The following is a 65317-nucleotide window of genomic DNA, read 5'->3' as shown; positions in this document are numbered from 1 at the left end:
AACTCACTTCAAGTTTCTTTAGCGCCAAGATGCAATAAGATGACAAAGCTGAACTAAATAGGCCTGAGTATAAAAATAATGACTAAGAGATAACTGGTTCCCACCTAAAAAATCTGTGAAAAGGCAAATTTGCGAATGCCATGGTTAGTTTTTCTTTTTGTTTTTAATGATGCTGCATGTCTTCCAGCTTCCAGTAGACAATTTTTTTTCTTGCCGAACAACGATTTGCATCTCAAATAAAAATGTCAATCAATGCACTAGTGTACTAGACTGAAGTCGCACAATTCCAACAAATTTGGACTGGCCTGTATACTATGAAAACCTTCTTTTTTTTTATGAACAGTCCCTGAAAATGCGCTATGGTGAGTGTACAAATGATGACCTGCGATATAGCAGAGAAACACAGTAGCCCCACAGCTGTTCAGTGCAAGTAAATGATAACAGATATTTTTTTTTCTTCGATGAAAAAGCGGATATTTAGTAAAGATAAAGCACTCAGGTATGGAGTGAGGCAGACTTGGCATGAAGAAAGCCTGAGAGGAGTAAACGTAATTATTGCACGGTTCAGTTCATTGTACAGCTACAGTGACCCCAAAAAACGACTTAACACTGAATAATGGCTGAGGCTATTTCCAGACTAAAATAAACGCTTACAGCTGACTTATTGTTCTTGGGCTCGGGCCACTTCATGCTGTGGAGCAGAAGGACGGAGCCATTTCCTGTCAGCCACAAGTACCACATGCAAATATTTCCACTACACCTGAATTTGTCCAACCACCACCTTTCAATTGCATAATCTCATGGATCTGTAGCTCTTACTTATAACCTACAACACCCAATCTCCATGGCAACAAACATCCATCTCTCTCATCGAGAGCCGAGTTGGCCGCAGCATCAAATGGCTCTTCGGTGCGCAGTATGTTTAAATTTTCATACAGTGCGCTTGTGTGCGTCCCTTTGGGGCATTTAACATAAAAGCCCTGCGGCCTCTGACTCGTCTATTTATGTCCTTTGGGGGGGGGGGGATTGTGCGGTGTCTTAATGGGCTGTGTGGGCTAGAATTTGTAGGATTACACTTTCATATCGGCAGTGGTGGGAAGTAACCAAGTTTTTTGTTACTGTTCTGAACAGATTTTCCAGGTTGATGGAAATGAGTTGTGTGGATTTGTGTAATCCTGCTCCCTGAAAGTAGACACATGATGATAAAAAAGGGTTGTGAGTCTGATTCCACCCTTCTGAACAAAGATTGAGTTACTGGATGTTTCGAAAAGAGTCACATGACTGACTCTCCTGCGGTGACAGTGGTTTTTACACCTCTGGCAATTATAAATGTTAAAACTTTTCAATATCAAGTGTATAATATACTGTATTTTTCAGACCATAAGGTGTGCTTAAAATCCTTCAATTTCCTCAAAAATTAACAGGGCACCAATTAACCCAGTGACAAATACATAAATGTCCACTTTTGTCATTTGTGGTGTCTGTGTCTAGTGTTTTAAAAATAGATATGGGTACCACGCTTTAGCCTCTGAGGGATCATGGACGAAAGGGCTGTCGTGGCCTTTACTCACTAGAAAGCCAACAAATAGGTGTGAAAACAATACCTCTTGTCTTCACACTTTCACACAGGGCGACATAATAAAAAAGGTTTTAAAAAGCTAATCCTTCTGCAAGTCACTCCACAAACATGGCAGGTATATTATATGAGAGATCTTGTGGCGGCCGTGCCTCAGGGTGTAGAGACGGTCGTTCAGTAACCAGAAGGTCGGCTGTTTGATCCCCGCTCTTCCCAAGTCATGTGTGGTTGTGTCCTTGGGCAAGGCACTTCACACACATTGCTTCCAGTGCTACTCACACTGGTGTAAGGAAAGTGCGAAGGAAGTCGCTCACGAGAGAGGAAGTCGCTCACGAGATGCTGTGACTATCGCGAGACCTACAGCGAGACCAGAAACCCTAACATGGCGGCGCCCTGCTGCTAAGATAGAACTAGCTCTATTATACTAAACTAATCCAAATTTAACCATCATATATCTTGCCTTTTCTCTTCTCTCTTTCATCCGGCAGATCTGAAATACCACCCAACGTGGAGGACCTTGAACGTTTCATCGACGGATATTTTTACTGCTGCGCGATGGAGGATCCTTCCGTCGAGAAACCATCAAAGAAACCTTCTTCGAAGAAGAGGAAAAACGATTCAGCGACGGACACGGACGACCTAACCACCACCACTACGGACGTTTCGGTCAGTGTGCTGGAGTCCATAAATAAAAAACTTGACGTCCTCGGCCTCATCCTCGAGGACGTCAAAGAATTAAAAGTAAGCATGGAATTTATCAGTCAGCAGGTAAGTGTCCTTAAACAGGAAAATGCCGAGTTACATTCTACACTCACGACTGTTTCAGCCGAGCTGGAAACTATGAAAAAAGAAAATAAAACGCTAAAAGAAACAGTTTTAGATGTACAATCCCGTAGTATGCGGGAGAATTTAATATTCTCAGGTATATCTGAGAATACCTCTGATAACCCAGAGGTTGAGATAAAAAAAATTATGACGAATTCATTAAAAATTCCTCAGGAGACGGTAAATAACATCTCTTTTGACCGGGTACATCGGCTTGGAGCCCGTAGAGGCAACAAACCCCGTCCTATTATTGCCAAGTTTGAGCATTTTAAACAGAAATTATTTGTTAAAAGTAAAGGACGGGAGCTTAAAGGGACCTCATTTGGAATGAATGATCAATTCCCGAGAGAGATCAATGAGCGGCGAAAGGTACTGTTTCCTATAATGAAACAAAATAGGCAGGAGGGTAAACGGACTACGATAGCCGTTGATAAGTTATATATCGATGGCCAACTATTCCGGAACTCCAATTCCACTCCCTGGCTGTTCTAATTAGCATTGGTGGAACTAAACTTAGTTTGATTACTAGGTGTATACATATACTGTATATGTGGTTATAAAACCAAAAACATGAATACTTATTATGTTTAGGCTATATTATAAATATAATATTAATACACAACTATATCTAAAGTATATTTATAAAAAAAAAAAAAAATCTCGCTGGGGTTACTGGTGTATTGTTATGTTTAATCCCCTGTTAATTTCCTTCACTTTCACCGCCCTACTCGTTTTTGCACTGTTTTATTTACTTACACGTTACCTTACACGTTACCTTACACGTTACCTTACACGTTACCTTACACGTTACCTTACACGTTACCTTACACGTTACCTTACATGTTACCTTATACGTTACCTCATATTTTATACAAACTATATAAATCACCTAACCACTTTGATTCTATCCTATAACATGCCAGTGGTGGCAAATGGCCTATACAGATATATACATAGGACTGTGTTTATATTATTTGTATGCATAAATTAGTTCTGGTTTCCTGGAATGTTTGTGGCGCTCGCTCACAGGCAAAAAGAATAAAAACTTTAGACCATCTCTTAAAATTAAAAGCAGATATTTGCCTCCTACAAGAAACCCACCTACAAAAATCTGAAGAAAAATTACTTATTGATAAAAATTTTAGCCAAGCGTACTCTGCCCCTTATAACAGTAGACAAAGGGGAGTCTGTATACTCATACATAAGAATTTACTCTTTACTCTAAATAATACAATAACAGACCCAGAGGGCCGATACATTATTATTCAGGTGACTATATTTAATAAAATATATACATTCGGTAATTTATATGCCCCTAATAATGATGATCCGGCTTTTTTCCATGAATTTTTCTCTAAGCTGTTTGAATTAGCAGCGAACTCTACTATTATTATTGGAGGAGACTTTAACACAACCTTAAATCCATTAATAGATCGTTCTAATAAAACAACATGTATAAGGCGATCACAATCCACAAAAGTAATAGGGGAATATATGGATGACTTTGGCCTCGTCGACAGCTGGAGACTTAAAAACCCAAATAAGAAGGAATTTACCTTCTTTTCCGCTGTGCACCGGTCCTTTTCAAGAATTGATTTTTTTCTTACAAATAATTCTATTGCTGATAAAACCGTTACAAAAATACATCCTATTATTATTAGCGACCATGCACCAGTCTCCCTTTCCCTACAAGTTGATTATACCTTTAAACCACCACCTACATGGCGTTTTAACATCTCACTACTAAACGACGCAGAATTTGACAAAATTATAAGAAAAGAATGGGCAGACTTTTTGGAAATAAATGACTCTCCAGACCTATCTCCAGCTCTTCTCTGGGAAGTCGGGAAAGCAGTAATTAGAGGTAAAATTATATCATATTCATCTTATAAAAAGAAACAGGATCAAAAATTAGAAAAAGACTTGGAAGATAAAATTAAACAACTGACGGATGAGTACGCAATAAACCCAAATAACCAAATATGGACTGACTTACAAAATACAAAAATACAGTTAGACGATATGTTAACTAAAAAGACAGAGTTTATAATACAACAATTGAGATACAACAACTTTGAATATAATAACAAATCAGGTAAATTTCTTGCAAACCAACTTCAACGTAATCGGGAAAAATCGCTTATAACGGCTATTAAAGGTACAACTGGTGAATGTACACAATCACCAGAAGAAATTAATCAAATTTTTTATAATTATTATCACAATTTATAGTCAGAAACTAATAAACCTAACCCAGAGCATATTGAGGCATTCCTCAGTAGCTTAAGTATACCTCAGGTAACTACTGAATATAAAGATATGTTAGATGCACCACTTACTATAAACGAGTTGTACAGTGCTCTAGATAGTATGCCAAATGGCAAAGCACCCGGCCCGGATGGTTATCCGGCTATATTTTTAAAGCACTTCTGGTCAATGCTTGCTCCACTATTCTTAAGAGTAGTAACAGAAATTAAAACTAATGGTCACATACGCCCACACATGAATACAGCAGCAATTAAACTTTTATTAAAGCCAGAAAAAGACCCCACCCTTCCATCAAGTTACCGTCCGATTTCACTAATTAACACTGATATTAAAATTATCACTAAGGCTTTTACATCTAGATTAGAAACAGTAATCCCGACAATCATTCATAGCGACCAAACAGGCTTTATTAAAGAGCGTCACTCTACTAATAATATTAGAAGGCTCTTTAACCTTATTAGTATGTCACAGCGGCATGATAAAAAGGCAGTTATTATATCATTGGATGCAGAAAAAGCTTTTGATAAAGTTAACTGGTCCTTCCTCTTTGCTGTTTTAAATAAATTTGGCTTTGGGAAGTCATTTATTCACTGGGTGTCAGTATTATATGATTCTCCTAAAGCTACTGTTACTACTAATGGGATTATATCTAAGAGTTTTACTCTACAGAGAGGCACAAGACAGGGATGCCCACTGTCGCCTTTATTATTTGCAATATTTATTGAACCGCTTGCATTAGCCATACGCCAGGAAAGAATGATTCAAGGAATTCACTCTGGGGTAACAGAACATAAAATTAATCTATATGCCGATGATATTTTACTTTATTTAGAAAAGCCTGCTATTTCATTAGGGGAAGTATTTAACTTAATAACTAAATTCTCACAGTTATCAGACTATTCTATTAACTGGACAAAATCAACACTTCTACCTATTACAGAAAATTCATGGAACCCTGCAAGCCAGGACCCATACTACTCATTTCCTATAGGTAATTTAAAATACTTAGGCATAAAAATCTCACCTAAATTAACTGATTTAGTTAATTTAAATTTCACTCCACTTCTGGATAGCATTTATAGTGACTTGGAGCGCTGGAATAATCTTCCTATTTCTCTAATAGGACGAATAGCCACTATTAAAATGAAAGTTTTACCCAAAATAAACTATTTTTTCTCAATGATTCCATTTAAACCTACGGCTAACTGGTTCCAGTTGTTGGACTCAGCCGTTACAAAATTTTACTGGAAAAAAAAAAGAAGCAAAGATTAGTCTATCTACTCTTCAGAAAAATAAATCCAAAGGAAGTCTAGAGGCACCAAATTGTATGCACTATTATATAGCCAACCAGCTACAATATATTATTTTATGGGCACAACCCAATAGAGATACTAACTGTTGGCTGGAACTAGAACAGAAGGATTGTAATAACCTCAGACTCCTAGATTTACTCTTTATTACAACATCGATTAAGCGCCATAACTGCTTTAAAAATCCAATGATTTCCGCCACCCTGACTGCCTGGTGGAAGGCACTAGAAATGACAAAAGCCAAAGTGGAGCCCAGCGGGCTTTCTCCCCTATGGCATAACCCCGACTTTCAAATTAACAACCAATCGTTTTATTTGAATGTGTGGGAGCAGAAAGGAATTACACATCTCCACCATCTCTTCTCAGATAATATGTTTATATCATATACATCCTTGCTCCAAAAATATAAAATAAAAAACAGAAACTTTTTACATTATTTGCAAGTTAAAAGTATGATAAAGAAACAAATTCCAACACTCCAGGGTACGCTCCAACCGCCTGTTTTAGCTAAAGATATTACCAAGCTTTCTCCGACAACAACAAAAAAACTCTCAAAAATATATAAGTTACTTTCATATACTGATAAAACGTCTTTACCCATCTCAAAATGGGAAACAGACTTGTCTATAGCTCCGGAATCTGTCTTTTGGATTCAAGTTTGTGAAAATGTTTTTAAAATGACAAAACACACAAATTTACAACTTATCCAATATAAAATTATACACAGAACATACATTACTCAATATATGATGAAGAAAATGGGACTCTCAGACTCCGACATTTGTCTCCAGTGTTTACAAAACACTACAGACACTTATTTTCATGCTTTATGGTTATGTACTCCGGTTATGTGTTTCTGGACTAAAGTCTTAGAAAAACTTTCCGCTGTCTTGGACTGTAGGATACCGTTCTCTCCAAACTTGTGTTTGCTAGGTGACTTAACAACAATTGACTTACCACATAAACAATTTCAATCTATACTTGTAGCCCTTACTATCGCAAAAAAAACAATTCTTGTTAACTGGAAAAATAAACAAACTTTGAATATCGACCAATGGTCTAACCTCCTCATAAATCATATTTTAATGGAAAAAATATCTGCCTCAAATAAAAACCAAATGTCAAAATTTAAAGAAACATGGTCTACGTATATAGAATTTTTTAACCTAAACTTGGATTTTAATTCTGCCTGTTAGCGAGAGCCACAGCAGCGTTATAACTTGCATTGATGTTTCTGTATTAGGCAATTTGTAACTAATGGTTGTGTTTCTATAGTCAGGAACCCGGCTGCTGCCAGCGGGATCGAGCGGATTCACCTCCGATGGGCACCAGGGGTTGATATTCGGATTCACGGCATGCCAGTGGGTTAATTCTGTGGGTGCTGTCCCCCCTGGCGGGGAGTGGGCGGGTCTGCCCCTCTGTTGGCTTCTGGGTGGCGGCTGCGTCTTGGCCGTTCCCTGGGTCTCTTGGGGGGTGCTGCGTTGCGGGGCTTTCCCTGGTGTCGGGGGCGGCGCCGTTCCGGCGCGGTCCGTCGCTCTGGGCCCGGCGACGCGGTTCGGGGCCTGTGGGCCGCCGGGGTGCCCGGTGGTTCCCTCTCCCCTCCCCCTTCCTCCCCCTTGCTGCCTCTCCCTCCTCGCCTCTCCCCGCCCGTCCTCCGCCTCCCTGTCCCCTCTCCCTCGTCGCCCTTCCTCCTCCTCTCCCCCTCTCCTTGCGTCCCTGCCGCTGCCCCCTGCCCTTCTTGTCGTCCCCTTCCCTCCTCCCTTCCCCTTCCCCGGTACGCCTTCCTTCCCCTCCCCTGGGCCGGGGGCTCCATCCATGGCCCGGGTCTCGGTGCTATGGGGGCCGGCGGGGGTGGCTGGGGTTTGGTGTCGTGCCCGCCCCGCTCCGGTGGGCGTCCTGACACCTCGGGCGGGACCCAGTATCCGGGGGGCGAGCCCTATCGCCCCGCCGGACGGGTCCCATATGCCCGCCGGGGTCCTGGTGGGGTGGGTGGGGGCTTGGTGGGCCGGTGCGCCTCCTGCCCCCGCCCGGTTGGGGGGGGCCCCGCTGGTCACACCTCTTAACTCACTACACTAGGTTTGCACAATACACTTTTATAGACATATAGGGCACATAACACACTTTGGGGGGTGGGGTAGGGTGGAAACACCGTCTTCACCCTACAACTCCCCTCCAATTTTAATACACCACACAACTTGTGGGTGGGGGGGGGGCTTGTGGGGGTGCCATCGGTTGGGGGCCGCAGTATAGAGCAGTGCTGCGGTCCCCTGTCCGTGTCGCCACCCCCCCCCCCCCCGCCCTATCTATTTTTTTTAATGCACCACATACACTCAGCAACATGCTTGGGTGGCGGGTGGATCGGAGCGTGGGAATATCATTTCCATCGGCTCCGGTTCACCTGCTCCTAATTTTAATGCACCACACACACACACTTGTATATACACTGGGTGGGGTCACATTCACGGTTTAGGGGTAGAGTTCGCCAGTCGGCGAGCTGGCGGACTCAGTAACAGGGGTTAATTTTCACAAAGAACGCTGGGGTGACGACCGGGGCCTTCCCCCGCTGGGCCTGGGGTTCGGGGGTGTCGGCCGCCCTCCGGTGCCCCCATCTCCCCCTTCTGCCCCCGGTGTTCCGTCCTTCCACACGGCGGGGGGTGGGGTGGGCGCGGCTGCCCTCTCCGCTCCGCTGTCCGGCCCCTCTTCGGCGCCGGTGCCTGGGTGCGGGTGGTCCCCGGGGGCTGGGGGTCGGGGGTTGGGGGGCTGCCGGTTGGTCGGGGGGGGGCGGCTTTGTTGGGGGGGGGCGGTGGTGGGGGTTGCGGGGTGGGGGGGTGCTGGGGGTGGGGGGTGTCTGGGGGATTGGGGGCGTGGGGGCGGCTGGGGCTGGGTTGGGGTGGGTGGCGGGGGTGGATGGGGGGCGGGGGGTCGTGGGGGGGGGGCGGGGGTTGGGGGCCGGTGGGGTGCCTGGTGGGCCTGCAGTGCCCCGTCCTGCTGCGTTGGGCCGGGGGCGCGGGCCGTGTTGGGGCGGGGGGCGCTCCTGCTCCTGGGTTTGCTCTCCGGCCGGTGGCCCTGGTGGGGCCCGGGGGTCGTCCTTTGGCGCTGCCGCGGCCTGGGGGGCCCTGAGGTGTTGCGCTTGCTCTGTTCCGGCGGGGGTCGACGGCTCCCCTCTTTGGTGGAGATTTTCATGCATGCCAGATCCACCACACCAGCATCTACCGAAACTCAGACACAATCTGTTTCCTCCTCAGGTTATTGAATCGGTGGAGGCTGGTGTCTGCGGATCTCACGCGGCTTCGTCTGTCCTTCCTTCCTTTTCTCGGTCTCTCCGTTGGTCTCTTGAGGCCTCCCTGATTTTATGTTTTTTGGATTTGTTGGGGTCTGGATGTTTCTTGGGCTGGGGAGGAGTTCTGGTGGGGGGTGTCTGGTCGGTGCTGGATTTCACCTTCCTTGGTTTTCTTCGGTCCCCTCGGGTCTCCTGGTGTTCGATTTAGGTGAACGGTATGAGATTTTTTTCTAATAGGTTTTCTGGTGAGCTAACAAATACACACACGCACGCACGCACGCACATACACATACTCACCCACACACACAAAAAAAAAAAAAAAATATATATATATATATGTATGTATGTGTGTATATATATATATATATATATGTATATATGTATGTATAGGTATATATATATATATATATATATATATGTATATATATTTAAAATAAAAATAAAAATAAATAAAAAAAAGAGCAATGATGATGACATTTCCGAATGAACAATACTGAGCTCTTAAAAAAGAGAAGAAAGAAGAAAAAAAGAAAAAAAAAAAGAAAAGGAAAGTGCGAATGTTTGGTGGTGGTCGGAGGGGCCGTAGGCGCACACTGGCAGCCTCGCTTCCGTCAGCCTGCCCCCAGGGCAGCTGTGGCTACTTAAGTAGCATACCGCCACCACAGTGTGAATGTGTCAGTGCATGAAGAATGTATCCGTTGTGAAGCGTCTTTGAGTGCCTAGGAAAGTGCTATATAAATCTGATGCATTATTATTATTATTATTATTATTATATTTTTCCACACAAAAAACATGACATTGTGCTGTCATTTAAAAGGAAGATGTGGGGTTAGAGTTGGGGCATTTTCATTTCATTTCATTTGTCCAAGTACATGAAAAATAAGTCGTTTTTATAGGTTTTCTCACCTGCATCTCAAAGTGTTTTCATTCTATTGAGAAGTTTTTGAATGTGTTAATGGCTTCTTACAGCGAGTGATGAGTCATGCTTGCGCGTGTGTGTGTGTGTGTGTGTGTGTGTGTGTGTGTGTGGGGGTGTGTGTGTGTGTGTGTGTGTGTGTGTGTGTGTGTGTGTGTGTGTGTGGGGGGGGGGGGGTGTTTGTCTTTGCTACTTTGTGGGGCCCATACACGCGTGTTTTTCCAGGTTTAACTACCATTTTGGGGACCGACTTGAAATTGTGGGGACATTTTGGTGGTCCCCACAAGTTCAGACCTCTTTTTGAGGGTCAATACTTGGTTTTAGAGTTTAAGTTTGAATAGGGTTATTGTTGAGGTTAGGGTAAGGAATGGGGGTAGTCAATAATTTTTGATGGTTGGGATTAGGGGAAGGGGCTAGGAAATGCATCATGTCAATGAGATGTCCGCACGATGATACAAAGTCAAGTGTGTGTGTGTTCGTTTGTTTATTTAACAATAGTTTGATATATATAATATTTTACCAGGCAACACAAATCTGTACATTTAGTGAAAACAGAAAGAAATGCTCATCTATTAAGATTTTTTTCCAACTATAACAACATTTTTAGATTTTGAAGGGCTATGTATGCATTTTTAAGATAATGTCTTATATATGTTCCAATCACAACAACTTGGATGAATGCATATTTATTTAGCTATGTGTAACATTCGGTATTAAGCACAATTCTGTATAATAATGTATGATAGTGCTTACTTCATTCTGTAAGTGTACAATTCCTTCCACCTGCTTTCAAGGTGTGGCCAAGCATGTTTTTGAGGAACTTTATTAGCTGGGACGTTTCTGTTTGCTGTTACAGTAAGCAGCAGGAGGCATGCTTGAAAAAGTGAGCAAGTTCAAAGAGTATAAAATCAGCTTTGACCCAATTCTATCCACTTTCTTATCTCCCTTAAATGTCAAGTAGCTGAATATGCTGATCATGCTATGAAAATACTTACGAATACTACGTCCTTGAGCCCAGAGATTAGATTTTCCATTTCAGGTGAAAAGGCTCCCGAAAACCAAACAACGGACGCTGATTGTTGAAAAATGGAAAGGTTACGGGGCCTTATCTGTAAATTATGCAAAAGAGCGAGAGATTGTCCAAGCCCGTGATCAGCCCCACAAAAGGATTTGACTGCCTTCATGTTGCTTGCAGCCATCTCCTGCCAAACACAGATGTGTAGCATGAGGCTCATCCTGAGGGACAACGCAACCTGGAAGTGGCTGACTGTGCACGGCTAACAACTTGACAAGTGCTGAATTACAAATAAGGAAAATGAAGCTGCAAATGCGCTTCCTCATTCAGTGTGAAAGAATAAATATTATCAACTGACAAGTATGATTTGGGCCGTGGCAGTATATTTTCAGATATGCTCTTTGTGGTGTAGTGACGGCTTTGTGTTTTGATTGAGCCATAAAAAATCACTTTTCTTTTTCTTTTAATAAATAAGCAATCTGCAATGCATCACTATTTTTGAACATGGGCTCCTGTCAGCTCACTGTCATGAAGCTGATAAGACGTTGACAGTTCCACTTTTACACTCTGCGTGTCAACGGTTTCATTTCAAGTGTGTTTTTTTTCCTTATCACAGAAAGAAAGACTGCAGACAAGGAATGAGAAGTTGGGTCACATGGAAAAACCTCTTCTCTTATCTTCCCATCAGCACATGGGAGTATAAATAGTTTAGTTGGGAGAAAAATCACTTTCTTCCTCAATTATGCCCCCCTTGGATCTTCCACATGAGAACAACAGTGCCCCCTTGTGTACGATTTAGTAGTGAGGAGGTGAAGAGAAGGAAGATGATTTCAAGTCCTGTCAGGCAAGCTTTTAGGACAATCAGAGGTGGCAAAAAGCACTTGTTTGTAATTGAGTAGAAATACAGAAAAGCATCTGGTAAAAGTAGAAGAAACATTTCAATTCCTTTACTAAAAGGGAGAGTTTGCAGTGATTTGAATGCAGCCTCACTTCACTAATAGCCTGAGCAAAGCCACATTCCTCACTTCATTCTCAAACGTAGCCATTCGTAAAGGCAGACAATTTTGAAAGCGTCGTCATGATATATTCGTCACAGAGAGCATTGGCCAGCTTCAACAAAATATCAGCGCTAGCAATACTGAGCTAGCTTTGGCGCTGTTAACAAGCCGACGTTAGCCATGGCTGCTACATTACTTGAATCATTTGTAATAAAGCTAATGTAGCCACAAGGGGGCACAAGCCAGTGTCTTCTTGTGCCGGTCCCAAGCCCTGATAAATACAGAGGGTTGTGTCAGGAAAGGCATCTGACCGCTGCCCCGCTGGTCACTCCTCTTAACTCACTACACTAGGTTTGCACAATACACTTTTATAGACATATAGGGCACATAACACACTTTGGGGGGTGGGGTAGGGTGGAAACACCGTCTTCACCCTACAACTCCCCTCCAATTTTAATACACCACACAACTTGTGGGTGGGGGGGGGGGGGGGGGCTTGTGGGGGTGCCATCGGTTGGGGGCCGCAGTATAGAGCAGTGCTGCGGTCCCCTGTCCGTGTCGGTGTTGCGCTTGCTCTGTCCTGGCAGGGGTCGACGGCTCCCCTCTTTGGTGGAGATTTTCATGCATGCCAGATCCACCACACCACTCTACCGAAACTCAGACACAATCTGTTTCCTCCTCAGGTTATTGAATCGGTGGAGGCTGGTGTCTGCGGATCTCACGCGGCTTCGTCTGTCCTTCCTTCCTTTTCTCGGTCTCTCCTTTGGTCTCTTGAGGCCTCCCTGATTTTATGTTTTTTGGATTTGTTGGGGTCTGGATGTTTCTTGGGCTGGGGAGGAGTTCTGGTGGGGGGTGTCTGGTCGGTGCTGGATTTCACCTTCCTTGGTTTTCTTCGGTCCCCTCGGGTCTCCTGGTGTTCGGTTTAGGTGAACGGTATGAGATTTTTTCTAATAGGTTTTCTGGTGAGCTAACAAATACACGCACGCACGCACGCACGCACGCACATACACATACTCACCCACACACACAAAAAAAAAAAAAATATATATATATATATATATATATATATTAAAAAAAAGAAGAAAAAAAAAGAGCAATGATGATGACATTTCCGAATGAACAATACTGAGCTCTTAAAAAAGAAGAAAAAAAAAGAAAAGAAAAAAAAGGAAAGGCATCTGACGTAAAACTTTGGCCAAATCAAATATATGACTTCCATACCGGATCGGTCGAGGCCCGGGTTAACAACGACCGCCATCGGTGCTGTTGACCTACAGGGTGCCAATGGAAACTGGACTACTATTGGTTGAAGAAGGAGAGGAGGAAGGTGTGTTCGTAGGAAGAAAGAGAAGAGGAACACCAAGAGTCCACGACTGAAAGTAGGGACTTTGAATGTTGGAACTATGACAGGAAAAGGTAGAGCGCTGGTTGACATGATGCATCGGAGGAAGGTGGACATACTTTGTGTTTCGGAGACCAGGTGGAAAGGGAGCCAATCTAGAAGTTTAAAAGCAGGGTTCAAGTTGTTCTATCATGGTGTAGATAGGAAGAGAAATGGAGTAGGAGTTATGAAGGAGGAGTTTGTTAGGAACGTCCTGGAGGTAAAAAGAGTGTCAGATAGAGTGATGAGCCTGAAGCTAGGAATCGAAGGTGTGATGATCAATGTTCTTAGTGGGTATGCGCCACAGGTAGGATGTGAGCTGGAGAAGAAGGAAAACTTTTGGTTGGACCTTGATGAAATAATGCAGAGCATTCCTAGAAGTGAGAGAGTTGTCATTGGTGCAGACTTCAATGGACACGTTGGTGCAGGAAACAGAGGTGACGAAGAGGTGACGGGCTAGTTTGGTATCCAGGAGAGGAACGCTGAAGGACAGATGGTGGTTGACTTTGCAAAAAGAATGGAAATGGCTGTCGTGAATACTTTACTCTGGCGGCGAGGAAGACCAAGACGGCAAAAGCAGAGCAAAGGACAAAATGGTGGAAGTTGAAAAAGGAAGAGTGTTGTATGACTTTCAGGAAGGAGTTGAGACAGGCTCTGGGTGGTCAGGAGGTTATTCCACATGACTGGACAACTACAGCAAATGTGATCAGGAAGACAGGTAGGACAGTCTTCGGTGTGACATCTGGAAGGAAATGATATGAGGAGACTTGGTGGTGGAATGAGGAGGTGCAGAAGTGGATGCAGAGAAAGAGGTTAGCTAAGAAGAAGTGGAACACTGAGAGGACTGAAGAAAGTAGACAGGAGTACAGGGAAATCCAGCACAAGGTAAAAGTAAAAGTGGCAAAGGCCAAACAAGGGGCTTACGATGACTTAGTAAGGAGGGAGAGACTGATCTATACAGGGTGGCACCGCAAAGAGACAGCGAAGAGAAGAACGTGCAGCAGGTTATGGTAATAAAGGATAGGGGTGATGCCAGTAGTGTGATGGAAAGAGGAAAATGAGAGAGAACGAAGGGTAGAAGAGGTGACTGTTGTGGACCAGGAAGTAGCAAAGATTAGTAAGGTTGAACCGAGAAGGGCATTGAAGAGGATGAAGTGTGGAAAGGCACTTGGTCCTGATGATATACCTGTGGAGGTATGGAAGTGTCTAGGAGAGGAGGCAGTAGAATTTCTGACTGGGTTGTTCAACAGGATCTTAGATAGTGAGAAGATGCCTGAGGATTGGAGAAGTGTGCTGGGGCCCATTTGAGGGAGACATGCAAAGTTGTGGCAACTACAAAGGAATGAAGCTGATGAGCCACACAATGAAGCTTTGGGATAGAGTAGTTGAAGCTAGACTGAAGGCAGAGGTGAACATTTGTGAGCAGAAGAAGGTCAGAAGGAGCTGCATTGTGTCTTTGTAGAGCTGGAGAAAGCTTTCAACAGGGTGCCCAGAGAGGAACTGTGGTTTTGTATGAGGAAGTCTGGAGTGGCAGAGAAGTATGTTCAAGTGGTGCAGGACATGTATGAGGACTGTAAGACAGTGGTGAGGTGTGCTGTAGGCGTGACGGAGGAGTTCAAAGTGGAGGTGGGACTACATCAGGGATCAGCTCTGAGCCCCTTCTTGTTCGCTATGGTAATGGACAGGATGACAGACGAGGTTAGACAGGATTCTCCATGGACTATGTTTGCAGATGACACTGTGATATGTAGTGAGAGCAGAGAACAGGTAGAGGAGACGCTAGAGGGGTGGAGGTTTGCCCTGGAAAGGAGGGGAATGAAGGTTAGCCGTAGCAAGACGAAGTATCTGTGTGAATGGGAGGGAACCAAGTGGAAGAATGAGGTTACAGGGAGAAGAGACCAGAAAGGTGGAGGAATTTAAGTATGCTTTTTTTGTCTAAGAATCATGGGAAATGTAGTCTTGCCATCAACTGTGGTCGCCTCTCGCCGGTCAGATAACGCAAGCTGAGCTCTCTCAAACAGTGGTCCCCAACCACCGGACTGCAGACCGGTCCCGGGCTGCGGGCCACTTTGGACCGGGGTACGGCGGTCCGCACAGTTGAAAGAATAAACAAAACTTCCTGTACTTCCGGTTCATTGATTAGACGAGGCTTTAAAAAAAAAAAAACGTTTTGAAAAGTGACTGGATTGTGTCTGTTTACGACGGACTCTTGAGACGCATGTCAAGATGCTAATCATCTCAGTCGAGTATAGCGCTGATGCTAATTGACAAGTTAGCAAATTGAGTAAAAAAACAGACATATTTGGAAAGTTTTCTTTGCAACGAAGAAAAAGCCCAGTGATAAGACAACACAGGAGCCTATGACCAAGAAAAAAAAGAAAGGTGCATGGACTTACAGCTACAGGTGAATCCCACACATGACGGCCCGCTCTGCGGCGAGTGGCTCTTAATTTCGCGTTATGGTGAGTGAGTTACTCGTGGACTTTAGATTTGTTCTGTGGTGCCTTGTTATGTTGGTGCATTTAAAGGGGGCGCTGCTAATATAGTTACATAAAATGGGGGGAAGGGGAGGGGGGTTGTTTGTCAAGCTCCACAATAAAGTCAAACAAAAACAAAAGTGAGTATCAATTATATACAATGCCCGTTTTGATTACTTGGCATGGAGGGGGATAAATCCTCTCCACACAAAATAGTTGCCCTCTTTAATTAATTATGGAAGGGAAAAAATCACTAGACAGTTGAATACACGCAAATCTGGATTGAACTGCCAACAGGTCCTGCATGAGCAAAACCAAACAACACAAAATGCTCCATTAACTAATGTTAATAACTGAAAAATACTTTTCCCCCTGTATGTGTTTGTTTGTTTTACAGATTATTTTATTTTAACACTAGAATGTGGTGGTCCTTGGGCTGGCATAATACACAACACATTTGAAAACACACTAGTTTGACAAAGGGGTAGGAAATACAAATATCGTTTTTCAGAAGTAAAAAGTCGTCATAAAAAATCAACAGCATCTATAAGTCAAGTACAGACACCTGAAAAAAAAAGATGACTGTACGCTTTATTTTCAGTCGCAGCTTTTCCTCTGCAATCCTCCCGCATTGATCCTCTCGAAGATGAAGGGCCTTCCCTCTGCGTGGATCCTCTCCAGCTCTTTGTGTCTTATCCTCCACTGTCAGAGCTCCGCGCACACTGCACAGCTGAGGGCTGAGTCAGACGGCCGTACGACAACGCCGTCATAACCTGAAACAAATACAGCACGCCATACCCTCTTCAGAGAATAGAACAGCGAGTAAAGACAATCAAAGACATGCTGAGTTAAGGCGTTTACATCCAAGTGCATCCCAGAGCAGTGATTTTTTTTTCTCCCCACTTTCAGGATGTAGGGAGGTAAAATTCTCCAAGGCGCTAACTGTCTGTCTGACTAACCATCTACAAAGCCCATTTCCAACAAAGTTTGGTTGTTGTAAAATGTAAATAAAACAGCATACAATGATTTGCAAATCTTTTTCAACCTATATTCAATTGAAGACAAGATATTTAAAGGTGTAGTTCAAAGGATTTGTTTTGGCCTGTCCGGGACGTTTCTGGGCGGAGACTCAACGTTTTCCTTCCAGCCAAGCCACGGAGGCAAGCTACTATCAGTAGCATATGCTTATTTTGCCGTGCAAATGCCCACTCCTGATTGGTGGACTGGTTCCACGGACGTGTTACGAGTTTGATTCCTGTGTCTTGTCTTGTCTGCATATGTCATTTCTGCTGTGCGAACTGATGAGGATAGGTTCCACAGAAAGACATGGATAGGTGAATTCATGAATCATGACAGGGTCTTCTACGAAGCGTATCGCATTCACTTGGAAAAAAAAAAGTTCTGTTTTTCTGACAAATTTTTGTTGTTTTTTTGAGTATTTTTTCTGTTTTATTGAATATTTTTCCCTGTTTTTTTGTATTTGTTTTGTTTTAAAAATATATATATTTTCCTCTGTTTTTCAGAATATTTTTTTTCTGTTTTTCTAAATATTTATTTTTTTAAAGGGTTTTCCCTCCGAGATTAGAGAAAAAACACAATACAATATACCCATTCATTCCTTTATTGACAGCCAGTAAATAAACATGACCATCTTATTGCATATGGAGGTATGCGGGAAAGTGTCGGTTTCCGCTATTAGCGAGTCTGCAACAAGTCACTTGGAGTTCAGAGGTAAAAAAATATTACTCCGAAAAACAGAATACCAGTTCTGTTTTTCGGGAGGGGGGGGGGGGGGGGGGGATATTCAGTTTTTTAAAATAATTTTCCACGTTTTTCTGAAAAAAAAATTTCAGCCTGTTTTTTGGAATATTTTTTTGACAGAAAAAAAATCAGTAAAACAGTAAAAAAAATTCTGAAAAACAAAGAAAAAAAATACTCAAAAAAACAGCTCCCCCAAAAAATTTGCATGCAATACGCTTCCGTAGTATTTTGCGTCAAACTATACAATGAAAGAATATGGTAACAACAAAAAGTGAGACTTACTGTGACCATCAAAAGCAGACCCAGCATTGCACCGATCATTATGTATAAATGATTGGTCAATCCTCCAGCCCACAAAGGACCCATGATGGTGGCAAGGCCCCCGACTGATCGTCTTATACCTTGGCTGAATCCTTGAGATTGAAGAATGACGTGTCATCGATACAGTCCACTATATAAAAATCCCTATATCTACTGATTAGTCTTCCTAATCAATATAAGGAATTATTATTTTTTGCTTAACTATTTCGTCTATACAACAAAAGTTTTCGTTCCTGTGGTTGAGCTACATGTGTGTGGCCAAGGTCACCTTGTGTTTTCTCCGCTGTCAGTTTGGAGAAAAGAGACACCTGAGACACGGCCACAAACGGGAGACCCAACAGCTGCAAGAACACGCCAATAATGAAGGCTGACAGCTTCCACTCGTAGCTACCTACAAGGCAAAGCATATAGCACCAATCATACACAAGGAAAATCCAGATTTCTTGGCAGAAGAAAATAAGTAAAAACAAGATGAAAACCTATATACCAACTATATTCAATATAGAGTTGTGTACAGTATCAAATACAGTACAACAAGTTTTGACTCAAAGGTCTATTTGTAGTTTTCATTTATTCCATGCTTTTATTCATTTGTATTACTGTTGTTTAGATTTATTTAGTTGGTTATATTTTTACTTCTATTTTTATTTATCTATTTATTTATTTATTTGTTTATTTATTTGGCTGCCCCCCCCCCCCCCCCTTTGTAGGTACAGTACACTTACGTGATTTGGAATGAAGACGCACATCATTCAACACAGCACACTTTTCCACCTTGATGAATTTAGTTATGTTACTTGTTAAAAAAAAAAACAACAACAACATTTAGCAAAATAATAGCAATGATAATAATATTTTGTTGTGTTTCTTTAATATAAGGAGGACTGTCAAGATGTTATGAATTTAGTAGCATTTTGTATTATACTAGTTGCATCTGTGTTGTTGATAATATACAAAGTCAGGACTGTTGTTGTCTGTCTGTTATGTAACCTACTTATTTTTCCCCCCTATCTAAAAATGCCACTGACTGAATTATTTTTATAAAAATCATTCAACTGTTTGCTATAGAACATTGGATGGATATTTCCAAAGAAATGTACAAGTGCAGCTGAGTCAGCTACACCTTTCTTTACTGGAGCTATTGTGTTCGTTGGTTAAAGAGCAGTGTTGTATGCCTTTTGGAATTAAGGCCAAAACGTTCAACCATGGTTTAATTTGTATTTGGGAGATTTTGTGATGGTTTTAAAAATATTAAAAACTATTTTCCCATTTGAGTTGTCCAGGTACTAGGTCAAATAATGGGTGGGGGAAAAAAGGTTTGAAATGATTTATGATTTGGTCTCATGTTCACAAAAACCTGACATTTAAGGCTTCTGCTAGAAAGGCGAAAATGTCAGGAAGAGCCTACTAGAACATCTGAAATTTGTTTAGGGTTAATCAGAGGTACTTGAAATTGTGACAGGGATTTGTTGACTCCCATTTAACATGAGTTTGAATGTGATTCATTCTGAACACAACCACATTCCCAGTTATGAGGGTGTGCACACTTATGCAAACACATTGTTACAATTATTTATTTTTACTCTCTCCAAAAGTTTTTAAAAATGTAATTGCACCATACAGGTTATAGGTCACATTAATGGTTTGAACAGGTTTGAAATGTATTACTTTGTCATTTGAACAGGGGTGTGTAGACTTACTCTATGTATGAATTCAATATGATCTCATTGCTAAATCTCAGTTATTTACTTGCTGGCAGACTGCGATCTTTTATTCACTGCTCCAGCCCTTCCTGTGTCCACAAATGTTTTGGCAAGAGCACAGAGAGCTCTGTCTGAAAGCGAAACCTCTGCCAAGCTCCCATTTTTGTTCGGGGCTGCTCTGCATCGCGAACATGTTTGTGTGAATCTGTGCCCACTCAAAAAATGTTGGATGTTCCTCTCTCAAGTGAAAAGCCTGTAATCTCATTTTCAAAACGCAATTTGATCAATCGGACATGCTTCGAAATGGTCCGAGACAAAATTACGTTTGCAGGTACGTCAACATTGAGATTGCTTTCTTTGTTTTGCTGTTTCAGCTGTAACAAATAGCTTACAAATGTATGATACGCTTTAACAAATAGCATTCTGCTCTAATAAGATTACCGTAATCCCTTTATATGTACTCAGGCAATTTCCCGCCCCGGCACCTGTCATTTGTCATCACAGTGATAAACGTGACACGCCGAGGCGGACGCGCACCGACGTGGAGACACAGGAGCCAGTTTGCCTCCATGAGCTCCAGATGGCCTTGCAAATGCTGAGTGATAGCATTTACACAGCAACTTCACTACAAAGCAGGCTTTTTGTGCACATTTTCCAAGGAGGACCCCGTTAGAGTCCTAATGCCAATTAAACGTAACTACCATGTGTACCGCTAAATGCCGTATACTCTTTTATTTTCAAAGGGAAAAGTTGTAATTTTACAGTAGCAAATTATTTTTTTTAGACAAAAAGATGTAATGTTATGAGAATTAAAAAAGAGTTTTATCAAGATTTTTTTAAAGATTTTTGCAAGAACAAAGGCATTTTTTTGCGATAGAAAGTAGTTATATTATGAGAATAAAGTAGAGCTGTCAAACAATAAAAAAAATTTAAACAGATTAATCACAACTTTTTGATTAATCACGATTAATCGCTTAATAAAAAGGCTGTTTTCATCCCCCAAAAATTTCTGACAAATTTGAAGAGCACCTGTTATGTGTTAATTCTTTTGAATTTTTTTGATCCACTGCACATGCTTATCCTCCTATTTTTCTAATCGGTTAATTACTTGCATAATTTAAAATGGAAAAAAAAATTGACCCCAATATTTTGAGATGAACAAATATTCTAAATGTGATATGCAAACATTTATTAAATGGTTTACTTTAATGCATGTAATTATCATCCGCTGCCATGCTAAAGGATAATCTATGGTAAAAATCAATAAAGCGATTCATCTGCGTTAATTCATGATTAATGCGATCATTTTTTGAGTTTAATTAATCAGTTAACGTTTTAACTTTGACAGCATAGAATAAAGTCTTATTTTCAATTCAATTACAGTATTAGTCAAAAGACAAATTCAGGCATTACAGTACTAAAATGATGATGGTGATGGTGATGGTGATGATAATGATAATAATAATAATGAATAATTTAAAAAATTTCAATTAACAAATACAAATTAATGAGATTTTTTAAAATAAGGAATATTACTGTCAAATAAAAAGCTTTAAAAAAATCAGTTGCAAGATATGAAGTGGATATAAAAAGTCTACACACCCCTGTTTTGAATACCATTACAAAAAAAGGAAATTATTTGCAGAACGGATGGAAAATAAAGAGCTGAAATAACTTAGTTGCACAAGTGTGCACACCCTCTACCCCCTGGGAATGGGCTGTGTTCAGAATTAACCAATCCAATTCAAACCCATGTTATGGTTGTATGTCATGCTGTGATTATCCATCCATCCATTCATCTTCACAATGGTCGCAGGCTTGTTGGAACCTATCCTAGCTGTCTTTTTTTTTTTATATCCCAAAAACATGGAATTTAAACAGGTTTGTGTAGACTTTTTCCATCCACTGTAGTAGCTAAGATTTCCACACACACAAAAAAAAAAAAACATACATGAAGGGCATGAACACTGAACCAAACTATGGCGGGGGAATACATGTTGCCTGGGCTGGTTCGTACCTCGGAGGTTGCAGAGAAACACGAGGCACCAGATACAGGCGGTGCAACAGATGACCAGGCCCACAGCCAGCACGGCACGGTCAGCCACCTTCCTGCTCAGCCAGCGAACAAAGAGGAAGCCCAGGATGACTTCCAGCCCACACAGGCTGTACATCACGCTGTTGCCCAACTCGCCGAAGCCGAAGTAGCGCTGCGTCAGAGGAGTCACCATGGTCTGAAACGTACGGCGACAAGGTCACTCCGACACATGAAACGCTTCAGGCAGTGGAACGGAGGACACCCTCGTTAGAGCAATTCTTCACAAGCATCACGTAGAGCAGCTCATACCCCGCCAATAATGTCTGGCCATTCTGTCAAAGCAGTTAAACACTTTGGGCTCTATTTTCCTGAGTGGAGCGTGGCATATGTCTGCGCGGAGGCAGGTTAGACTTGATGTTGGTAACATACAGACCAGCGAATGTGCCAAAGGTGGGGTTGGGTGTCTGTGGGAGTGATCACAGCCAATTTCAATCATGGCCAATCAAATGCACTTTATTTTGGAGTCAGCCAGCCCTCAGTTGGTTCAAAATGCTTCTGCTCATTTCTTAACTGGAGCATATACTGCAGCTCCGGTTAGGGCCTCCTTCAGATGGTTGCCTGCACGCATTCAAGCTCATTTTAAGATTATTTTATTGGTTTATTTCCCGCAGGTCAGCCGACCAGCTAAAGGACGTGCCGAAGTCGAAGCGGAAGCTCAGATGGGATAGAGCAAAGTATGGAATGATCTCCCAGTGCATATTCCATAACCCCCTTCGCTGGCCATTTTTAAAACTCAAATGAAAGCCCATTTTATTTACTTGGCTTTCATCTCAGCATGAGATGAGAGTATCCCCCACTTTTAGTGTTTTATTTGTTTGCATTGCTTTTAACTTTGTTATTGTACTTATTTATGTGCAGCACGCTGTTTCAGCTGTGGTTTTAAAAATTCTCAATACTAATAGTTGAATTGAGTTAAGTGTTTTTTTTAACGTATGGTTAAGTGTTAATTAACTTTGAAGTACAATACATTCGAGTTTAATCTCTAAGAATAAAATACAGGGGGGGGGTTTTATTCAAATTTTTTTTTCTCTATGCACAGTGTTAATCTTCAAACTGTGCATAGTATTTTGTAATAAAACCTCTATCTCATTTTAGATGGTGGTACTCAATTTTTTGTATTTTTTTGTAAAACATTTTTTCAACTTTGGCGGATGATGACAACGAAAAGACAAACAGAGAGATAAAGTTGATGTGGGTGAGATTTTGATTGATGAATTGAGATTTGGGGTTTTGCAGTAACAACATGGAATGGAAACGTCTTTTCCTCACACGTATGTGTACTTCGACTCAAGTACATTTGCCACAACGTGTGTTTGGTTAAGATACAGTACAATCTATTTTTCGGGGCGGGACGATCTCGGACCGCGTGATATGTAGACTTTGGGGAATTGCGGCTGATGGGCGCAGGCTGTGTGGCAGTTCTCACCTCCAGCGCAGTCTGATTGAAGAGAGTGATGAACTGAGCCGTGAGAAGAACAATCACCTCCTCCCTCAGGAACTCTAAGGGGTGAACGACAAAAATGAGAGAGAGCTGCACTGAGCAACCAAAGCGGGAAAAAATATCATAAAATCAGCTCAAGTGCTACCATTAAATTGAAAGCTTAAACTGGCAATTTATGCCGAGAAAGAGAAGCTGAAAGAGGGAAAAAAAATAATAATAATAAAATAAAGAGTTGGTGAGTTACGATTGAAGAGGCAGGCTACGTACATCTTGGCCTGTCAGTGCTTTTCGTGGGAGATAAATGGCTTGCTTGTTTTTCTTGCGTCCAAAATGCAATAAAGACAAGAACAAAGTGTATTCTAATCAATTCCAATTTTCATTCCCTTCTTCTCCAGAAGGAATTGTTGAAAATGGACTTGGAAAGCAATAAAAAACGGAGCTACTCTTGCTGCTAAATTTGGATGGTGCTCGGCCAGATGGCGGCAGGGAAATGCTTGGGATTACAGTACTGGATGCACACATGCTTTCTATGTAAAGATCGCAGTTTGTTTGTCAACAATAAGTAGAAAATCGCCCAACACATTAAGTACTTAGGCTACACCTGCACACCTAATGAATGATGAGATCATCAAATCCAAATTAACTGTACAATACAGTTATGCAATTATGCGGACACAAACGAAGAAGAGCTTCACAACCACTGCAGTAACATTTGTCCCTTTTCACACAAGATGAAGAACACAGTATGTGCCTATAAGTATTGTTGTTGTGTTTGTCTATACTGTATTAGTTGCTACACCATTTGTGTTTAAATGTCTATATCTTAATGTCTATATCATACGGTACATGCTATTTGTTTGCCCGTCTAGAACATTTCATATTATGTGCTGGCATTAAACTAGTGTCCTCAAAGGAAAAGTTAAGTGGTTGTTTTAAATACACAATGTGTAATTCTTGTCCTATAATGTTTACTTACTATTCTATATTTGTTTGTGTGTTTTTTCTTTTTTTTATGAAGCAGCTGGAGTGAGGTGTGAACTGAGTTGAGTTCACAGCCACCATACAGCACTCGTATTTCAATTGTTTTGCTCGCAAGTCAAAGCAAAAACATTCGGGCAAATGACAGCTTGTATCTCAAGGTATCACTGTTATGTAATAATTGCAAAGTCCCTGGTAGAGGGGGACCGTATTAGCAGTATGTTTAATATTGTTTACCATTTGGGGCCACGCAGTGGGCAAGTGTTTAACGTGCATTAGACCTTCCTGTGGGTATGTTTGCTTTATGCTTACTTTGCATTATAAGGTCACTGTCAAATTATGCACAGGTTTAACATTAAAACATTGAATTTAGGACATTTAACAGGAAAACTACCAAAAACTGTACTACTAATGATTAAATTAAAACGCATTGCACATAAAAGTTAGATAAAATTTGTACCTAAATATATGTCTGAATAAAAAGAGTTCCGAAAGGCAAACATTTTGAACTTCAAAGTTAAATACAACTGAACTCAGCTATGCTAGGGTGATACTGCATACCACTAGAGGGAGCTCACGTAACATTAGTGGCAGAGCCATATATAGAGAGAGTTTGGCCAACTCTGTTTTCAGCAGGGTAACAAGATGGCGTCCATATGTCATCACGCTGCGATTGGTCAACTGCTGGTCACATGACATGCGGACGCCATCTTGTTACCCTGCTTGAAACTGAGTTGGCACATGCCCCACTTTAAGAATCAGTATGTAACACGTTACAGTTATGTTTTTTCAGCATGTCATTGAACTTTATTACAATTTCAAGTTTGGGATGGACTATATAAAGTGAGCCTGTTTATTTTTAGAATTGTACCCACAGTCAATTAAGTTAGGCTTCACCTGAACAGGATAAACAGTATAGAAAAGTCAGTTTCTTCGACTTTCTTCTACTTCTTGATAGACTTGGACACGCAGAAGAGGCTCGCTCCTCTTACGAGTTGTTTTCCCCCACAATGATCATTGGACTGCTACTGAGGTTTGGGCCGATAAACAAAGCTCTGTCTGCACCCGACTGAGCCAAAACTTTAAGCTGTAGAGCGCTGCAATGAATGTCGAAGATCTACTCTTTTCAAAACGAAACAGAGTGTTGCATCTATGACTGTATTAAGAAAAAATGATCGATAATTAAGGGTCGACTTGCTGCAAGGAATGCACATTTTCCCTTGTTTTGTTGCCGAATATTCTGGTCAGTTGTAAGAAAATCAATGAGAGGAACATGAGCGCACGACCATTTCTTTCTCCATTTCGAGTCAACACAGCATGCTTGGTCAATAATGTGCTGTCCATCTAGCCGTTCCTTTGCCACATTTTCACAGAGTGAAAGAATCAATATGAGGGTTTGACACATGCACACAGTATGGAATATAGATAATCAATGCAAGCGTTCAATGGCTGTTTACGTGTAAACTGACACTAATCCTAAAACTTTTATTGAGCCAAGGCACTTGAAAAATCTCAATCACACCTCCAACCAAAACTGTCCCACAAAAAAATATATATATATATGGATTGCAGTGGATTGGTCCCTTTTTTTTTGTTTACCCTATCTGGGTTATTTTTAGTATGTAACATATAATAAAGATCAAAATTACAATGTGCTGAATGAATTGATTCTCGCAGTGATTCAGAGAGTTCACTACACACTGTTTTGTCAATGATGAACGAATGAATGTTGTTGATGAATGAAATCCGATGACATCAGCCACGCATGTCCCTGAGCGCCAAATCTTTCTGCCTACGCCTCAATCAAATTACCAAAATTAGGGGTGTTAGAAAAAATCGATTTGGCAATATATCGCAATATTACAGCACGCAATTCTCGAATCGATTCAATATGCGGCCAAATCGATTTTTAAACATCAATTTTTTATGGAAATATTCAACAAAACGTCTTACTTAGGGTTAGGATTCAGACATTAAGCATGGAAGAATGTTATATTAACGGAACATTAAGCCTTAATATTTTATTTCAGTGCTGTTCAAACATGAAACAGACTGCAACCTGTTTGTTGAATGCAGTGGCTCAGTTATAAGCCTGAATTTTCAGATAAATACATACATTTTCATACAAATCTTACAGTGTACATGCACAAGTTTACTCATTTGTATTTTCTAAATTCGAGTTAAAAAAAAACAGCAATAATCAATTAATAGATTCGTATCGGGATTAATCGGTATTGAATCAAATCGTGACCTATGAATCGTGATACGAATCGCCAGGTACTAGGCAATTCACACCCCTACCAAAATCGTGTTACGCAACCTGCACCACAAGTTAGACCTGGTTTTAGCGAGTCTAATATCTAGTCTACTTGTGGTCACCAAATTACCAGATGTGCCGGAGGCATGCAATGGAATACATCGGAATGCCTATTGAGGCTTAGCACAGTCTACCAAATTCACAAACACGCTAAACGAGACTTGCTCCAGCATGAAATTTCCCCTTTTTTTACACCAAGTGCATGGGTGCCTGTCGACATAAATAGGGCCCATTATCTTATCGGGTAGATGATATTGCAATCGTAAATGTAAAGAAAGATGTAATTTGTTGACAGGATTAAGCTGCAACATAGCTAACAATTATTGCATGCAAGAGCATTGAGCACAAACGGCAGTTCCACCTGTGGAATAGAAGTTTATGCGTGTGCGCCAAGAAATATGTACAAGACAAAATGTGAATTTTTGCCTGAAATAAAGCAATTGTCAGTCCAGACAGGCTATAAAAGATGCCGGCTCACCTGCACTGATGCTGAAGTTATCAAACGCTTCGGATCCGGACGTTGAGGCCTCGTGGAAAGGTTGCATTTCAGATGAGTTGGAAATCTCCAGTTGGTTGGAGCTGACGGCTTTGTAAGTGTGCAGCCGCATACCATCCGAGCCCATCAGCGGCTCGTCTTCATCCTCCTCCTCGTCTTCCTCCAGTTTCAACTCCATCATCAGTACGGCCCCCTCTCGGGTGTCGATGGCCGGTAAGTCCCAGTACATTACCAGGACCACAAACTGGAGCAGCAACCACAACAAGCACATGAAGATCTGGGAGAAAGAAGAGAGAAGTTTCTACTTACTACTTACCAAGCTACTTACCTAGCTTGGTAACCTCACATGACCAAACTCAGGAAACAGGTGACCTGTGATTGGTCATTACCTGAGCCCTCAGCAACTGTGATGTCATTTTCAGTCTGCAGCAAGTGGCAAAATGGCCACCCCCTGAGATGAATACAAATTGGTCTATTTTTCTGCTTAATTCATATTCCACAAACGCAATATTAATCAGAATGCCGTGTTTAGACTAGTGCGGAGGGGACAACATATTATTGTAAAGAAAAGTTTTGATTTGAATTTCGCTTTCATCAAGGTATTGATGAAGCACTTTCCTGAAAAGAAAAGAGTTTCATTTTAATTGTCAATAAGTTCAAACATAACTTGTTTATTTTGAGTTTCCCTTTTGTACCCAAAATTTAAAATACTTTTTTTTTTTATACTTAAGAACTCACCGCACAGTTATCACAACCACCCCCCCCCCTTTTTTTGTTTTTTTGTTTTGTTTTTCGCCTAACATACATCAATGTGGTTGTCCCACAGAGATGAATCAAGTTATCTGAAACTGAATTTCACCACTGTAACTGCAATACAAGAGTGGCATCAAATATTGTGTGTATTAAAGACAATGCTCAATTTTGATTGCCACTGTCAATCATTTTAATTGAACACTTTTTTTCTTTTTTTTTGTTAGAACACTTTGCCTTCTATGCATTTATAATATTAGGCAGCAAAATCAGGTAAACAAGATTTGGGGTAGGCTTCAGGACCCTAAAAAGAAAATGTCAGCTATAGAGTGAATTATGGAAATTTTGACTGCTTGTGGAGAGCACCGATTGCTTCTGAGCACAGCTATTGTGCCCTTGAGCAATGCACCAAACAGCCAATTACTTGAGCATCATGCTCATGTATATGCAAAAAAGAGAAGGAAAAAGACAGTGTAAAACTATTTCCCCTTGAGAGAATAAAATGATTGTTTTTCCTGTTCTAAATTATGCAGGAGTACCAAATGAAGTTTCGATCGATGCGTGTTGTTGGAAAGTCTCAGCGGCAAGTTAGATTCTTACTCTAAGGGAGTAAAAGAGCACTCGAGTAAGGAGCAGTGCTCAATTTCTGCACATTGCCACTGTGTTGATGAGGTTTTGGGGAACCTTAGATTTTTGATCAGGATGTTGTTACCCCAGGAGATGTAAACTTGTTGACAACAAAGGGTCCAAGTTTGAAATTACACAGCCGCAGAAACAGGTTGAACGCCGGCCCTGGAGAGACAGGAGGAAGTTCTTTAAAGATCAGACGGAATAACAACAGCTCTACCTTGGAGACATATATTTTTTCTATCTGATATTTCCTCAGAAGGCACGTGTGGTGGAGAGACGGCAAAGGATGCCAGGCTCTGTGCACGTGTGTGTGTGTGCGCATCGTGTGAAGAAGCACTGACCACTGATCAAAATTTTATTAATTTATTCCCAATTGTCTATTCTCTTTATTTTTTCGCATTTCTCTTGGCGGCACATCTTACAGTACATTAATGTGAATGTTAAGATTTTATTTTTTGGGGGTCCAATCACATTTCAGCCTCAATGTGTTGCCATGTCAATCTAATCTGCCCAGGGCCATCCCAATCAGTAGTGTTGGCCCAGGCAGAAACCTTGCATGTCCAAATATGGTTTGAAAAAAAATTAAGTCAGTACTACTGGACTTTTATTTTATTCACTGCCATTGACGGCTATTGACGTCAAAAATTCATTTGAACTATTTCTATTAGTTTAACATAAGAGTATAAAAACCTAGAATTTTTTTTATTGTACATTTAGAACAAATTTATGATTAATCGTGAGTTAACTATTGAAGTCATGCGATTAATTACAATTAAAAATTGTAATTGCCTGACGCGATTAAAGAAAATATTATTAAAAATTAGGAGTGTCAGGCAACTCAAAATGTTTAATCGTAATTAATTGCATGACTTCACGAGTTAACTCACGATTAATCACAAATTTTATATCTGTTCTAAATGTACAATAAACAAATCTATAGTTAAATAGTTAATAGTTCAAATGAATATTTGACGTCTAGAACCGTCAATGGCAGTGAATGAGTTAACTAATTTAAAGTGTTGAAAATAGCTTGAGCTTGGTCAGAACAAAATTAGTTACAGCCAATTTCAGCCAGCAAACATATGTAGAGATCTGCATAAATTAATACTAATCAGTATGTCTGGTGATTATGAAGTACTTATTAAAAAAAAATTGTCATGTTATGAGATAAAGGTTAAAAGTACCACTGATTGTGTAATTACTGTAAACTGCTCCAGATAATGTATGTTGTATGCGGTACATTATCAGCATACAACATACATACAAACATACAAATAAATTCTGGACAAAATATTCAAAAGTGAATATTTTGTCCAGAATTTATTTGATAACTTCATTATTTTTCATGTACAAATAATAACCTTATAAACACATTTTTCCACTTGCTGTCGACTGAAGCTGACATCACCTGTGGGGGAAGTAGGCAACAACTAATCACGGCACACCTGTTTCCTGGTTTGGTCAGCAAACATGATTAGTCATTACCTGTTTCCTCAACACAGATGATGTCACCTTCAGTTAACAGCAAGTGGCAAAAATAGTTTTTAAAAGTGTTAACTGTACATGGAAAAACATTGAGCATTTAAATGCGCAGGTTGTTATCTGGGCAGGTGGCGACTAACCCAAAAGCAGGCCTACTTGTCGACAGGCCATGATAGCTGCAAAGATACCAGCTCGTTCCTCTGTCCGGGTGCACTGAGTCAAGAAACCGAAGATGGAGGATCCTGCTCCTGCACCGACACCTGAGAGGACAACAGTATCCATCTATTACGCACACCAAAGTCCTGATAGGCAGCTGCTGCGTTTACGCACATTCGTGTATTTGTTTGCGTGCGTGTGTATGTCAAACCTGTCACAAGGCGACTGCCTACTAACAGCCACTTTGAATAGCCGAGAAAATACATGAAGTTACCTGGGAAAATAATAAAAACATCCATTAGGACCAAAGGTGCATCCCCAGACCAGATTGAAACAAACGTTTGAGGCAGAAGTGAGCAAATGGACACAAAAGGCCAATTTCTTTCAAATATTGTTTACAAGTCTGTTGGAATCTGTTCTTCTGAGATAATCCGCCCATCACGCAGGCATGACATATCAAGATGCTGATTAGACAGCGTGATTATTGTACACGTTCGCCTTTGGCTGTGTTGGGAAGGGTCCGGGGGCTTTAGAAAACAAGTCAGTAAGTATCTGGTGTGACCACTGTACCAGATAATTGACTGTGGCAGGTGAAATGTTTTTCCACTACTCTTCGAAAACTATGCAAAGTTGCTGGAAGTAAATCGGTAGGAAAATGAACAAGCATTCTTAACACCGTCCAGAGCGTCCCAAATGTCAATCCATCAATGACGGACGCACGTTTTGTTGACGAATGACGAAAAATGTCCAAAATTGACAAACTAAGCATTGACGAAAGTGGATTTTTGACGGTCAATGCATTGTCAGTAAGTCAATACTGACTGACGGACTCCCATTTTGTACACGGTGGCATTTCTCCTATAGAGACAGAAAATAACGTGAAAATGCACGGCGAAATCAATGAATTCAACTCAAGCAGTCCAGGTTATTATATACGTCCACAACTATGTGGACGGTCTGCATGGAAAAACATGGCAGATGAGCAAAAGTGGTTGTAACAGTGTTTTGTACTTCCACTGTCTTTGTTTTCACTTAAGGTTGATTAAACATTGGGATAAACACAATTTGGCCGTTTGTCCTCTCATTACACGAGAAGTTACAGACTACGTCACTTGTGGAACGTGACACAGACCACGCCCCTCCCCCTCGGACACCCACCGCCCTCTCCCCATTCGCAACCCAACGGTCCTCCAGGCAAAGACCCCTTTGGGCGCCGATTTTAAATCGAAAGTTGATTTAGTGTTCAGTACAGCTTTAAATGTATGTAGTGTGTTCACCCCAAACTGTTTTTGTTGATAGTTTATTGAAACTACACCACGCGCAAGCCAAGCAGACTATGAAAGGCTGCAATCTGCCAATATTTTGTCATTAATGTGTTCCTGATATTAGGGTAATATTTTATACACAAATGTAGATATTTCAAAACAAAACCCTGTTGTAATCATCGGTTGAATGAGTTACTCTTGTGGTATAAATGTTAGCATTTTGTGAAGACTAAGAAAGCCATGGAATTGCTTTCATTGCTGAAGAAATGAAAGTTGTGTTAATGCCCTTGTTTGATTGTCCTTTTTTTTTTTTTTTTTTTTTTTGTTAATTAAGAAGAAGGAGGAGAAGAAACATCAAAACATGGTGATGTGTATTTGCAACTCACCAGCAATCTCAAAAAGATTGGAGAAAAGAATAATGTGCTTGGTGGCTCTGCTGCGATCTGACCAGCAGCCAAATAGTGGTCCAGTGAGAAGCCCGCTAAGACTGAAAGCAGACAGACCCAGGCCCAAGAAATATGGAGGCGCCTCTAGGATCTGGAGATATCGCCATATTGTAGGCAGAATGACAGCTGAAAACACCAGAAGGGGATCAATGAATGACCACAACAACTTCTGAAATATGTCGCAAAAATCTGATGCAATTTTCTCAATGGGGGGAGCAAGCCAGCGTTCTGATTGTTTTGTTTTTCCTGTTCTAATGAGGTTATTTTCAGAGTTGGCAGAATTACTCGCATTGTACAACAATTAAGTAGAAAGTAAAGATACTGGTAAAAGTAGAAACAGCCACTATAAAAAAATGTTTTTACTCAAGTTCATATGCCTGAAAAATCGACTTAAGTCCAGTAACAGTGTTAACTTACGTATTTGTGCTAATTACTTCTAACTGCTGCTTATTTTGAACATCAGGATGAACTTACCGTACTCTATGCCGCTAAGCATAAATATGAGTCCAATAGTAATAAAAGTTAGATTCCTCTTCTGGAGATAATCCATGGCGCCGTGACTTTTTATACGATGACCTCTGTGCATGTGCTGCAGAAACGCGCTGCAGTGGTAAAATCACATAATAAGACACACCACATGTCCAATTACAGCGCCTTAGCCGGATCATAAGGGGAACTTGTTGCACCATTTGAAAAAGTCCTTTTGGAGCATGATGAAAATGGAGATCATGTGTTGAAGCCCCGCAGGCTGACGAATGAAAAGCTGGTCAGAGCACATCAAATCTGTCCGGTCTGAAATGACAGCAGTACGCAAGTCGCTTTTTCCATTTAGCATTTATGTCAAAGATGAAATTCTCTTTGAGTCGCGTCGAAGATGAAGCATGACGCCACACTGCGAGCCTGATGATCAAGAAAATGTCTTGGGTTACCAGGTGAAGTCAAGTACACTGAGCTTTATACATTTTTAATTTTGTTGGCTACAATTTCATCAAACGCATGGAGTAGCTGGAAATATCCGCTTTGCCACTGAGGTATCTGCTCCATGTGTAGTTTGGAATAGAGTTTTCCAGATCGAGCCAACATGCCCTATAGTGCCCTATAGATTTACTGACTTCAAGTTGTGCCTCAGTTGTCATCTTAACTTAGGATAGCATTATTTTAGAAAAGATTACATTTACAGTAGAACTTAGCTTGCACTTGGCCTCTCCAAGCTTTATAAGCCGTTGTACGGGCATGGCTGAATCCGAGCTTCCCGTCAGAGCTTCCCATTGACTGTTTCTCTCTCTCTTAAGCACTGCAGTGCTGCTGCTCGCTGTCAAGAAACTTCTCTTTGTTCCCCAAGCATCCTTCAGCATTACCAACCAAGACTTTCACTATACAGCAGTGTTTCCTAACCTTAATTGAGCCAAGGGACATATTTTACATTGGAAAAATCTCACAACACACCGCCAACAAAAATGTCATGAAAAGTATATATTGTGCCAAGGCGTTATATATAACCTTAGATGTAAAAATATGGTCAATTTCATATTTTTTCCACAAATTAATAAAAAACATTCGCTCACAAAATAAAATACAAAAATGAAAACTTACTGAAATAAAATTTTACATTTACAAAACTCACTAAACGAACTACAATTATCGTGAAGTTTTTGTCATTGGTAATTAATGTAATACATGAGCCTTTGGGGTTGATTTTAAATGTGATTTAAGTATATTCGTTTCGATATTAACCGGAGGATGTTTGAAAGTGTGTCGCACAGAAGTGATGTCATCGAGCAGCAGCCAATAGAAAAGCACCTTCAGAAGCGACAATTTTCCTTTGGTCTCTTGAGGTCTCCCTAATTTGTTGGAATTTAGATGTTTCTGGGGTTAGTGAAAGATTCAGGTTGGTAACCCGGTGGGTAGTAGGTGATGTCTGGTCGGTGCTGGATTTCACTTTTTTTATTTTTTTTTTATCCTTCCTCGGGTCTCCTGACAACTTCACGACTCTAGCTGGATTCTGAAGTATTCGGTTTAGGTGAACGGTATGGGATTTTTAATAGGTTTTAGGTGAATTAATGAGCACACACTCACACATGCACGCACACATGCACGCACACACACACGCACGCACAAAAAAAGAGGAGCGAAAAAAGAGAGAGCAATGATGATGACATGTCGAATCTGTAAGATTACCGAATGAACAATACTGAGCTCTCTCAGGAAAAAAAAAAAAAAAAAAAAAAAAAAGCGACAATTTTGCCTGTTTGACTTTTGGCTCCAATGTCTCACCTTGCCTGCTTTTTCATTTAATTCAGCCGGAACGCAACACTAGGTATTTTTTTTCATTTTATCATGGTATTTATTCAATCTTGCACAGAGTAAAAGTAATACAGAAGTACATCACATTTTTTTAAACTAAAACTAAAACTACAAGTAAACTAAAACTAAGCATTAATAAAAACGAACACAACCGCCCTGAAAAATAATTAAAACTAAATTTAAATAGCAAAACTTAAAACAAAATATAAACTAACTAAAACGAACATTTCTAAACTATTGTTACGAGCGGCTCTGCTCGGGGAAGGGAAGACACACAGACCAAGAGATTTAAGATGGTTGAATGACAGTTGACATTTTTAATTGGGGAATGGCAGGGGTTTGACAATGCTCTAAAGGGTGACGAGTGACAAAGACAATAGCCGAGCACAAAAAAGGCTCATAACAGAGACTACAGTCAGGTACAAATGGAGTAACAAAAGACACAAAGGAATACACGATAAGCCCAAATGGCTTAACCGAGTGTCTCAATAGCACACCGAAAACGAAGCGTAACGAGGCGGGCTGCATTGCTAAGTCCCAGCCGCTTCGAGTGACCGCAAAACACCATACGACACACACACACAAGGGGAGCGTAGACGCCGGCGGGCCCGAGCCAATAGCCGCAACAACTATAATCTGTTATTTACACAATACTGTAGTAGCAAATTCATAGTTGAAAATAGCTTGAGAACAAATCTATTAACCGTCTTGAACACTTAAACTGTCAGAGAAGTGCTGCAAAACCCGGCCACTTCCCACAAACTGAGGGAGCTGCGCTGCATTTTGTCACCTCAAGATTGAATGTCTGCATAGTTTTCAGACGAGTGAAAATTGTTGGATCGCTGTATTGCTTTGGTATAGAAGGAACTGGTTAGCCATGAAGGTCAGATTTGGGAGGAAAATGTTCCTCATATTTCCTGAAAAGTAGTCATTTTGGAGATGTGAGGATTCCGACTGATAGCAACAACATACCGAATCAAGAAAGTTTCAAAACACTATATTATTGACATCATCCTGTCTAACTATTTGCTGTTTCCTATGTCAAAATAACAGCCCTGAAAAAGGTCATCAACAACACAGCTGGTGGCAGCCACAGATTTTTGAGCAGTTCTGTACTATTTAGAGTTGAGCCCTTTTGCTCTGTTTCATCGCAGCTAACAAACCCAGGGCAGAGTTGAATAATCCTTAGCTGCAGATGCCTCTAGCCGCCTCTCATAGGCATAGTTAAAACAGCCACTCTTACTCAATCTGTCTCCGTGTTTTAGTGGACCCCTGGGCAGTCGATTGTTTCACGAAAAAGAAACGCTAGCAGAGGAGTTGGCCCTTAAAATAATTACGATGTATAACTTATTGCAGGCCGCCGGTCAGGAACATCACCTGCTTTGTCATCTCTCTTTCATCAAGTTAGCTTTTATTATCTAACCAGTGTTACTTCATACACCACTCTCTGGCCATCCACTCATTTTCTATGCCGTTTATTATTCTGTTCAGAAGTGCAAGTAGGTGGAGGCCAGGCCGTCCTTGCCAACTCCTAGTGAAAGGCTGATAACACCCTAGACTGGTTGCCAGTAGTGTTAATTTTGTCAACGGTAACTAAACAAAAAACAATTTCGTCAACACACATTTTTCACCGGACAAAAACGAGAACAGACTAAAGTCCTCATTAATAAACAATAACTGGGACTAAATCAATATGGATTTTCATCAACTAATAAAGACGAGACAAAAATGTTCTTCACTAATGGTAACAAAAACTGGACTAAAATGTATGGACATTGTAAGGTGCGTTTTCATTACCCTCAGTTTTGCGCAAAAGGCAAGTTGCGCAAAAGCAAGCCGGTAATGGAAACACGTTTTTCGGGAAAAAAAAACTCTAGAATATCGCAAAAAAAGTGTTTACGCTCTCATGAGGTGTTTTTTGTGACGTGTCAAAATAAAAGTATTTCGCAAAAGTGTAATGGACACACTTTTTGCGCATTCCCTGTAGTCATGTGACCCCCGCCCGGTCACGGAGGAAAGGAAGTAGGAAGTACGGGGCCACTCGCTTTCGTGTCGGAGCTGCCTCCGGAGGGGATAACAAGTCTCAAAGCGATTCAGTTATGGGGCCGATATGCCGCCGTTTAACGCACGTCCCATAACGTTGCATGAGAAATGGCCGTTGCCCCGGGCAACGACAAACGTCGTCGTTGAAATCCATCCGTCCGCACCATAACACGAGTTATAAGCGCATACACCAACACTAAATAGCCGAACCCGCCCGATGAGGGGAGGGATATGTTTTTAAACTAATATTAACAACCCCGGGCGTCTGTCTTCCGTAAACATCATGAGCACCTCCTACAGAACTGCGAGATCTCGCGAGACGAGACATTACGAGAATTGCGCCTCAGAAGCGAAACGCTCTTCAATGGAAACACCGGCAAATCGAAATTGTACAATATCGCTTTTATTTTTGCGAAAAACGGTAATGAAAACGAAGCTATTGTTCGTGAACAAAGACAAGACAAAAATCATATGATTTTGTAAAATCCTGTCTCTGCTAATCTGTCGCTAATCTGTCACTCATGTGACACAATGTGAGACATTCTCTTTCAAATATGCAGCGAGCGAGTGCAACATGTACAAACACATGGGACAGACAGGAGGTGGATTCACAATGAAAGGTTAAGAAAAGGAGGACATTATAGTTATAACGTAACATTAATCCAACGACTATAAAGTTCCAACAATAATGTTAATCCGACCGCTAGCTCGAGAGAAAAAAAAAAGATGAGAGAACATTTTATGTGAAATCGCTTTGGATGCAAAATGTTCAACATTATCTGCTGACAAAAATTATACAGAAGTAAAATGATTGTCCTGAGTGACGACTAAAAGTAGACTAAAACTTTGACAGTTCTACACAAATAAAATTCTGTTTTCTTGGACGAAAATAAAGACTAAAATGCTAGAGTTATAGTCGACTAAAAGCTGACTAAATAAAAACGGGATGAGGTTGACTAACTATGATAAAAACTAACAAGCGTGATTGAAACTGGACTAAAACTGTGACTAAATTTCAAAATGGCTGATAAAATTAACACTAGTTGCCAGTTGATCACCAAAAAAAGATACTGTATCACAAAAGTACATATACAGTGAAACCCGACTGTTAACATTGAATCAGGATGACCCAAAAAAATCTCCTTTCGCTGCTCACCATGCATACTACCTAAGTGAAAATGCATCATTTCCAGTGATTGAGAGTCACTGCAATCTTACACAATTTTGTCGAGGTGTGGCACATGGTCCAAGTGAGCAGTTTATGGCCGTCTGCTGCCTGTGGACATTCGAGCAAATAAATCTCCTGAATCCAATTCCCGCTGGTGTCTGTCTACTGCTGTTTCCAGGGAAAATAGGAAGTCAATGTAAGTGAGGAAACACCAGAGGTTGCCATGATGTGATTGAGCTGCAGTAAAGAGACCCCCTTCCGCAGCAGCATCACGGCGGGAATAAGGCAACTTCTCAAGGTAGAAAGGTACTATTACTAGACGACATTTACAGTATATGGACAGTGATATGTTTTTTTTTTACTACCTTTTTTTTACCAGCTTGCTAGCATTACGTTTTTTTTCTATCTTCAGAATAAATCCAACAGGTCAGCCAACACGCTGGGCCTAAAACAACAGGAGGCCTCAGTGAAATCGAGTAGTCACAAAAGCAAAGGTGAGAACTTGAAAAATATTTTTTTTTAAAAAAAGGAAAATGACAGGAGCTGACCCCAAAATACTTCATTGGATGCATTCACCTGTACAATATAATCAAATAAAATCCAAGAGTTGCATCAATAATCTTAGTGAATATTATTATAGATTGGCTTGGATTCAGAAAGGTATCATGCAGCGAGAAAGAATAAACAAGACTTTAATAAGCAGCACGTACTTCTCAGCCACAGCATCGCCCACACGCACTTATTGTGTTGTAAAACCAATAGTTCATGAATAATGAAATGCAGGAGAACACCTGTTCATAACACTATAGTACTCACTAAAGTCATTAAACATAACTATAGGGAAACTCTGGTATTTGCAACTTGAACGTAGTGAAATGCATTGTGGGAGTAATCAAATTCACATTTCCGTCAGAGAGAGTGACATCATCGTTTTCAGCGCATTGACGACTCACAGGCCCATGAACAGCAAGGGAGGAAGGACAGAGATCAGTGACGTCAAGATGGAATGCAGTCACTATTTTTGGGTTTGTGTCCACGAAAAACAAACATATTAAGGTTTGCCGCACATTCTGTCGACAGCACAACTTCAATAAGTTACACTACGTAAAAAAAAATAATAATTACGAAAAAACACAGATTGCGTGAATGCAGAGGGTCCCCAAATTTAATCATTTATAAAAATGTACAATACAAATGCTGTTTGAAGTGGTTTTAAATATGTCAAGTAAAAAGACTACCGGTACCTTTATTTTAGAATTTATTAAAACATTTATTTATGTTAAGTCAACTCTAGAAAGACTGTCTTTTTTTTTGAGTGTTAAAAACTCATTTATGTCAAATAATATACAGGAAAATACTTCTTTTTTTTTTATAAATAAATAAATACAATTAATTATAGTAAGTCTAAAAGGTCGTTTATTTTATTGAAAATAATAATTAAAAAACAATTATTAAATATCACTTTCAATTAACTCATTCCCTCCCAACCACATTCACTGAAGCAACCCCCTACGCTCCCGGCTGTTTTACTGGATTTTGACTGATTTTGCAAGGCCCACAGAATATTGTGTTCTATTGCTATAAAAACATGGAACCTACCAAAAGAAAGATTAGAGTCTCTTCTTTCATCAGGAAATATAGAAGTATATTTCAGTTTCAGTTTTGCAGTATTTAGCATTAGAATATAGCTAAGTTCCATCATTATCCACAAGTCTGTTTAAAACACTGTGTGGGGGGGGGGGGTGCAACATGGCCCTGGTTGATCTCTTATACTCTGCTGCCACCTGCTGGCCGTTTTTTAAATAACTACCATTGATTGTCTTCAGTTCAAGGCTGGATCAAAGCTTTCTGTATGCTCTAGCATAAAAAAAACATTTAAAAAAACATAGAAATACATTTTTGGGACCATGGCAATGTTTAAAATAGAACGTGTTTATACATTTTTGGGAGCAAATGAGTTAAGTGGTAAATACGGGTGTCATTTTACTGCTAAGCAGGGTTGTCGGTATCTGTTCAGTGTAACTATTAAAATAAGTTACTTTTAAATAAGTTACTTTTAAAATCAAGCAAACAGTAAAGCAACTATCTTGCCTTTTCAAGGCAACTGTGGCAACACTGATTATTTATCCATCTATTTTCTATAGCGCTTCTTGTCGTTAGAGGAACGGACTAACGGCCTTTCCATTCAGTTTAATAGGGTATGGCGATTTGAGTGTTTTGTATCACAAGCATGATAAAAAAAAAAGAATCTCAGATCTCCAGGCAACTCTAACACTGCCTTGATGTTGAGCTAAGTTGAATTTAAGTACACCACACAAATAGTGTAGATCCAACTGACGGCAATAGCTCCACTGCATTAAAGAAAACGTAATCAGGATTCAAACAAGTGCTGACATTTGTCGCACCCTCCCAGGCCCACTGAGAGGCCATTAAGCATCCTACCTGGCTTACCTGTGCTGGTTTCTATAGGAACAGACATGAGGGTGGAGGGTGTTTTTCGCTCTCACCTTTGAGCCTGGGTAAACAAGCAGGCTTCTCCCTCAGCGGCCAGCTCTCGTCCATTCGCTTTTGTCACCGCGGGCTCTGGAGCCTGCCGAAGATGAGCCACGTTCGGCTGTTGACACAAGAGATATTTGACTTGCAGATAGACAGAGAGCAGCTTGTTAGGCGGATATCTGGGCCCGGTGGTGACTGAGAACGGAGTTAGTATGTTTTTGAACACGGCCTCTCCCCGGAGATCATTCAGCGTCCCAATTAACATCAACCTGCAGGGTGCTCGCAGGCGACACACACGGTAGGAGGACCATCGACCTGGCCGGCCAGACTCTTTGGAGATCATTAGAAACGCTGCTCAAGTTTGACTCGGGCTTCTCATTAAGATTCTGGGAGGGATTTCTGGGCATGCATTCGGCAACAGCTCTGTTTTCGATGAAGCAAAACGGAGTTTTCAAAAACGCTGGTGAAAAAAGCAATATAAGCAATATATTGATCTGCATATGCAACAATCTGTATCCATGCCTTTGAGTCATGTAACTTCCTCTGTATATTCTTCCTCTTCTTTTTTTCTTCTCACATGCTCATTTATGTGAGACAGTGTTTATTTGCTCAACAGCTGATGGGGTGTGCATTTATGCACATTTTGAAACGATCAGAATCATGACATACATGTTTCAGATCATACATATGTACATATCGCTGCCGTTGGGCCGAAACCTCATAAGTCACAATTTGGTGAATTTCAGGTTTTTCCCAAAATATAATTGGTCAGTAATACTAATACTAAAATGGTCGTATTTGTGTAAATGAGATTTCTTAGTAGGGGTGTTAGAAACAATCGATTCAGCAATATATTGCGATATTACAGCGCGCGATTCTCGAATCGATTCGATATGCGGCCAAATCGATTTTTAAACATCAATTTTTTATGGGAATTTTCAACAAAACGTCTTATTTAGGGTTAGGATTCACACATTAAGCACGGAAGAATGTTATATTAATGGAACATTAAGCCTTAATATTTTATTTCACTGCTGTTCAAACATGAAACAGACTGCAACCTGTTTGTTAAATGCAGTGGCTCAGTTATAAGCCTGAATTTTCAGATAACTAAATACATTTTCATACAAATCTTACAGTGTACATGTACAAGTTTACTGATTTGTATTTTCTAAATTTGAGGTTTTTTTTAAAATCGCAATAATCAATTTATAGATTCGCATCGGGATTAATCGGTATCGAATCGTAACCTATGAACCTACGAGGCAATTCACACCCCTATTTCTTAGGGTTGTTTTGTTTTGTTGTTGTAAAATCAGCAAAAATCTGTTTTAAAAAAAATCACCGTCATTGTGGGTTGTTTGTAAAATTTGAGGGAATGACTAATTAATTTATAGTCTGCAAAAAGTGAGCTAAAAAAATAAAGAAAGGGGATTCAAATAAGAATATGAAATGTCTTAGTTTTTTGGTAAAATCTGCAAAATTCTAAATAATAATAATAAATTAATAAATGACACGTTTTTCACACTGTTATTATGGGTTGTTTGTAAAATTTGGGGGAATGACTATTTAATTTTGGAACAAAATTACGTACGAAAATTTGGGAAACATGAGATTTGCGTGGTCCGCAAAAACTGAGCTAAAAACAAGATGTGACGGAGCGCCCGTGACTGTCCGTCACTCCCCGACTGGTGCGCGCTGCCGTCTCGCTGAGAGGAGCAGCCCACGTGAGCGCGCGCTGCTCGCTCTTCGCTTCCGCGGAGACGAGCTCCGTCTAAACTGCTTTCACACAGCCCACACAAATTCCCCCCGTAATTCGACACTTTCACAAACTGCTCACCTGCCGCCTGGACTCATTCCTTTGCCCCGTTGTTGGTGCCGAGGGTGCACACTCGACACCGACGCACGACTCATGACACGCACCGCAAACGCTCACCTGCATTCTGCGGGGTCGTTGAACAATAAACACTGGATCAAACAGAAGCACTTCCTGATTCCCACTTAAATAGCGCTTTTTGCAATGCTTGAAGTGTCACATGACTATGGACTATACCACAAAAGTAGTTTGGTTTATTTTTTAGTGAGTTTGTTCTTTTTTTTTACTTTTTGGTATTATACCCCATGAGTGGCTAAATGGTTTGCCCGGAAGGAGGGGCTGTATTTAAAGGGATCCAAAATTCATTTGCAGGGGTGTGCTCAGCCAAGAGTGATGATGAGTGACTGGCTACCACAGTAAGTTGCAGAAAAGACCAATGGAACTTGTATATATTGTTGGGATTGTTTTTGCACTGGACTTGCACTGTAAATGTTTTTTCACATTTTTGATGCTGTGTCTCACTGAAGTTTTTCGACTGCGCCATCATTTTTTCCCTCCTTTCTGAACTTAACCAGTGGCAGTGGTGGGATGGCCAGTCGAAGAGGACGGGAACGGGTCGCAGGGAGGAGTTCCAGAGGTAAGACGATGAAGGGTGGACCAAATGCAAAACAGGAGCTGGTGGCGGCCATGAGGACTTTTCTGGAAGAGCAGCAGAAAATGGAGGAGGGCTTTTTGGCAGAGCTCAGAGGGCTTCATAGCTTCCTTGCCAGCCCAGCATGTTGGTCAACCAGAGGCAGAGCGTGGCCCGGGAGCACCCAGCACACCACCATTGTGGGACACATTGCTAGGCAAGGAGTCGAGCTTCAGGCTGGACTTGCTGACACCAGCTCCTCGGCCGCGTCAGTTTTCCCGCTAAGGCGCCACAGACCAGAGCCTGCCGGGCTTGACTATAGAACAATTGGGGACCCAAAACTCCCACAATTTATGGCAGGAGAAGACATTGAAAATTACCTGCTTCGCTTTGAGCTTATTGCCAAAACCTGGGGTTGGCCGAAGGATGAGTGGGCGTGTCGCCTGGTGCCACTCCTGACTGGAAAGGCACTTGAAGCCTACACAGCATTGGATGAGGAGAGTGCTCATTCTTACACAGATCTGAAGGCTGCACTCCTGGCGAAGTTTGATGTCTCACCAGGGACCTATCGACAGCTGTTCCGGTCCTTGACTGTTCCACCTGGAGAAAACCCAACTGAAACTTGCCACCAATTAAAGGGTCTTTACAGGCGGTGGATTCGTCCGGAGCAGATCTTGGAGCAGCTACTGCGTGTCTTCCCAGCCGACATCCGCACCTGTGAAACGGCACCTGTGAAACGGTGAAGGCGCACGAAACCAACCGACGGGGCTAACTGCGGCTAAGCTAGCACTTCAATACCTCAACGCTCGGAGAAGAGGCCCAACGGAGTATCAAGGTGGTCTGAGTCGTCAGGGTTTTATGCAACCAGAAGCAGCACACATCAGCCTGAAGAAGCTCGCCCTGCACCTCACCAGCATAGTCCCGGTAAGGAGCTCATCTGTTTTTATTGCCAACAAACGGGGCATAAAGCTTCTCTGTGCCCCATTAGAAAAGCTAAGATTAGCAGGAAACGGATGGGACTAAACGTCTTGTTGTACCAGTCTCATGTCGGCCAATGATCATGCGCCTGGCACCTTGGGCAGGTCATCTTGGACGCAACAAAACTTCCATTTTTGCATTCCCTCCAGATTATTTTGGCCTTCCATGTATGCTGATGTTCTGTAACACCTGTTCTATCTGCCAGAAAACTTGTCATGTCAGACCATGCCTACCTCCAATCTCTGCCAGTAATCTCCACTCCATTCAGGCGTTTAGCCACGGACATTGTGGGACCGTCGGTGTGAAGCAGTAGAGAGCACAGTACATTTTAGTGATCTGTGATTATGCCACTCAGTACCCTGTGGCTTTTCCATTGCGCACTGTTGCTGTGCTGCGGTGTCTTGTCCAGCTGTTTTCTAGCGGTGTTCTGGATGAGCTCATTACGGGCCACCTTCACTTCCAGACTCCTGCAGCTCTTCAGCGATCAAGACCACCCCCAAACAGACGACTTGGTCGAGCGCTTCAATCAAACCCTGAAGAAGATGCTGCAGAAATGAACAGTCGAAATTTGGGATTATTGGCTGCCTACCGGGGAGTCCCTCAAGTGTCTACTGCATTCTCACTGTTTGAGCTGCTGTATGGCTGGGAGGTCCAGGACCCGTTGGAACTTATGCTCTAAACCCGGGGGGCTCCTGCGACCAGAGCATCGTTCAGTTTGTGTTGGAGATGAGGGACCGGCTGGCCAAGTGGCGAGGCAGAGGTCAACCTGCACGGTGCCCAGCAGACCCAGAAGGTGTGGTATGACCAGCAGGCCAGGCAACGTCAATTCTAACCCGGCCAAAAGGTCCTGCTTCTCCTGCCGTCCTCCACCAGCATGTTGCTTGCCAAGTGGCAGGGTCCGTACACAGTCTTCAGGAAGACGGGCCCTGTGACGTATGAGATTCACCACATCAACCTGCTGAAAGAGTGAAAGGAGGCTCCGGTCCAAGTTCCGGTGCCATTACTGCTGGTGATGGAGGTGGACAGCGATGTGTAGGAGTCCACCCCAGCCGACCTCAACCAGTCTGCGGAGCATGCACTTGGCCATCTCTCTGCTGTCCAGCCAGCTGAGCCGGATATTCAAGCAAGTCTCCAAGCTTTTTGCTGCAAACCCGGGAAAGTCTGTTCTTGAGCATATCATCCACCTGAAGGACAAAGGGCCGATTCGTCAGCAGGCCTAACGGATGGCGACACTGCTTAAGGACGCGGAGGAGTTGCAGCGCCTCTGGGTGATCGAACCGTCAGTGGTAATTGTGGTGAAGACAGACTGCTCACTCCGCATCTGCATCGACTAACGTAAGCTCAACACCATGTCAGAGTTCGACGCCTATTCAATGCCCCGAATCGATGATCTTCTTGAAAAGATTGGTCGAGCCAGTTTCATCACCACTGGACATCTGCAAGGGCTACTGACAGGTATCTCTGGATGCCTCCAGTCGCTCCTACACGGCATTCCGGACCCCTGCTGGCCTCTTCCAGTTCACCGTGATGCCCTTTGGTCTCCATTGAGCACCAGCCACATTCCAGAGGCTGATGGACAGAGTCCTGCAGGGGTGTGAGGACTACAGCGCTGCCTACCTAGATTTGGCATGACAGCAGCTTGTGGCTCATCACTGGTTGTTGTTCTTCCCCTGGAGCACCTTGAGCCAGGACCAGTCCCACTGCTGAGGCGTCAGTCTGAATCAGGAACCGCTGGTCGAAATCAGGACTCCTCAGCATTGGAGAGGTTATGGCTTGTTGGAAAAAAAAATGTCAGAGATTAAAACCTTAAATCTTTACCAGACTAATATTATCGCCGGTCGGTTCCCAGCTTCGACAAATGTGGTTTTATATATATATATATATATATATATATATATATATATATATATATATATATATATATCTCGTATTTTAAAAGGTATGATGACACGTAATCACGGTTGCCACATTACCGAAATTCTCTTTTCATAGCTTGACTCGTCAGAGCTTTTGCGGCTTTGATTTTGTCACTCATATGTCATCCTAAGTGTGACATTAAATATTTATAGTGTCCCTTCAAAGTCATTCTATCTTGTGAATGAAACATTTCATATTGACGTGTTTCCACAGCTCAGGAAAGCTCAAAACTCCTGTGTAGAAAAGTAACAGATACGATTATTTATGTCAAGCCCTGTGCCCAATGAAATTATGCTCTCATAAATAGACATGCATATATGAAAAGACATATTACTATGAATTATAGATAAAAACACATTGGCCTAGTGGTACCACTGAGAGCATTTAAAAACAGCAGCATGGTAAAATTTATTTTTTAATAACTTCTTACTTGACATCATTTGCTCTTTGAAACCAAATATATTAAAAGTAGCCCAAAGTTATGAAGTGAATGGTGAGCAAACACACACACACACACACTGTATTAACCCCACTGCAACTGGCTGGGGTGGGCCAAAATCTTCCTGAGGGCTTCATGTGATGTGACCATGACCTTCGTTGTGCAATGCATGCTAAACATACCATCCATCCATCCATTTTCTTAACCGCTTTTCCTCACAAGGGTCGCGGGGGGGGGGGGGCGCTGGAGCCTATCCCAGCTGGCTTCGGGCAGTAGGCGGGGTACACCCTGAACTGGTTGCCAGCCAAAAACATACCACTAAGAAATAATATTTAAAGGGATACCTAACTCATTGAGCCATTTTCAGCAGCAAAAGTTAATATTTTGTCCAGAATGAATTTGGTCGAATGAGATGACATTTTCAAAATTCTATGGACAAATCCCAAAACTACCTTACAATCGGTCTCAACTGAATGGCGTTTCTCATTGCTTTCATCAAATTGCCAATGTCTTAGAACATGTCTCAATTGCCTCAGTGGATCTGTGCTAATGGTTGTGTACATTTAGCCTACAATTAGCGCAATGTGCCCACATTTAGCACATTTTCCAAATAGATAGATCGAGCTGGATTAGTCGTTTTTTCAGTTTAATGGCTATCCTCTCCAAAACATGTCAGCAGGATTTCAGTGTGTAAGTCTTAATATGCGAAACCATCTGTTCAATTGTCAAAATTAATCAAGCATATAATACACAAATCCCATATATGAATTTCATTAAATATTTGTTAAATTCATGACAGTAATTGATGGTCAGGTGAAAGTAGAATTTGACGAACGGAGGAGGAGTTTCCTACATCTCGATAGACCAATCAAACAGTTATGTTGAATTATCTGACAGGTGCTGTCCATGATTGTGAATACTGCAGTCATGTGTATATATAGATCTTGAACAATACCAGTGCCATTTGCAATGTGAACATGGAGGCACTTGGCCAAGTAAATCCACAAGGGCAATTTCGAGCTCAAGGAAGAGGCGGAAGAGTGAGAATGCGTGGTGGTGGAATAGGGGGAAGCGGCCGAGGAACACAGAGGCACAATGCTGTCCCTGATGAAATCCGGGCCACACTCATTGACCATGTCATCAACCATCATTGCACAATGGCTGAGGCAGGCCGCCGACTTCAGCTTAATGTGCCTCGCTTTACAGTGTCCTCCATCATTCAAATATTTCGCAGGGAAAACCGCCAGGTACTCTGTCAATGATGGAATTACAGAAGTGTATAAGCTACATGACATTATACAGTACATATGCATTCTGTTTGTGTGTAGGCCTCAAGTGCTCTAGTATTTTACCTCAATGTGATGTTACAATAAAATACTATAAATATGACAGAGAAAATAAATGGGCAGAATTGATACACTTTACTGTATAGCAATACATTTACGTTCTGTAACAAATACATAAGGCATACATTTCAAATTGTTCTCTCACTTCAATGTCTAGGATTGGCCGACAACCTCGACTAGGTGGCAGGGGACGCCTTCTCAATCCCCATCAAGAACAAGAAATCTGCCACATGGTGATTGCAAATAATGCTCTCACTCTGAGACAGATCCGTAATGCTGAGAATGGTGTGACCACTCACATCCCCAGTTTAGGTCCATACAACACTCAGAAGCTCCTGATTTTCTTGGATCATCTGTACACTAATCTGGTCCCAGAAAATGAGAGAAGTCTGAAAGGTTCTCACCTACCCAACTATGTGATTGTGTGGGACAATGTGAATTTCCATCGCGGCCGTCTCATCAGGACCTGGTTTACAACCCATCCAAGGATGCTCATGGAGCTACTACCACCATACTCACCTTTCCTCAATCCAATTGAGGAGTTTTTTTCCACTTGGAGGTGGAGAGTGTATGGACATCGGGCTCAAGACCAGTTGACCCTACTTCAAGCAATGGATGCTGCATGCGAAGACATCCTAGGGGATCAGTGTAGAGGATGGTTGAAACATTCACGCCATTTTTGTTCCTCGCTGCATTGCAAGGGAAAATACCCGCTGCGATGTAGATGAAAACCTTTGGCCAAACAGAGAGCAGCGTATGGATGCCCAAGAGAATGATGATGATGGCCGAGAGAGGGAACTAGTGAAAGTGTTACAGTAGTTGGCTATTCATTTACGCTGTGTGCGAGATATGATTTTAGTTTTTCATAAATATACAGAATTCGGCTTACACTTTCTTTTGTTGCACTCTGTGTAAGTAACTTTGTGTCAAAACTGTTGCAATTTCATTGGCTATAAGTGGAGTATGTCAAACCGCAAACTTTGAATACTGCACTTGTAAAATCCTTTTTTCCTCTCACTTTTATATATAATTGTATTTTGTTAGCTGTTGTGAGAAAACATCTAATTATGTTGACTTGCAGTGCTCACAGAATGCCAAAGGGATGATGTATTTTGGGGGCACTGACTAGTATGACATAGAAATTTGATTTTGACACCTAGGTGAGCTGTTTTGGGAGCGATAAGAGCTTTTTCAGATGATCCAAAGAGTTGTGCAAAATTATCCAAATTATTTTTGGCAAAAGAACTAAGTGAATGCAGATGAGCCAACGCAAATGAGAAGGATCTTTGCAGTTGTGACAGTACCGACTCTGTTTGGCCAATTAAGCTTGCAGTTTTGAAAATGTCATCTCAGTTTCAAGAAATGTGCCAAACTTATGGAGAAAAACTGTAATACCTTCAAATACTAATTTGTCGACTAAAGATGACATCAACTGTGCTGAGGAAGTGGGAAATGACCAATCATGGCTCAGTTTGCTGACCAAGCCCAGAAAAAAGATGAGCCATGATTAACTATTTCCTCAGTACAGGTGATGTCATCTTCAGTTAACAGCAAGTGGAAAAATATGTTTTTAACGGTATTAATTATGGATGGATGGATGGAAGGTGGAAAGTCGTATTTATCCCACTTGAGTTCAAGGCAAATGTCAACAACAAAGATGCCTGACTTAACACAGTCAGTCCAAATCACGTTGTGTTTTGTGAAATTACTTATTTTGAATAAATGAAGAGATAAATATCTTTATAATCGTGCAAATTATCATTTGCCATTAACGGTCTGAGTCTCAATGGGAGTTGCCATTTTCGAGTGACAGATTCAAGCCAGTCGATGAAGTCGGAGTACATTTTTCTTTTTCAACTTTGCAACTCCAATCTCCGAGTCCAAAGGGGCGTTGCGGTGCACAGCACTTCCTGGTTTGAGGTCTGAAAAGTCAGACTTGCCACTTTCCTCAAATGCTCAGCTTTCGGAAAAAGAAACAATATAACAAAAACTACTGAAATGCTCTCACACACAAGTGAAATACTCTAACAAAAAACTGAAATGCTCTCACACAATACTGAAACACTCTTACACACACACACAGGATTTAAACACCCAGTCTCACTTCTAATATGCAAGTAAAACACTAACAAACACCACTGAAACGTTCTCACATGCAATTGAAACACTCGCACACACATTTAGCACACTCAAAATGAAATGCTCTCACATTTACAAAAATGCTTTCACACAAGTCATACTCTAAAAAACACTACTGAAATGTTCTCACACATTCCTGAAAGACTCTGTCACATAAACTGCTGAAACACTCTCACTTGCTAGTGAAACACTCACATAAAATTAGATGTTTTCTGACATACTATTAAAATGCTTTCACACACAAGTGAAACACTAACAAACATTACTGAAATATTCTCACACACACAAATGAAATGTTCTGACACATGCTACTGAATGGCTCTCACACACTACTGAAACAGTCTTACACACACACACAATTTAAACACTCAGGCTCACTTCTGATATGCAAGTAAAACACTAACAAACACTACTGAACACTCTCATATGCAACTAAAACACACACACAAATTAAACACTCACACAAAATACACAAAATGAAATGCTCTCTCAAATCTACAAAATGCTTTCACATAAGGGAAACTTTAAAAAAAAACATTTCTGAAATGTTCTCACACATTCCTGAAAGACTCACACAAACTACTGAAAATTAAATGTTTTCTTACACAAGTGAAACACTAACAAACACTACTAAAACACTCTCACATCCAACTGAAACACACACACACACACACACACACACACACACACACACAAATTAAACACTCACACAAAATACACGAAATGAAATGCTCTCTCACATTTACAAAATGCTTTCACATAAGGGAAACTTAAAAATAACACTTCTGAAATGTTCTCACACATTCCTGAAAGACTCACATAATCTACTGAAAATGAAATGTTTTCTTACACACTACTAAAATGCTTTCACACACAAGTAAAACACTAACAAACTACTGAAACACTCTCACGTCCAACTGAAACACACACACACACAAATTAAACGCTCACACAAAATGAAATGCTCTCTCACACTACAAAATGCTTTCACACAAGGGAAACTAAAAAAACACTTCTGAAATGTTCTCACACATTCCTGAAAGACTCACTCAAACCACTCAAAATGCAACGTTTTCTTATATGCTACTAAAATGTTTTCACACAGTGAAACACTAACAAACACTACTGAAATATTCTCCCACACACAGATGAAATGTTCTCACACATACTACTGAAATGCTCTCATGCCAAGTGAAACATTTTGGATGATTCTGAATTATGTCCCTGACCGCCCCTCATAGTTCATACTGCATGCAATACTACGTGTATTCATGTTTGTGTGTGTGTGTGTGAGACGCAGGAAGCTCCTCCACAGGGCGACGCCCCAAGAAAAAGATGGAAGCGGAATCGCCGAAGGCCACGGGGAGCCGCGAGTGCGGACCCAGAAGTCAGTGGCGAGCATCGGGGAAGAGCGAGCCATCTTGTTGGGCTTCAGCATGATGGCCTTCTCTGTGCTCATGTTCTTTGTGGTTGGAATCACGATGGTCAAACCGCATGTTGGCAGGTCTCTGCTGTCGTTTGTCTGTGACCCCGTGTGCGCTTGCGCTAGTGTGTGTCAATGTGTGTTTTTGTGTATATGAAGTACGTGCGTACGCATGTGCACGAAACTCCCCCCCCCCCAGCCCCCCCGTGGCAATTCCTGACCTCACGCCGCCTTCTTGTGCTGCAGTAAGTGGGAGGAGGAGGACAGCTGTGTGCTGCTGCACACTGAAATCTTGGACGAGTGGGTGGACTGCAGAGGTGTGAGCAGCATGCCGTGCCTGGCGGTCACCGTTAATCTCACAAGCTCCAATCAAAAAGCCTTTCTGCACTTTGACGAGGAGTCAGTGCTGCTTACACACAATGTGAGGATGAATGAAAGTTCAGTCATGGTGGGCGCTGCCATGTCCGTCTATGACACTATACTATATTTGTAACCTTTTATGCCCCCAAAAAGTCATTGCAGTACAACATGGGTTGTCAAACTTTTTCAAAGCCCCGCACCCCAATAATCCTAACACTAATTCATCATAACCATTTTGCTCTATAGCTAATTATAGTTGGTCAGGGCTGAGGTGACATCATGGCTCAGCTTACGAACGTCTCGTGACCAAACTCAGAAAACAGGTAAGCCGTGATTGTTTTTTACCTGCGCCCTGAGCAACTGTGATGTCATTTTCATTCAAGTAGCCAAATGGAGATGGATGACAACAGGTGGCTTTTGCTGCTTAATTTATATTCCACAAACGCAATATTAAATAAGAACACTGTGTTTGGACTAGTGGGGGAGCATAGAAAATATTATTGTCAAGAAAACTATTGACTTGAGTTCCCTATAACTACCTGCTGCATTATTGTATTGTATCTTCTTGAGCTTCTCAAAATTGAAGCTCTCTTGTCAAAATAAATAAATAAAAATTGAAGTATTAATATACAGTATTGGTTGAAAATAGGAGAAAGTCATAGTAAAGTGCATTAACAGTAAAAAGTTAATGAAAAATAGAAAGTAGTTCAAATCAGAGGGTTGTTCGTCTCTGTGTGCCCTGCGATTGGCTGGCAACCAGTTCAGGGTGTACCCCACCTACTGCCCGAAGCCAGCTGGGATAGGCTCCAGCACCTCTGCGACACTTGAAAGGAATAAGCGGTTAAGAAAATGGATAGATGGATGGATCAAATCATTTCACCCCCCCCCCCCCCCAAAAAAAAGGTTCGCTCCCTCATATAAGACTTTTTTTTCTTTTTTTTTAAAGAACCAGAATTGAGAATCGTTAGGAACCGCAATGGAATCAAGGATTTGGAACAAATCATCCAAATGGCCTTAATGGTGACCACATCACCTTTGTTAAATTAAGGCAGATTCTATTTAAAATATTGAATTGTTTATAATGTATTCTGTCTGTACTGTCCATATTGTTTGGTGTTTTATTTATTTATTCGTATTTTTTATTCCTGGGAATGGAGAAAAACTAGTTGACATTTTAAATATTTTGCGTATTTTTGAAAATAGCGACTATTGTTTATAGCTTTAATTCCCGCTAACAAATGGACAACATAACCATTGTAAAACTAGCAGTTGGATTCATTCTTAAATTTAAACCTTACTCGTCATTCACGGCAGCCAGAGCACAACACTTCCTGATCCCCTATCAGCTGACTAACACTATCCAATCAGATGCTAGCATACCATAGGTAAATGCAAATAGGTAAATGCAAGTGTATGACGAAGAGCAGCAGATTTGACACATCAATTTAGATACTTGTACAAAAAAATACCAAAATGTATGAATGTGTAAATAATAATTCTGGAAACATAAATGTTCAAGTAAATATACATTTAAACAAATTAACTTAAATGCTTGATTGTCCGGGTGTGGCTCTTCGCAAAGCGAGGCGTCTTTGCCGCTGGCCAGTGGCCGTCCACAACGGTCCAAAGAACGAATGCTTATCATGATATGGTTAATCTCTGCTAAAGCAATAACAATTACTATCTCCTTATTTGGAAACCCGACCGAAAAGTATTGGCACAAACAGTCGAGTAGTACGCTACGCTACGTGTATTTCTCGTAAGTTTTAGAGGTTTTTTTTCTTGCAAATCTGTCACTATATAGTCGCAAATTTGCCACTTTATAAACTCGCAAATTTGCGAGTTTTTTCTCAGAATATTGCCCCCGCCCTCTAAAAAAATATATATATTTATACGTGGCCCTAATACGCCGTCGTATACAACAGTAGATAAAGTTGCAAAATAAATATTTGCACTTTTCCTTAAAAATGGACGCTGTCAAGCTAAGCATGTCCACCCGAGTGAAATCTCAACTGAAAATCCATTTAGACATTCGAAATATATTTGTTAAACTGTTAGCTTGCTAACAAAATCATATTACGAAGTGAAGGTTCACCATGTGCTCACAAAATGCGAACATTGTCTGTTTGCAGTTCATTTATTTCAGGTTGACATCAGTGGGAAATCTTTATTTGTTTATAGTGTATCAAAGGCACCAAAAAAATATATTTTTCAAATGCTCTTACCACACTCAGTGCTGTTGGAAATAAATCAAGAAGACAGAATGTTACCTGATGATTGCAATAAGCGCTTCCAAGTGTAGTCATCATTGTGCTTTTCTTCTCTGCAGTGTTTCTACATCCCCAAATGTAAAATGGACCAAACGGAACTTGAAGGCGAAGCCCTGAAGGTGAAAACCAACTTGGACTCTCAGCTGGGTAGCGCCTCCTCGTGCTTCACAGACCTGGCCAGGCACCCCGGGGATGCCATCTTGAGCAGAAAGTACACTCTGAGGCGGACCCTGTGCGCACTACTGTGGCCTAGCCTGATGCTGGCTGGCGGAGCCCTGCTGGTGGGTCTGGTTAAAGTGACTCAATGTCTTGCTCATCTGTCGGCCCAGATATGCAGCGTGACGGCGGGGGGGCGGATGACTTCCAGATACACTCTACAAAAATTCTAAATTCTACAAACGCATCCAGAGGTCGGCTGGGTCCTCGCCTATGTGACTGTGATGTTGACATTGTCAGAAAATAAGCAACGCGCCCAAAGTTGGCATCGCGTGACCAGTTTAATGAGATCCAAGCAGTGGTTTAGAACTATCGTCTCCTACTGAGATGCCTTTCGCTTCAGCACGAAAGTAACAAACTACTATAGTCTGACTGGTGAAGTGATTTCAGAGGTTTGTTTTTTAAGATAATTACCGAAACGAGAACAAACTGAGAAGTATGAAGTACTGAATTGTGGCGAAATGTTAAACTGTTTATCACCGTTCCAGCTCTCAGTATTTTATGAGCGTGCCTAAAATGGCACCCAGTGGCGCACTTCTCCCCATTTGATAAGAACTTCACCGCCTTCCTACACATCTGTGCTGATCCGGAAAAATCACAATAATTACTAGGCCGATATCTACCCCGGCGGTTAGCTTGTTTGCTATGCTTACATCACAAAAATGCATCTTCCCTGGATGTCACACTTTTCAGAATAGCTTGTTTTTTATTTAAATTCCCAAGCAAAGAAGTGACACAGTGAATGAGCTGGCCGCCAGACTGCTGGCAGAGAGGAGCCCCAGAAGCCTGTTGATTCATGAGCTAGCTAGCTAGCTGATGACTAGCCGCTCAGTTGAGCTGTACAATGCTTGAGATTTTGTAAATACTGGTTCCACTACTTTTAGCTTCATAAAATATGATGGTATTTTAAATCATTTGTCCTATTAAATAACATGTTTTTTGTTGTTTTGATAATTAAACTTTCTTGTTGGGTTCTTTCTTTCCATTCTTAAACATGACATAATATCCTCAACAGAATCATACCTGGCATGTTGTTTAAAGTTGCAACATAGTAATAATCTTCATATTCGTAGTCCCCGTCGCTCTTCTGTACTCAAAGAAAGTTCATCTAGTGTAGACACATAACATGCATATATATTAGGGTTGTCAAAATTAGTGTGTTAATTGTTGAGTTAATTTAAAGTTCCTTTAACACCACTCATTTTTTTAACGCACTATTAATGACCACCCCTTACTAGGAAAGCCTGTACTGGGGGAATACCAGTCGCAATGCAGCAGACACGTCAACGCCAAAATTTAGCAGTAATAAATTTAATAATAATACATGTGTGGTCAAGTTGTATTTTACCATTTCAAAAATGTGCAGAATTTCACAAGTTACTTCATGTTTAAGATGAGATGCCTCTTAATATGAAAAGGAAATGCACTGAGCTGTCACCAATGTCTTACAAATGCAATTATGCCATCTAGTAGCAGAAAAATGACCTCAAGACAACAATAATAATAATAATAATAATAATGCTACCTAAAACCTACATTAGTAGCCACAGCTGCCCTGGGGCAGGCTGACAGAAGCATGGCTGCCAGTGTACGCCTACAGTCCCTCCAACCACCACCAAACATTCGCACCATTCATACACCAGTGTGAGTAGCACTGGAGGCAATGTGCGTGAAGGGTCTTGCCCAAGGACACGACGACACATGACATGGGGAGAGAGGGAATCGAACAGCCAACCTTCTGGTTACTGAACGACCGTCTCTACACTACACCCTGAGCCACGGCCACCACACACAAATCAATATATTTTACATTCAGAACAGATATGAAATTTGCGATTAATCTTGAGTTAATTTTTGAAGTCATACGATTAATTACTATTAAAAAATGTAATAACATGACACCCCTAATATATATATATATATATATATATATATATATATATATATAACTTTAGTATTTTTGTACATTTCAGAGTTGGTACTTTTTAAACATTTTATTTAAGGGGACAGAAGAAATGCATTTCCATTGAGCAAGATGATTTGTGATGAGTGAATTCAATTATGAACATGGTCGTTGAACAAATTAAATTTGTGTCTCAAGGCACCGCCGTGTTTGCGTTTTCTACATACAATACAGCATACGACCGGCCCATAAGAATAAAGAATATCACTTGATGATTTTTGACTGAAAAGGTTTTATTTCTTTCATCAAAATAATCACAATAAAGCAGAAGTGCCTTTACAAACATTTCATGTTTGTTCACAGTAAAATAATAAAGCTCAGTATGTTTATAGGGAGAAACACTTTATTTAACAATGCATACTTACAGTTTCTTATTAGACAATGTCATACGAGAATGACTAAAAAGTATTTGAGGAGGCTTTATATTTCTAATATAAATGTAAATATGTACACAGATGGATAGATAACATATGGACCTTTTTTTTCTTCTTTTTTTTTTTTTACATGCAGGGTATCTCCCCCTCCCCCTCCATTGTGCTCTTGGTGAAATACATCATCAACCCGTGTCCTTCATTCATCCACTCAACCTTTCAACAACTACAAGCTGTCAACTGGGTTAGATGATACACAGATTTTTTTTTTTTGGTTAGCAATTTCATATACGAGTGATTATATTTTCAAAAATACAAAAATATATTACCTCTGTAGTTATTCAAGGGGAAAAAGCATTTGCACATGTAGTAGCAGTAGCAGTTCTGTTACCTTCATTGTGACTCAGATGTACCTCACAAGTAACAAGGTCATTTCTATACACGAAATTCAAGTAAACAGCATCAGGTCAACAACAAAAAAAGAAAAGAAAAAAAAACTGTTACTCACGGATCTCATACATAATGCAGTTTGACAAAAAACAACCATGACAAAGCGTAGGAGAATTTGAATGGTTTCTCCACGAAGTACATACAGATGGGTTCTCACTTTGAATGGGTCCGGCCCAAGCATTTGACCAGGACTGGTTTCCTTTATTTCACAAAAATAAAAAAAAGGGGGGGAAATCCAGGAAACCACCCTGTGTGTGGGTGTGTACATGTGTGTAAATGCATCATTTGGTAAAGCTAAGTACCTTAATGTATGGGTCGTTCCACACATAAGGGTGACAATCATAGGAAGGAGGACACTTTGAAAGGACAAAAGAAAAAAGGGGAAAAAAGGACATAACAGCATAACTGACTGATGTTAACGTTAAAAAGGCAGAAGAAAAAGTTTGTCTCCTTTTTCAGGTTTTGGGAAACAAAGTTGATGATAGACTTAACAGTGCAGCATTGTGCATTCTTTTCTTCCATTTGTATAATCAGTTTATAGTACACACACTTCTCAGTTGGGGAGTTGCGTTCCTTTGTCTTGACATCAACTGTTTTGTGTTGTTTTTGCATAATACAGTACTTGTTAGGATCACAATTTGCATAGTGTAACAGCATAAAACAAACCAACAAAAACACTGCGACCCCCCCCCCCCCCCCACTCTTGCTTATTCCAAGCGAGACCAATTTACACCAAGTGGTCAAAGAGGTTAGTTCAAATCTGCGCATTTTGCCTCCAACCCAATAATACTGATAAAACGACGACACGACACACACTAAACATACTGCAGAAATCAGTGCGAGGAGTACACGAGAACTGGAATAGACGAGGGGCCTTTTTCTTCTTCTTTTTTAAACAATAAGACTGCCGAGTAGAGGGGTTTACACGTAAAGTACCTTGGCTCAGTAGAAATGGACTCAAAAAGGAATCTGTGCACGGTTCGCATAAACGGCGATGGATTTGTAAAACAAAACAAACAAACAAAAAGTCAGAGTGTGGCGCAATGACTTCCAAACTGTGGACATATCCATATGCTACAAGCAAGTTACTAAATCCGCAAAAACTGTTTGAAGTCCAAGTAATAAATGCTGTTATGCAAGTGTTTGCAACAACAGTAATTCTGTCAGTCTCAAACTTATGCAAAGCCGTTTGAGAATGTATTTGATATCCACGCACTAGTACTTTTTGGCCTCACTTCAAGATAATTCAGCACACTTGTAGAACACGTCTACAACGAGCTCCATTTTTGACCTACTAGTATGCAATACAATCTCACTAGTGAACAACTCGGCTGGACGAGGAACACTACAAAGCACAAATGTAGTAGCCTCATGGACCCTGCAAGTAGCACCTAAATGTCCACTAGTAACATGTAGTTGTCCTACTAATATGCCAGACGTGTCTTACTAGTGCACAGAAATGTCATAATGTGATCGAAGGTAAGAGCAGAAAAACTCCTACTAGTTGTACTAGTATGCCGAAACTGTTCTACCAGTGAGGACAAAAACATTACTGCAAACTAGTAGGCAACTAGTAGGCAACTAGTATACTGTAGACAACTGAATTACTAAAGAGGAAAAATGACTTCTGAGCATTTTGGTGCTATGAGAAGGCTCCAGGTAATTTATTAGTTTAATCGCTTACTAAAAATGGCACTATTAGTGGAAAATGTTTTACTTGTGAGACAGTTGTTCTACTAGTTTGTTGAATTGTGTTTCTAGTGGGGAGAAAGACCATCCTAGTACATGGACATAAGGCTGGATGTCAAGCACATTGAATAAATGCTCAAAATGACATTTAGGTTGATGTACTAGTAAGCTCTTTGTCCTCACTAACAGGCCAAATACATAATAATAGTGAGTAGTAGAGATAGACCATTATGTTTTTTTCAGGGCCAATACCGATACCAATTTTGAGTAGTCAAGGTGCCGATAACCGATATTTGAAATTGGTATAATTGGGATATATAGGTCTTAAAAAAAAAAAGGTATTTTTTTGTGTGTGGAAATTTTATGTATCAAAAGTACTAATGGTATCGGTGAGTAGTAGTACTGAAGATTTGAATATCGGTATCGGTCACAAAAAATAGTGGTATCGAACATCCCTACTAGTGAGTAGTGAGGCAAGACAACCGCACAATACTAGTACTATTTCCCAGAAATGTCTTACTGTAGTGGAAGAGAAAATGTTCTTAGCGAACCTGTCATTCTACTAGCGTTGAATTGTCATACTTGCGAGGACCAAGAGCGCAATAAATGGATGAAATGTTCCAGTGGGGTTTTCCATCTGTACTCTTGAATATCGCTCGTTCCTTTTCAGGATTGCAATGAGTAATGTGGGTGGGCTTCTCAGTGTCCTTTCCTTTCTTCTACATGCATCAACCCCATCCGCACTTTCTCTATCGTTCATAGTTTTAAATTAGGTAGTGGAAATTATGTAGTATGACTCCTGTCAGTTGTCCAGGATTTAAAAAATTAAATAAAAAATAGAAGCCTGGTGTAGTCGTGATGTACAACTTCATAGTGATGTTCCTCGTAATGCTGATGTCTGTCGATGTATATAAAAAAGGAGAAGAAAATAAAGTGTCTCTAGTTAGTTCTAATGAAGATGGCCGAATGTGCTCAAGGTCTATTAGACTGTTTTAGTTCCTATGGAGGGAACGGATGAAATACAACTCCACCGTGCCTTCTGAAGTTCATATAGTGCAGCTACAAAGAAATTCATAAGGGCGTGAAAACATTTAGTGTCCCTGAAAAAAGCTCTTCTTAGCTCCCCTGTTCATACTGTGCTGGCAGGTAATGAATGCTTCGGAGTCACATGCTGGCAAAAGACAAACCAGGTCTTCATTGCTGCTACTGCATTTTTGGTTCTCAGTGCGCAGCTCGTTCAGTTTGTGTTCACTCAACTGCATTTCAGTTCATGGCGTGCTGGCGGATGGTGTGGAAGATCCAGTCCATTTTAGTAGTCCAGCCGCCGTGGTGGGCGTCGTTCATCTGCTTCATGAAATAGTCCAGAGCTTCCTGCTCCGTCTTGTCCAGGGCCAAGGTCTTGCGGATGTAAGCGATGTCGTCGAAGGACTGCAACTCGGGCATGCCTGAGCCCAGCATCATGGAGAAGAGGTTGATGAAGAGGTTGGCGTGCTGCCGGATTGCCAGGTAGGCCTTGTAGCACATTTCCTGGAATCTGGTGGGGGGCGCGAAGGAAAGAACATTTGGAGAGCTTAGAAATGAGGATTCGCCGTACTGGCTAACTGGAAGTAAAAATCCAAATTCATACCTTTCAAACTCTCTCGTCTTGGTGCACTCTTGAGTTCCTTTGCTTATGACGATCAGGAAATCTTGCGTGAGAACAAAAGGCACGCGCTCTCTCTTGTATCCAAACTTCTTCTTCTTGTGGTCAAGGAAATGGCCAAAATCTATGTGGAACAGCTGTGGCGCATCAAGAAACGGACAATCAAGCTCAGTGCAACAGAACATAGACAGTTTGTCATATTGTGACTTTTACCTGTCCGTCATCTTTAACCATGATGTTGCTATTGTGCCTATCGCCTATGCCCAGGATAAATGTGGCGACACAATAGCCTGCGCATGACCGTGTGAACAAATCTACGGCTTGGTCATACCTAAAATAGTCAATAATGACAATGTGCATCAGGATGAGGTTCCACTGCCGAAGAAAACGGTTTGTGGATACTCACATCTCGCCCTTGTTTTTATCCTTGAGCCACTGGTGCAGCGTGTGGCTGTTGAACTGCAGCGCCCCCTTTAGGCCTCCTTTGCACTGGATCTGCATGATGGTGTGGGAATTCCTCACCACCTCAATCAAGCCAACGCAGTCACCGATGGACAGGCAACCGTAGGGGAGCATCCTTGAAAAACAGAAGGAAAAAAACAAGTTGAGAAGCGAGATCAATGATTTAGGTTTGTGAAATTGCACACTAATTGGAAGAATTCTCTCTTGTTCCCAAGATGTGGTTAGGCCCGATACACTGGCCATCTTAGATGGCTTTTCCCCCCACTTTTTTCTCGGCTTGCTTTAGGCAGTGGTTCTCAAAATGAGGTCCGCGGGCTGTCGCTGTTGCTTGCAAAATAATTTGTAATCATGATTACAATGTCCATCCATCCATTATCCAAACCGCTTATCCTCACGGGGGTCATGTATTATTTAAAAACAAAAAAACAAAAAAACAAAAAAAACGCATATGGGGACAGCATGCCAATAAAGCAAACATATGAAATCGATGACTTGGCACAACTGATATATTGTGATGTATTACCACATTATTCTGACATCACTGCATGAATACGGTTTATCTTTTAGAACAAAAGGTATAAGGTAAATACATTAATAAAATAGTCACGCTACAAAGGACAAAGGTGTATTTTCCATAAGACTTCGTACTACAAGGATAAAGTATTTTTGAAATGCTTTGACTAATGAGCTCAATAAAGAAAGAGATATGACTACATCTTGGAAAAATACAACTTTAATCATCTTATAAAATTACACCTTTTTTCCCAAAATATGGGTAGGCATGTGTAAAGAATATAACTTTTTTTACCCTAATAAATATGAATTTATCATAACACTACACTTTTTTTCCCTGTCAAGTATGGCATTTATATTGTAACTGTCGCGTGGAAACCCCCTACGTCCAAACATGGTCAATTTGTATTTTTTTTTCCCACCATTAAATACTATTGGTCAGTTACCACATCTGATTTTTAACGTTAGTGTCAAGTTTAACACCCGGGACTCGCTGTCTTTTTGAAAGCTATTGCAGCTTTGCGCTGGCATCACCATGCAACTAATAAGCACATAGCGTCCAATCGTATTGTCCGTGCCTCTTCAATGACTTCAGGCTGAAAGAGGTGGGCGAATAAGCAGAGGCTCGACTGTTACACCTCTGATGTGCCAATTTACTGGGACGGCACTGTCAAAGCAGCTTTGGTGTCTGATGACCTTAGTTGGCTGGAACGCTTTGCAAGTATTCTGCATTAAGGTGCAGATCAGAGAACATAAAAGTTATCCAGCGCCTATTAATGAGCACCTGCATCCTTGCTGTCACAGTGAAGTGAAGCGCCTACCTGAGATCAAGGCCTTGGTTCTGCCAGATGTTCTCCATTATCCTAATGATTTGCAGCGTCAGCATGTCCTGCCTCAGATCTATAGAGGCACAGTAAGACGAGCAAGTAGATGACAATGTGATGAGTGGCTGTGTGATGCGTTATGGCATTGTGGAGGAGGGCTGTCGAAGTTCCTTTGGTCACACAATGTACAGTGTGATTTGGATAACATGATTACAAAATTACAAGAATTGACAATGCAACATGAGTGGCAGAGCGATCCCTGGAGGAAAGAGCAAATGCGGACGACATCAAACTCACCATCTCCATTTTTGAAGATGATTTCATTGTTCTGAAACAGGAGCTCTGACATCATATCTGGGTTTTCCCAATTAAGCCACAGAGGCCGCTTGGCAGATGACATCATCCGACATTCTTCTAGACTGGAACAGAAACCGTCACACAATTAGTGAGAAGCAGAGTAAGAATGGTATTACTAGGGAAGAGATGCCTGACATAAAATGTTGTACAATTTTTTTTAAATCCCATTTATTAAGATAATGGTGTCTCTTTGGCAGACGTGTTATTCAGAACTATAGGAAGAGTGATAAGCGAGCATATAATGTAATTTTAAAAATATGTTATATTCAGGGTTGCACAGGTGTGCGTGCGTACTAAAAACAGTCGTGTGCGCAAAAAAATTAGTCAACAACAAAAAATGAGCACTAAATGACATCTCTGGCCTCATTTGAGGACCACACCAACATTTTTATGTGTACCCCCGGTTAGTTTTAAGTGCACTGTGCAGTAAATACCACTAGATGGCAGTAATGTGAGTTCATTGTACGTCTTAAAATGAAACAAGCCACGAAAAATCCAAACTGTTCTGAGATGCTACAAGTAGCCAACCAGAACACAACTGGATGAAAAGCCCACAAAACTGCTTTAATCAATATTTATGTTTTTTATATTAACTCTTTGACTGCCAGACGTTTTCAGAAAAGGGATGCTGTGAGTGCCAGCTGATTTAAGCATTTTGACTGATCTTTCAAGGTCCACAGAAAATGTTCTGTTTGGACTATGGAAACACACATACGACCAAATGAAAGATTGAACTCTCCTCTTTCATCAGAAAAAAAAGTTTGTTTCTACCTTATTCCGTTCTTTAGTAATCAACAATAGAAAATGGTTAGTTTCTCCAAATGCGCTTGTTTTGGACTAAAATACGGAGAAATCAAGCTTTTAGTGAAACGGTATTATTTCATGCACTCTAGTGAATTTTACACTTCTTTTTGTCCATGAATGATGCCACAAACACCTAAATAGTGCTTTACTTCTATAAAACACTACCACCAAGAATGAAAAAGTGTTTTTTGATAGCAAAATACGTTTATTTACATTCAACAGTGTAACAATTTGACAACAATTTGGCAAACTATTTACAAATGTGTGCAACTGTGATACTATTTACAATTGTGTGGATGTTTCAACTACAGTTTTTCTTTTTGTGTAACACTCCCCTGCGTGCAAGGAGACGCAACAGGATTTGCACAACAGATTAGTTTCACTGCGATTGCCTCTTCGCGTGCAGACGCTACACTTTCTTGCCGGCCGTTTTTTCCGGGGAATAGCAAGTATATACTGCAGTGTGTGTTGCCATCAAGTCTACTATCAGGATCATGCTACGGTTACGTTACGGTGGTGTTACGTCTGGCTTCCTCATGTCCTTCAGTTCCTATACCGGGTGGTAGATGTTCTGATCCATCTTATCCACTCCATTCATGGTGGCATCGTAGTCCAGAACCAGTGTCTTCTCCGTGATCAGACTGTACCCGCTCCTCCGATGAATATGCATTGGACTCGGGGTACTCTCAATCGTCCGATCGAATGTCCGCTCGGCTTTGCTCCGCGTTTTCCGGCGTTTGCATCGCTAGCCGGTGAGGCTTTATGACGTGACCATCGTCGCGCGTCAAAGCTTCCAACTTTGGCTTCAACCTCGGGAGTCACCATCATCATCATCATCATCAATGTGCATTGGTCGATGCTTTTCGACTACTCTCCATCGTCCGATCGAATGTCCGCTTGTGCAGAAGTGCCCGGTCGGCTTTGCTCCGCGTTTTCCGGCGTTAGCATCGCTAGCCGGTGAGGCTTACTACGTGATCATAACGGTCGCGTCAACGCTTCCAACTTCGGCGTCAAGCTCGGAGTCACCATCATCATCATCGTCGACATCAATGCGCTTTTTAGTATTGATCGATGCTTTCCGTCTTTGAAAAAATGCTCAAGCGTGAGCTGCTTGCAACCGGTCGCCATTGTTGCTTCATCAGCCATTGTCCCCTCAACACTCTAGCTCCGCCTCACGTCTTCTACTGACGCCCACCCAATCTTGTCCAAAGAGTCATTGCTGCCATCTAGGGGCCAAAACGAGTCATTATACTAACTAGATCTGCTTGATACTTTCAGCACAGCTGCCCAAGGCTTTCCTCCACCCGTTTCCCAAAAAAAAACAAAAAAACATAATGAACGTCTTTTAACGTCTTTGGCGCCCCTCCGTAGGTTTTTACTAAACGTTATTTAACGTTTATGGCAGTCAAAGAGTTAATGCTGTATAGAAAAACATTGAAAACAATCACTATACACCACATATTACTGCAACATAGCAGGGATTTCCGCTTTAGACAAATAAATATAGTTTACCCCCAAAAATCTGCCATACAGCATAACCACAGTACGTCAGCCCCGATAAAGCACTATCTTCAATTCTCAAATGAACGAAAAACACACGGGATAGCAAGGATTCTCAAGTACCGGAGGTTTCCCAGCTGATGTGCTGGATTCAGCGGGGAGGTGAAGCTCTGCAGTGCGTCCATATAGTCTGGCCTCCTCATCTGCTCCACCAGAAACTTCATTTGAACCTGATAGCAGAGATACAGGTAAATCAATAACAGGCCAGATGTGAACAGCTGCAGGAGTCGAGCCAGAGCGGTAAATAAATAGAAGCATTGGCCATCTGCTGGTGTGCTTCAGCAAAATTACCAACCCTTCACAATGATGTAACACGGCTGTACTCTGGGCTGAGAGGGAGAGTAAACACCCACTGGGCATGCATGCTGTCCACACACAACTCTTGGCACCACCAAGCAAGAATGATGAAAGGATTATGAAATCTACATCATCTAAAAAAATAAATAATAGAGATATGTATGATACAGTATATTTTGTGTGGAAGGTCATAGACCTTTCTCCACACAGTGCCTCACTTTCACAAAATGCACTTTTTATATCCAGCCTTTACAAATAGTAATGCAAAGAAAATAACGATTTATGTGAGCCGTCATGCGGACGATATTTTTGCTTTTCATGAACTTAATGCCAACAAACAATGTAAAGCGCCATAGACAGGCTGACGAATAGCGTCAAATAAAAACTGTGGCGGACAAGTAGACCAATATTATTACAATAAACAATATTGCAACAATTTTTACAGGCATATTTCTGTTTTCGTCTTTTGGGGGGGGGGGGGGGGGCTAATTACTGCAGTTTACTGAGTCACTTAAAGTAGGTCTGAAATTCTCCATTCTTATGAATGTGTTATACTGCCCCCTACTGGACAAGGCCAGCACACCAGAAGGAGATGCTGTATAATTAATTCTTAATTATACACAAACTGTTTAAATATTTACATTATGTTTAATTGTACTGTTGCTATGTTATACCAAGTAAATATAGAGTGATATTTTCCTTACGTTACGAGTGGAACAACTTAAACTCATATCTCAAGGCACCACTGTAGTTGAATACACTGGGGATTTTTTTTTTTAACTGTTGAGTTTGATTTTTGACTAATTAAAACTAACACTGGTGATTCAAAAATTGCAGTCAGTTTTTTTTTTCAGTTCCAAGTTGTTTTTTTCTCCACACTTTACCCTCCAGAAAATTCCACTGACTAGATGCAGTAAGAGGTGACTACAACTAGACTCATCTATAGCTATGT

General features: G+C 41.1%; 3 protein-coding genes across 3 annotated transcripts in view; 1 reads left to right on the top strand and 2 right to left on the bottom strand.

Moving 5' to 3' along the window:
- Nucleotides 1–16296: 16296 nt before the first annotated feature.
- LOC147181973 (major facilitator superfamily domain-containing protein 8-like) lies at nucleotides 16297–32510 on the bottom strand. Its single transcript, XM_086081312.1, has 11 exons — nucleotides 32362–32510; nucleotides 31828–32013; nucleotides 30388–30450; nucleotides 30161–30280; nucleotides 28621–28700; nucleotides 27141–27435; nucleotides 23353–23426; nucleotides 21849–22062; nucleotides 18397–18519; nucleotides 18090–18220; nucleotides 16297–16819 (listed from the first exon to the last, which is right to left on the bottom strand). The coding sequence occupies exons 1-11, from the start codon at nucleotides 32471–32473 to the stop codon at nucleotides 16739–16741; spliced, it is 1479 nt and encodes a 492-aa protein (XP_085937438.1). The 5' UTR covers nucleotides 32474–32510; the 3' UTR covers nucleotides 16297–16738.
- A 7600-nt stretch (nucleotides 32511–40110) lies between these two features.
- Nucleotides 40111–54138, top strand: kcnmb3 (potassium calcium-activated channel subfamily M regulatory beta subunit 3). The gene is given in 5 exon segments (XM_086081301.1): nucleotides 40111–40196; nucleotides 50465–50668; nucleotides 50834–51008; nucleotides 53277–53597; nucleotides 53599–54138. Coding segments are annotated over 5 exon segments (840 nt in total). The 3' UTR covers nucleotides 53653–54138.
- A 2780-nt stretch (nucleotides 54139–56918) lies between these two features.
- Nucleotides 56919–65317, bottom strand: part of LOC147181971 (phosphatidylinositol 4,5-bisphosphate 3-kinase catalytic subunit alpha isoform) — a 23764-nt gene continuing 15365 nt past the window's right edge. The window contains exons 15-21 of the mRNA XM_086097619.1: nucleotides 64132–64238; nucleotides 61645–61766; nucleotides 61345–61423; nucleotides 59955–60125; nucleotides 59762–59879; nucleotides 59534–59685; nucleotides 56919–59440 (exon numbers count right to left, since the gene is read on the bottom strand). Coding sequence (XP_085953745.1) covers nucleotides 59170–59440; nucleotides 59534–59685; nucleotides 59762–59879; nucleotides 59955–60125; nucleotides 61345–61423; nucleotides 61645–61766; nucleotides 64132–64238 — 1020 coding nt within the window. The 3' untranslated portion in view covers nucleotides 56919–59169. The remainder of the gene's footprint in view (nucleotides 59441–59533; nucleotides 59686–59761; nucleotides 59880–59954; nucleotides 60126–61344; nucleotides 61424–61644; nucleotides 61767–64131; nucleotides 64239–65317) is intronic.

Source organism: Leptonotus elevatus, chromosome 1 (genome assembly GCF_054856555.1).
Source record: "Leptonotus elevatus isolate MCC_2025b chromosome 1, RoL_Lele_1.0, whole genome shotgun sequence".
NCBI classification, from domain to species: domain Eukaryota; kingdom Metazoa; phylum Chordata; class Actinopteri; order Syngnathiformes; family Syngnathidae; genus Leptonotus; species Leptonotus elevatus.
Note: the sequence above shows the minus strand (reverse complement) of the source record. Positions and strands in the feature narration are given on the sequence as shown.

Excerpts from the sequence above, each read along its gene's own strand:
- LOC147181973 (XM_086081312.1), bottom strand. The coding sequence starts at position 32,473 with ATGCACAGAGGTCATCGTATAAAAAGTCACGGCGCCATGGATTATCTC. Across the intron at positions 23,427-27,140 it reads TAACTTCAGCATCAGTGCAG|AGTTCCTGAGGGAGGAGGTG; the intron begins GTGAGCCGGCAT and ends TTCACCCCTTAG. Across the intron at positions 16,820-18,089 it reads GTCTGCTTTTGATGGTCACA|GTTATGACGGCGTTGTCGTA; the intron begins GTAAGTCTCACT and ends TATTTGTTTCAG.